The sequence below is a fragment of the Ranitomeya variabilis genome, chromosome 3, assembly GCF_051348905.1.
Source record: "Ranitomeya variabilis isolate aRanVar5 chromosome 3, aRanVar5.hap1, whole genome shotgun sequence".
Taxonomy (NCBI): Eukaryota; Metazoa; Chordata; class Amphibia; order Anura; family Dendrobatidae; genus Ranitomeya; species Ranitomeya variabilis.
The window spans coordinates 393,644,358-393,716,446 of record NC_135234.1 but is presented as its reverse complement, the minus strand read 5'-3'; the positions used below and the strand labels follow the sequence as shown (position 1 = coordinate 393,716,446).

The 72,089-nt window shown below is 44.5% G+C and overlaps 1 protein-coding gene across 5 annotated transcripts; it reads left to right on the top strand.

Moving 5' to 3' along the window:
• Positions 1-20,923: 20,923 nt before the first annotated feature.
• SMIM12 (small integral membrane protein 12) lies at positions 20,924-29,759 on the top strand. Of its 5 annotated transcripts, none has more exons than XM_077296088.1 (2): positions 20,924-21,028; positions 28,983-29,759. In XM_077296088.1, the coding sequence occupies exon 2, from the start codon at positions 29,031-29,033 to the stop codon at positions 29,304-29,306; it is 276 nt and encodes a 91-aa protein (XP_077152203.1). In that variant the 5' UTR covers positions 20,924-21,028; positions 28,983-29,030; the 3' UTR covers positions 29,307-29,759. The 5 variants fall into 5 exon arrangements, with proteins under 5 accessions (XP_077152203.1, XP_077152202.1, XP_077152204.1 ...); XM_077296087.1 differs by having other exon boundaries at positions 20,976-21,072; XM_077296089.1 differs by having other exon boundaries at positions 21,009-21,076.
• The last annotated feature ends 42,330 nt before the right edge of the window (positions 29,760-72,089 follow it).

Genomic DNA, 72,089 nt, shown 5'->3' with positions numbered 1-72,089 from the left:
CCAAGACTTGCAGTGCCTGGTCCTTTTTTGACACAGTTGCAGATGACATTTGCTATGTCAAATGCAAGGTGTGTCATCACAAAGTCAAAAGAGGGAGAAATGTCAGCAACCTCAATACCTCCAACATGTGGAAACATGTGCGGACCAGGCACGCGGCGGAGTTACAAAAACACACTGAAGAGCTAGGCCAACCAACAGCGGCAGCTACCACCTCTTCAGCTCATGTTGCCTCACTCCAGCTCACACACAGCTGGTTCGGCTTCCTCCCAGGATCGCCATGGAAGAACCTCTGGTACTGTTGTCCAGAGACCCACTGTAATTCCTCCCGCAGCACCACGTTCCCAGTCATCCTCACACTCCCAGCCCAGTCTACAGCCATCGGTAGTACAGGCATGGGAGAAAAGGCGGCCTTTCTCGTCAAACCACCCACGAGCACAGGCTCTGACTGCAGGCATTGCCAAACTTCTGTCACTGGAAATGCTGTCATTCAGGCTGGTGGAGACTGACAGCTTCCATGACTTGATGTCATTGGCAGTCCCACAGTACAATGTGCCCAGCCGCTTTTATTTCAGCAGGCAAGCCGTCCCTGCCCTGCACAAGCATGTGGAGGGACACATAAAACACGCGCTACTGAACGCCGTCAGTAGCAAGGTCCACCTCACCACCGATGCGTGGACCAGTCAACATGGACAGGGGCGATACCTTTCCCTCACTGCCCATCGGGTTAATGTTGTTGAGCCGGGTACAGATCGTGCGAGTGGCGCAGGACGTGTCCTGCCCACTCCAAGGATTGCAGGAATCCAGTCTGTGCGCATTGACTCCTCCTCTTACACAAGTTCCTCAGAATCATCGCTGCAGGAGCCGTCACAGTCCACCTCCACATGGACCCGTGAACGTTTACCTGTTATGACCGACATGAGCACAGCTGTGGCCAAACGTCAACAGGCCGTCTTGAAATTTCTTTGGGGAATCGAAGCCACACAGCGCAGGAGCTCTGGAATGCCATCAAGCAGGAGAGCGATGTGTGGTTTGTGGCAGCGAATCTCCAGCCAGGCATGGTAGTGTGTGATAATGGCCGAAATCTGGTGGCAGCTCTGGGCCTCGGGTCCGCCTAGAGTGTGCTCACTTGCGGCGTTCCAGCATGGCAAAATCGCGCATTGCGGCTCTGCAGCGCCGATTCCGCCTTCCGGAACATCGCATCATATGTGACCTACCTACCAGGTGGAATTCCACGTTACATATGTTGGAGCAGTTGTGTGAGCAGCAGCAAGCAGTAATGGAGTACCAGCTGCATCAGGCGCAAAGAAGTCGCACTCCGCGCCGTTCAGACTTCACAACCACAGAGTGGGCCACTATGAAGGACGTCTGCCAGGTTTTGCGTCCCTTCGATTATTCCACGTGGATGGCGAGTGCAGATGATGCACTAGTCAGCATGACTGTCCCCCTTATCTGCCTGCTTGAAAAATCACTGCAAGCGCTAAGGGATGATGTTGTGGAAGAGGTGGAGGATGAGGATTCACCATTTCCATCATCTTCTGGACAGTCAGCGCCACGTGGTTCCTCACAAACGCGTAGGCAGGGGACACTTTGTGAGGAGGATGAGGAGTCAATGGAGGAGGAAGACATCTGTCCAGAGGAGGGAGTTACACAATTGTCCAGTAGTCAGTGTGTACAGCGAGGGTGGGGTGATGACGAGCGGGCAGAGATCACGCCTCAAGCAGGGGACAGCGTTTCTTGGCCAGTTGGCAGTCTGCAGCACATGGTTGATTACATGCTGCAGTGCCTGAGAAACAACCGCCGCATCGCCCACATTCTCAACATGTCTGATTATTGGGTGTTCACCCTCCTCGATCCTCGCTACCGGGACAACGTACAAAGCCTCATCACACCGTTGAACCGGGATCGTAAAATGCGGGAGTACCAAGACACACTGGTGAATTCCATCATCTTCTCCAGTCCAACTGAGAGAAGTGCTGCTAGTGCTGTACAAAGCAGCTCAGTGCGTCCAGGCAGTGGAGGAGGCTCTGCACAAAGAGGGAGCAGAAGCAGTGCCTCTGCCCAAGGCAAGACCAGTATGGCCCAACTGTGGCACAGTTTTGTGTTCCCGCCACAAATGTCTACACCATCACAGACGGCTCCAGTCAGCAGGAGGCAACGGTTCCGTCAGATGGTGACAGACTACATGTCTTGCCCTCTTGCTGTACTCCCAGACGGCTCTTCCCCTTTCAAGTTTTGGGTCTCTAAGCTGGATACATGGCCAGAGCTAAGCCAGTATGCATTGGAGGTGCTGGCTTGCCCTGCGGCTAGTGTATTATCGGAACGCATCTTTAGTGCTTCAGGTGGTGTACTAACTGACCGTCGCATGCGACTATCCTCCGATAACGTTGACCGGCTTACTTTCCTGAAAATGAACCAGGCCTGGATCTCGCAGGAATTTGCCACTCCACTTCCTGATTAAATAATTGGGTGACTGTCTACAGTATCCAGGTCTCCTGTTGTGTTCATCTTTCTACCACCTGAACTGTAATTCCTGGGCTCCAACACCGCCAGTTGAGGCTCAGAAGTGCCGTCTGCACAGTCAAAACATACGACCCAGTGTTATTGGGTGTCAGTAACGTCAGCTGATCCCCAGCTGTGTAGCCGGCAATGTGTCATGCGACCGCCACGCTAACACAACAACTGAAATGTAAGGGAACCTGTCCCCCCCCCCAGGCGTTTGTTACTGAAATAGCCACCTTGTGCAGCAGTTATGCTGCACAAGGAAAAGGTAACTATTTTTGTTTAGCTCCTTGCACACGCAGAACTTAACACTTTTAAAGTGTGTCCACTGATACCGTAAAACCATCCCAGAGGTGGGACTTTCCTTTGTAATGTGACGCAGCACACCCGTCATTCCTACCCCCTTAGCGACGTGCGCCGCCTCCTCCGCGTTGTTTAATTCTGTCCCGGAGCCAGCGCTGTTATGTTATCCCTTGGCCAGGCACACTTTGCGGTGCCTGTCTTCTGACATCATTTGGTGTCAGGCTGGCTGCGCCTGTGCAGCCGCGCTGGACGAGATCCCGCCTCGCAGTGTCTTCTGATTTAATCACACTGCGGGCCTGGGATCCATGGGCATGCGCAGTGCATATCTTCACCTCCGCCTCTCACTCATCTCCCTCCACCTTCTTCAGACTGTGCGCCGTCAGCTGATCCCTAATAGCATGCCACGGCCGTGACACCGCACAGTCTGAAGAAGCCGGAGGGAGGGGAGTGAGAGGCGAGGATATGCACTGCGCATGGCCATGGATCCTAGGCCCGCGGTGGGATTACATTAGACGACACTGCGAGGCGGGATCTCGGCCAGCGCGGCCGCACAGGCGCAGCCAGCCTGACACCAAATGATGTCAGAAGACGGGCACCGCAAAGTGCGCCTGGCCAAGGGATAACATAACAGCACAGGCTCGGGGACGGAATCAAACAACGCTGACGAGGCGGCGCATGGCACCAAGGGGGTAGGAATGACGGCTGGGCTGCGTCACATTACAAAGGAAAGTCCCACCTCCGGGATGGTTTTACGGTATCAGTGGACACACTTTAAAAGTGTTTAGTTCTGTGTTTGCAAGGAGCATAATGAAAAGAGCCACCTTTTCCTTTGGCATCCTTTGTGATGCAAAAGCTGGCTCTTTCAGCTACAAACGCCTTTTGGGGGGGTTAAAGGCCCCCTTTCGACTTGCTCCAATCAGGCTTCGGCCTAAACGGTGTTGCTCTGCACCTCCTGCTGTCCCTGGGCTCAAACACCGCTAGTTGGTGCCTGGAAGTGCTGTCCGCACAGTCAACAGTCGCTCCTCTGTTATTGAGGTTCAGTAACGTCAGCTGCTCCCCTGCTGTGTGTGCTGCAATACCTCTTATCTGCTCCTCCTGCTGTCCCTGGGCTCTAACACCGCTAGTTGGTGCCTGGAAGTGCTGTCCGCACAGTCAACAGTCGCTCCCCTGTTATTGGGGTTCAGTAACGTCAGCTGCTCCCCTGCTGTGTGTGCTGCAATACCACCTATCTGCTCCTCCTGCTGTCCCTGGGCTCTAACACCGCCAGTTGGTGCCTGGAAGTGCTGTATGCACAGTTAACACTTGCTACCGTGCTATTGGGGTTCAGTAACGTCAGCTGCTCCCCTGCTGTGTGTGCTGCAATACCTCCTATCTGCTCCGCCTGCTGTCCCTGGGCTCCAACACCGCTAGTTGGTGCCTGGAAGTGCTGTCCGCACAGTCAACAGTCGCTCCTCTGTTATTGGGGTTCAGTAACGTCAGCTGCTCCCCTGCTGTGTGTGCTGCAATACCTCCTATCTGCTCCTCCTGCTGTCCCTGGGCTCTAACACCGCTAGTTGGTGCCTGGAAGTGCTGTCCGCACAGTCAAGTCGCTCCTCTGTTATTGGGGTTCAGTAACGTCAGCTGCTCCCCTGCTGTGTGTGCTGCAATACCTCCTATCTGCTCCTCCTGCTGTCCCTGGGCTCCAACACTGCTGGTTGCTGCCCGGAAGTGCTGTTTGCACAGAGCCAAACACCTCGCCAATGTGTTAGTGGGGTTCAGTAACGTCAGCTGCTCCCCTGCTGCTCCCCTGCTGTGTAGCCGGCAACGTGTCATGCGACCGCCACGCTGGCACAACTCAACCTGCCCACCCGCACCCCCCCAGGCGTTTGTTACTGAAAGAGCCACCTTGTGCAGCAGTAATGCTGCAGAAGGAAAAGGTGGCTCTTTTAATTATGCTCCTTTCAAAGGCTGAACTACACACTTATGAAATGTGTCTCCTCACACCGTTTAACCATCCTGGAGGTGGGACTTTCCTTTGTAATGTGACGCAGCCCAGCCGTCATTCCTACCCCCTTGGCGCCGTGCGCCGCCTCCTCAGCGTTGTTTGATTCTGTCCCGGAGCCTGCGCTGTTATGTTATCCCTTGGCCAGGCACACTTAGCGCTGCCCGTCTTCTGACATCATTTGGTGTCAGGCTGGCTGCGCCTGTGCAGCCGCGCTGGACAAGATCCCGCCTCGCAGTGTCTTCTGATTTAATCACACTGCGGGCCTGGGATCCATGGGCATGCGCAGTGCATCTCTTTACCTCCGCCTCTCACTCATCTCCCTCCACCTTCTTCAGACTGTGCGCCGTAAGCTGATCCCTAATAGCATGCCACGGCCGTGACACCGCACAGTCTGAAGAATCCGGAGGGAGGGGAGTGACAAACAACACTGAGGAGGCGGCGCACGGCGCCAAGGGGGTAGGAATGACGGCTGGGCTGCGTCACATTACAAAGGAAAGTCCCACCTCCGGGACGGTTTAACGGTGTGAGGGGGCACATTTCATAAATGTCTAGTTCAGCCTTTGAAAGGAGCATAATTAAAAGAGCCACCTTTTCCTTTTGCATCATTAGTGCTGTACAAGATGGCTCTTTCAGCAACAAACGCCTGGGGTGGGGGTTAAAGGTTCCCTTTCAACTTGCTCCAGTGCAGGCTTCGGCCTACACTCTGCTCCTCCTGCTGACCCCGGGCTCTAACACCGCCAGTTGGCACCCGGAAGTGCTAGCTGCACAGAGAAAAGCACCCGCTAATGTGTCAGTGGGGTTCAGCAATGCCAGCTGTTCCCCTGCTGTGTAGCCGGCATCGTGTCCTGCAAACGCCACGCAGAGACAAGAACTGAAATTGAAGGGAACCTGTCCCCCCCCCGGCGTTGGCATGTATAACAGCCACCTTGTACAGCAGTAATGCTGTATTTGTACAAGGTGGCTCATTAAGTTACTCTCCTTGCACACGCCGAACGCAACACGTCTAAAATGTGTCCCCTGAGACCATTAAACCGTCCCTGAGGTGTGACTTTCCTTTGTAATGACACGCTGCAACCCCCTTGGTAGCGCTGCCCGTCTTCTGACATCATTGGTTGGCTGGGTGCGCCTCTGCGGCCGCCCTGCCCGACACAACGCCGCTCGGTGTCTTATTTATTTTGACTGCGAGGGTGTGATTGACGGGCATGAGCAGTGAATATCTTCGCCTGTTGTCACTCATCTCCTTCCGCCTTCTTCAGACTGTACGGCTTCATGGCCGTGGCATGCGATAAGGGATCAGCTGACGCCGCACAGTCTGTAGCAGGTGTAAGGACACGAGTGAGAGGCGGACATATTGACTGTGGAAGGCCATGAATCCCAGCCCCGCAGTGTGAATTAATGAAAAGACACTGCAGGGCTGGGATTCATGGGCATCGCGAACCGCACCAGCCGACATGAAATGATGTCACAAGATAGGCAGCACTAACAGCGCATGGCCAAGGGATAACACAACAGCGCAGACTCCTGTACAGCTAATAACGACGCTTAGGAGACTGCGCCCAGCACCAAGGTGGGATTTTTGACAGCTGTGCTGCGTCTCATTAAGAAGGAAAGTCACGCATCCAAGACAGTTTGACTGTATAAGGGGCTAAATGTTATACGTGTTTCATTCAGCGTCTGCAAGATTCAAAACTTAAAAAGCAACCTTTCACTTGTGCAGCATTACAGCTGCACAAGGTGTGGCTCTTCCAGTTTGTAACACCTGAGGGGGGGTTAAAGGTTACCTTTAAAATTGGTTCAATTAGGCTTCGGCCTACACTCTGCTCCCTCTCCTCCTTCTGACCCTGGGCTCTAACACCACCAGTTGGCGCCCGGAAGTGCTAGCTGCACAGAAAAAAACACCAGCCAATGTGTCAGTGGGGTTCAGTAACGCCAGCTGTTCCCCTGCTGTGTAGCCGGCAACGTGTCCTGCAAACGCCACGCAGACACAAAGCTGCCACCAGTGCAGGCTTCGGCCTACACTCTGCTCCCTCTCCTCCTGCTGACCATGGGCTCTAACACCGCCAGTTGGCGCCCGGAAGTGCTAGCTGCACAGAGAAAAACACCAGCCAATGTGTCAGTGGGGTTCAGAAACACCAGCTGTTCCCCTGCTGTGTAGCCGGCAACGTGTCCTGCAAAAGCCACGCAGACACAAAGCTGGCGCCAGTGCAGGCTTAGGCCTACACTCTGCTCCCTCTGCTCCTCCTGCTGACCATGGGCTCTAACACCGCCAGTTGGCGCCCGGAAGTGCTAGCTGCACAGAGAAAAACACCAGCCAATGTGTCAGTGGGGTTCAGTAACGCCGGCTGTTCCCCTGCTGTATAGCCGGCAACGTGTCCTCCAAACACCACGCAGACACAAAGCTGCCGCCAGTGCAGGCTTCGGCCTACACTCTGCTCCCTCTGCTCTTCCTGCTGACCCTGGGCTCTAACACCGCCAGTTGGCGCCCGGAAGTGCTAGCTGCACAGAGAAAAACACCAGCCAATGTGTCAGTGGGGTTCAGTAACGCCAGCTGTTCCCCAGCTGTGTAGCCGGCAACGTTTCCTGCAAACGCCACGCAGACACAAAGCTGCCGCCAGTGCAGGCTTCGGCCTACACTCTGCTCCCTCTCCTCCTGCTGACCCTGGGCTCTAACACCACCAGTTGGCGCCCGGAAGTGCTAGCTGCACAGAGAAAAACACCAGCCAATGTGTCAGTGGGGTTCAGCAACGCCAGCTGTTCCCCTGCTGTGTAGCCGGCATCGTGTCCTGCAAACGCCACGCAGACACAAGAACTGAAATTGAAGGGAACCCTTCCCCCCCCAGGGGTTGGCATGTATAACAGCCACCTTGTACTGCAGTAATGCTGTATTTGTACAAGGTGGCTCATTAAGTTACTCTCCTTGCACACGCCGAACGCAACACGTCTAAAATGTGTCTCCTGAGACCATTAAACCATCCCTGAGGTGTGACTTTCCTTTGTAATGACACGCTGCACCCCCCTTGGTAGCGCTGCCCGTCTTCTGACATCATTGTTTGGCTGGCTGCGCCTCTGCGGCCGCCCTGCCCGACACAACGCCCCTCGGTGTCTTATTTATTTTGACTGCGAGGGTGTGATTGACGGGCATGAGCAGTGCATATCTTCGCCTGTCACTCACCTCCTTCCGCCTTCTTCAGACTGTACGGCTTCATGGCCGTGGCATGCGATAAGGGATCAGCTGACGCCGCACAGTCTGTAGCAGGTGTAAGGACACGAGTGAGAGGCGAACATATTGACTGCGCAAGGCCATGAATCCCAGCCCCGCAGTGTGAATTAATGAAAAGACACTGCGCGGCTGGGATTCATGGGCATCGCGAACCGCACCAGCCGACATGAAATGATGTCACAAGACGGGCAGCACTAACAGCGCATTGGCCAAGGGATAACACAACAGCGCAGACTCCTGTACAGCTAATAACGACGCTCAGGAGACTGCGCCCAGCACCAAGGTGGGATTTTTGACAGCTGTGCTGCGTCTCATTAAGAAGGAAAGTCACGCCTCCAAGACAGTTTGACTGTATAAGGGGCTAAATGTTATACGTGTTTCATTCAGCGTCTGCAAGATTCAAAACTTAAAGAGCAACCTTTGACTTGTGCAGCATTACAGCTGCACAAGGTGTGGCTCTTCCAGTTTGTAACACCTGAGGGGGGGTTAAAGGTTACCTTTAAAATTGGTTCAATTAGGCTTCGGCCTACACTCTGCTCCCTCTCCTCCTGCTGACCCTGGGCTCTAACACCGCCAGTTGGCGCCCGGAAGTGCTAGCTGCACAGAGAAAAACACCAGCCAATGTGTCAGTGGGGTTCAGTAACGCCAGCTGTTCCCCTGCTGTGTAGCCGGCAACGTGTCCTGCAAACGCCACGCAGACACAAAGCTGCCACCAGTGCAGGCTTCGGCCTACACTCTGCTCCCTCTCCTCCTGCTGACCCTGGGCTCTAACACCGCCAGTTGGCGCCCGGAAGTGCTAGCTGCACAGAGAAAAACACCAGCCAATGTGTCAGTGGGGTTCAGCAACGCCAGCTGTTCCCCTGCTGTGTACCCGCATCGTGTCCTGCAAATGCCACGCAGACACAACAGACCTCCAAATGCCTCCAGTGCAGGCTTCGGCCTACACTCTGCTCCCCCTGCTGACCCTTTGCTCCAACCCCACTAGTTGGGGCTCTAAGAAGACAAGCTTGAATAGGTCCCCATCCTGGTTCCAGTACCGTCAGCTGGTTCCGGGCAGAGCCTTTGGCTTAGGTGCCTCCCTCTGGGTATCCGAGTTCCACCAACGTCAGGTGGTCCTTGGTAGTGCTTTCAGGCACCGGTACCTCCTGCTTAGTAACCGGGTTCCAGTAACGTCAGCTGGTCCTCAGTAGTTCCATTGGCTCTTGGACCTTCGGCTACCCATCCGGGTTCCAGTACCGTCAGCTGGTTCTCGGCAGTGTCTTTTGCTCTTGTACCTTCTGCTACATTTCCAAGTTCAAGACCCTAAAGACGATGACCCGGAAGACCACCCCTAAGATGACGACGACACCAGAGATGACAACCACTGAGATGACGACGACCCTGGAGACGACGACAACATGGGAGACCGAGAAGCAGAAGAACAAGAGGCTGCAGAACAAAGAGCAGAAGAACATTAAGCATAACACTAAATATCAGAGCAAAAGATATTATCTAAATTATAAGCAGAAGAAGACTAAGCAGTGTATGGGGGTGAGTCCGTTCCTCCTCGTGGTGCCCCTGGATAAAGCCTGATGCTGCAGGCTAAACTGAACGCGGACAAATGTACCGTAACTCTTTTGTGACAGGCAGAACGGAAGGTGTAATCTTCAAACTTTTATAGATAACAACTACGGGAATGCCTGTCACAAATAAGAATATGATGAAGAACTTGAATATGAAGAAGAATAATAGTTAAATAAAAAGAATATGAACAATGTAACAAAAAAAAATTATAGGCAGAAGATGAATAAGGTGAAGATGAACTTGATGTCAAAGATGCTGATGATGATGAAGAAGAAAGTGTGGGAAAAGTAAAAAAGAGGGTGAAGGGCGTGGAAGTAGTGAAACATCAATATCTGACAAAATAAAAAAAATCTTAACATAGTCAATATCTTTGTAACTCCGAACGTCTTAAAAAAAAATTTAAATTCCTGCTATTCTATTTGATTGGGCTAAACCTCTATGCCTTTAATGTCTCCGCCACCCAATACATCCTACATTATTCTTAGTTGTTTTCCTTCATGTAGAATGAACCTACAAGGAAAGAAAGGGTTTATTTTAATTCCGATATTTTCGTCCCATTGACTTGCATTGGTATCGGGTATCGGTATCAGCGAGATCCGATATTTTGCCGGTATCGGCCGATACTTTCCGATACCGATACTTTCCGATATCGGAAGGTATCGCTCAACACTAGTTAAGAGACCTGTCTTTCATTATTGGTCCGGTTGTTACTGTAATTTTGCTTGATCAACAAACTTATACTTATTTAATCTGGTAAAAAAACGATGTTTTGAATTGGTTATTTGTTTTGATACTGATCTGCATATGGCGGTAGTATTTTGCATTTGTATCTCTATTGTATTACAATTTTTTTAAGTGACTAATTTTTAAAGAGATTATTTAATAAAGATATTTATTAATTTTGAACATTGGCATACACTTCCATTGATATGATTTTTTGGAGCCTAGGAAGTGCCATTTATAGGCCAGTATTGCTCTATATGAATTTTTTCCCCACATGTACTCAGCCTGGCTAGCAGCCGTAAATCATTGAGCTGTCGCAATGAAAACTAAATCTCCGAGCACTAACAAATACTCCGAGGTCACCCGAGCGCGCTCAGGAAAACCCGAGCAACGAGTATACTCGCTCATCACTAATGTTCACTCCTCTCCATGCCCATGGGGGCATGGGGAAGCGTGAATATTCATTTCTCTTTAGCAGCAGCGACAGGCTCCTGTCTCCAGCTGCTGCTCCGCTGGCACCGGGCGGGCCCCCTTGACTCGGGGGCCCCATAGCTGCTGGGCGTGCCGCTATTAGCAACATGCCACTGGCTGGGGGCCCTAGGCAGCTGCTGGCCAGTATGCCGGCAGGTGTCAGTGCCTGGTCCCACAGGAGAATCCTCCGATGGGCCAGTCCGACCCTAAACAACACACATATATAGACACACACTTATGAGCATGGTTTCCTCAAATACACACTATATACACACTATGTATATAGCTATGTACACAACATACACAGACACACACTTATAAGCATGGTTTCCTCACATACATACTATATACACACAATGTATATATAGCTATGTACACAACATACACACACTTATGAACATGGCTTCCTCACATACACACACTCAATGCATATATAGCTATGTACACAACACACACACTTATGAGCATGGTTTCCTCACATACACACTATATACATAGCTATGTACACAACATACACACACTTATGAGCATGGTTTCCTCACATACACACACACTCAATGTATATAGCTATGTACACAACATACACACACACAGTTGGAGCGCCCCCACACCGCCGCAGGGCCGAGGGACACCCGGAGCCGGGCCTCTGAGAGTCTCTGTCCAGTTCTGGGGCTGTCACGGTGGCTAGACCCGGTCCGTGGCCCTGTCTGTCAGTGGGGGACGTCCAGTACAATAAGTGGTGGTGTAGCGGTGCAGTTGTGGGGTGCAGGTCGCGGTAAATAACGAGGACACCAGGTTGCAGTCTCTTTACCTCTTTACTGAAGATCTCTGAGTCCTCAGTCCAGAATACGGCTCACCAGGCTGCGCAAGTCCGGCCGGTCCAATGACACTTCCAGAGTTCTCTTCACAGGAGGAAATCTGTGCCTTCCCCCTAGCGCTATGTGTTGTAGTCCTTCCCTGCTGTGCTTACGGAAAGTACCCCACAACTGTTGTGTCTGTTTCTTAAGTTCCCTCACAACTCGACTAGATGATGTTCTGCTAATCCTCCGTCCCTCCCTGAGGTTCGGGTAGGAACGGCACCCGTTTGACGGGTAGGCCTGGAGTTCTTCCGGGACCCTAGAGACGCCCCTCTCCCACAATTGCCTCCCAAGACTTCATAGGTGATTTGAGTTAGACAGCCCGCCTGAGACTGACTGTCCTGCCGCTGTTTGGAGTATTGCTTGAAGCTGAATGTTATTCTACTCCCTCGGCGTTCCGGCCACCGGTAGTGCGCCTCAGTAGGATGTTGCTTCGGTCTTACAGCACGACTCTTACTGGTATTTCTCCTTTGCGTGATCCCGTTTCTCACTCAGCACAATCTATCTCTCTTCTAATCCTTTCTTGGGCACCGCCGCTACCCGGAGCAGGCACGGTCCCGTTACGTTCGTTCTCGTTGCCAAGCCTCTGTCAGGATCCCACCCCTGACAGAGACCCTACTGTATCTTCCCCTACAACACCCTCTGCCACAAGGTGTTGCCTGGTTCCAACCCAGTCAGCTTTCTGATCTAACTTCCTGCCTGACCCCCAGTTTACCCACTATGGTGGGGAGTGGCCTAATGAATAGCACCCTTAGCTCCCCCCGGAGGCCCGGCTGTGAAATGTATTGGTGTCTGTGATACCTGATCAGATGAACTCCTTCAGTGCCATCGGACGCACCATAGCTCCCCATAGTGGCGGAGCCACAGTACTGCAACGACCAGGACTCTGGGGCGCTGCACACACACACACACTTATGAGCATGGTTTCCTCACATACACTGAATGTATATATAGCTAAGTACACAACACACTTATGAGCATGGTTTCCTCACATACACACTATATACATACAGTGTATTTAGCTATGTACACAACATACACACACTTATCAGCATGGTTTCCTCACATACCCACTATGTTCACACAATGTATATATAGCTATGTACACAACACACACTTATGAGCATAGATTCCTCACATACACACTCAATGTATATATATTGTAGTCATGTACACAACACACACACACTTATGAGAATGGTGTGCTCGTATACACACACACTATGTATATAGCTATGTACATGACACACACTTATGAGCATGGTTTCCTCATATATACACACACACTATGTATATAGCTATGTACCCAACACACACACACACACTTATGAGCATGGTTTCCTCACATACACACACTATGTATATATAGCTATGTACCCAACACACACACACACACTTATGAGCATGGTTTCCTCACATACACACACTATGTATATATAGCTATGTACACAACACACACTTATGAGCATGGTTTCCTCACATACACACTATATACACACTCAAACACACTATGTATATATAGCTATGTACACAACATACACTTATGAGCATGGTTTCCTCACATACACACTATACACACACAATGTATATAGCTATGTACACAACATACACATAGACACTTATGAGCATGGTTTCCTCACATACACACTATGTACAGTGGGGCAAAAAAGTATTTAGTCAGTCAGCAATAGTGCAAGTTCCACCACTTAAAAAGATGAGAGGCGTCTGTAATTTACATCTTAGGTAGACCTCAACTATGGGAGACAAGCTGAGAAAAAAAAATCCAGAAAATCACATTGTCTGTTTTTTTATCATTTTATTTGCATATTATGGTGGAAAATAAGTATTTGGTCAGAAACAAAATTTCATCTCAATACTTTGTAATATATCCTTTGTTGGCAATGACAGAGGTCAAACGTTTTCTTTAAGTCTTCACAAGGTTGCCACACACTGTTGTTGGTATGTTGGCCCATTCCTCCATGCAGATCTCCTCTAGAGCAGTGATGGTTTTGGCTTTTCGCTTGGCAACACGGACTTTCAACTCCCTCCAAAGGTTTTCTATAGGGTTGAGATCTGGAGACTGGCTAGGCCACTCCAGGACCTTGAAATGCTTCTTACGAAGCCACTCCTTCGTTGCCCTGGCGGTGTGCTTTGGATCATTGTCATGTTGAAAGACCCAGCCACGTTTCATCTTCAATGCCCTTGCTGATGGAAGGAGGTTTGCACTCAAAATCTCACGATACATGGCCCCATTCATTCTTTCATGTACCCGGATCAGTCGTCCTGGCCCCTTTGCAGAGAAACAGCCTCAAAGCATGATGTTTCCACCACCATGCTTTACAGTAGGTATGGTGTTTGATGGATGCAACTCAGTATTCTTTTTCCTCCAAACACGACAAGTTGTGTTTCTACCAAACAGTTCCAGTTTGGTTTCATCAGACCATAGGACATTCTCCCAAAACTCCTCTGGATCATCAAAATGCTCTCTAGCAAACTTCAGACGGGCCCGGACATGTACTGGCTTAAGCAGTGGGACACGTCTGGCACTGCAGGATCTGAGTCCATGGTGGCGTAGTGTGTTACTTATGGTAGGCCTTGTTACATTGGTCCCAGCTCTCTGCAGTTCATTCACTAGGTCCCCCCGCGTGGTTCTGGGATTTTTGCTCACCGTTCTTGTGATCATTCTGACCCCACAGGGTGGGATTTTGCGTGGACCCCCAGATCGAGGGAGATTATCAGTGGTATTGAATGTCTTCCATTTTCTAATTATTGCTCCCACTGTTGATTTCTTCACTCCAAGCTGGTTGGCTTTTGCAGATTCAGTCTTCCCAGCCTGGTGCAGGGCTACAATTTTGTTTCTGGTGTCCTTTGACAGCTCTTTGGTCTTCACCATAGTGGAGTTTGGAGTCAGACTGTTTGAGGGTGTGCACAGGTGTCTTTTTACACTGATAACAAGTTTAAACAGGTGCCATTACTACAGGTAATGAGTGGAGGAAAGAGGAGACTCTTAAAGAAGAAGTTACAGGTCTGTGAGAGCCAGAAATCTTGATTGTTTGTTTCTGACCAAATACTTATTTTCCACCATAATATGCAAATAAAATGATAAAAAAACAGACAATGTGATTTTCTGGATTTTTTTATCTCAGTTTGTCTCCCATAGTTGAGGTCTACCTATGATGTAAATTACAGACGCCTCTCATCTTTTTAAGTGGTGGAACTTGCACTATTGCTGACTGACTAAATCCTTTTTTGCCCCACTGTATATATAGCTATGTACACAACACACACTTATGAGCATAGTATCCTCACATACACACACTCAATGTATATATATTGTAGTCATGTACACAACACACACACACTTATGAGAATGGTGTGCTCGTATACACACACACTATGTATATAGCTATGTACATGACACACACTTATGAGCATGGTTTCCTCATATATACACACACACACACACTATGTATATAGCTATGTACCCAACACACACACACACTTATGAGCATGGTTTCCTCACATACACACACTATGTATATATAGCTATGTACACAACACACACTTATGAGCATAGTTTCCTCACATACACCACTCAATGTATATATATTGTAGTCATGTACACAACACACACACACTTATGAGAATGGTGTGCTCGTATACACACACATAGCTCCCAATCATCCCTCATTGTGCGGGACTGTCCCGAATTTGATGCTTTGCCCCGCAGTCCCACACGGGACGCTCTGATCCCGCAGACAGCAGGAAAAGCGAACCGACACGCCCCCTTGTGTTAAGCCATGCCCCTGTGTTAAGCCAAGTCCTGGGTCACCTCCCGACTGACCAACCCCCCCCCCGCACCCCCCCGGCCACCTGCCCGCCTGTCTGCCTCCCTCCCACCCGCCCTCCTTGGAGACGATACTCACCTTGCTCCAGCGATGCCTGGTCTCGACGTACAAAGCTTGTCTTGAATGAGCGGTCACGTGGTACCACTCATTAAGGTCATGAATCTGCGCATATTCATGACCTTAATGAGCGGTATCACGTGACCGCTCACGCAGGAAGAAGGTGCTGCGCCGGGAGTTGGGACAGAGCGAGAGGGATGTCGGCGCGGCTGTGCAGTGTGGCACAGGTGAGTATGGGACGGGGGGATGAAGGATGACATAAGCCGGCGCGCCATGCAAGATGGGAGCGGGGGCGGGGTTGGGTGGAGAGATAACTGACCTACAAAGCCATCCATAACCTGTCTCCTCCATATATCTCTGAACTAATCTCCATATATCTTCCCTCACGTAATCTCAGGTCCTCCCAAGACCTCCTTCTCTCCTCCACACTTATTCGCTCCTCATCCAATCGCCTCCAAGACTTTTCCCGAATATCCCCCATCCTCTGGAATTCTCTGCCCCAACACGTCCGGTTATCCACCACATTCGGATCCTTTAGACAGAACCTGAAAACTCATCTCTTCAGGAAAGCCTACAGCCTGCACTGACCCCGCTGCCTCCTCATCACCACCGAAGCTACTGCCTCACCAACACCGGAAGTCCTGCAACCCCCAACCTACTGTCTCCTTCCCCATAATCCTGCAGAATGTAAGCCCGCAAGGGCAGGGTCCTCGCCCCTCTGTATCAGTCTGTCATTGTAAGTTTGTTTACTGTAAGTGATATCTGTAACTTGTATGTAACCCCTTCTCATGTACAGCACCATGGAATCAATGGTGCTTTATAAATAAATAATAATAATAAGCCATGCATTCAGGGGGGAATATGAGCCATGCATCCAGGGGGGAATATGAGCCATGCATTCAAGGGGGGGATATGAGCCATGCATTCAGGGGGGGGGGGAATATGAGCCATGCATACAGGGGGGGGGAATATGAGGCATGCATACAGGGGGGGGGATATGAGCCATGCATACAGGGGGGGAATATGAGCCATGCATTCGGGGGGGGATATGAGCCATGCATACAGGGGGTGGGAATATGAGCCATGCATACAGGGGGGGGAATATGAGCCATGCATTCAGGAAGGGGGGGAATGAGCCATGCATACAGGGGGGGGGGGAATATGAGCCATGTACACTGGGGGGGGAATATGAGCCATGCATACAGGAGGGGGAATATGAGCCATGCATACAGGAGGGGGGGATATGAGCCATGTATATGGGATGGGAGGGAGATGAGCCATGCATACAGGAGGGGGGGGGCTCATTATACAGTATTGAGCATCATGTGGGATCATTATACAGTATGGAGAACTGTGTGTGGCCATTATACAGTATGGAGCATTATGTGTGGCCATTATACAGTATGGAGCATCATGTGCAGTCATTATACAATATGGAGCATCATGTGCAGTCATTATACAGTATGGAGCATCATGTGTGGCCATTATACAGTATGGAGCATCATGTGTGGTCATTATACAATATGGAGCATCATGTGCGGTCATTATACAATATGGAGCATCATGTGCAGTCATTATACAGTATGGAGCATCATGTGCAGTCATTATACAGTATGGAGCATCATGTGCGGTCAATATACAGTATGGAGCATCATGTGCGGTCATTATACAGTATGGCGCATCATGTGCGGTCATTATACAGTATTGAGCATCATGTGGTTCATTATACAGTATGGAGAACTGTGTGTGGCCATTATACAGTATTGAGCATCATGTGTGGTCGTTATACAGTATGGAGCATCATGTGTGGCCATTATACAGTATGGAGCATCATGTGCGGTCATTATACAATATGGAGCATCCTATGCAGTCATTATACAGTATGGAGCATCATGTGCGGCCATTACACATTATGGAGCATCATGTGCAGTCATTATACAGTATGGAGCATCATGTGTGGCCATTATACAGTATGGAGCATCATGTGCAGTCATTATACAGTATGGAGCACTGTGTGGCCATTATACAGTATTGAGCATCATGTGTGGCCATTATACAGTATTGAGCATCATGTGTGGCCATTATATGGTATGGAGCACTGTGTGGCCATATTTTTTTGTTTAATTATTGTATATGAAACAGTGTGATCAGCAGTGCTAAATGGGTGTGGTTGGGATGTGGATATGGGTGTGACTAATTATGAATGGGTGTGGTCAGAGGCGTGGCCTAAAATTTGCCATGGCGCGCGTTGCGCGCCGCAAACTTTCTCCCTTTTTCCCATCTTCAAAAGTTGGGAGGTAAGCACACACACTATGTATATAGCTATGTACATGACACACACTTATGAGCATGGTTTCCTCATATATACACACACACACTATGTATATAGCTATGTACGCAACACACACTTAAGAGCATGGTTTCCTCACATACACACACTATGTATATATAGCTATGTACTCAACACACTTATGAGCATGGTTTCCTCATATATACACACACACACACACACACACACACTATGTATATAGCTATGCACCCAACACACACACACACACTTAAGAGCATGGTTTCCTCACATACACACACTATGTATATATAGCTATGTACACAACACACACTTATGAGCATGGTTTCCTCACATACACACAATATACACACACAAACACACTATGTATATTTAGCTATGTACACAACACACACTAATGAGCATGATTTCTTCACCTACACACTATATACACACACAATGTATATAGCTATGTACACAACATACACATAGACACACACTTATGAGCATGGTTTCCTCACATACACACACACACTATGTATATATAGCTATGTACACAACACACACTTATGAGCATGGTTTCCTCACACACACACAATGTACATATAGCTATAGCCAAGCCTTGGATCTTAGGGAAAGATTCAGACAACGAGGGTACAGTAAGCGATGTATTAAGAATGGGTATAATCGGGCTAGGTCGGTGTCTCGGAATTCGCTACTATACCACAAAACTAAAAAGGAAAAACAGGAGGAAGGGATGCGCTTTATCTCAGTATTCAATCATGAGTGGGAAAATATGTGGGCGATTTTAACCAAACACTGGCCCGTTCTCAGTGCCGAGCCCTCCCTGGAACGATATCTGACAGATAGACCGTTAATGACCTCCCGTAGATCAAAAAACCTTAGGGATCTTTTAGTAACATGCCATTATGTAGCACCAATTACAAACTTCGTTGGTAATTCTAAACCTAGAAAAGGCTCTTTCAAATGTGGACACTGCATGGCTTGCGCCAATGTTCTCCAGACGTCTAAGTTCAGTTCCGTGGATCACAAGGAATTTGAGATCAGAGAGTACATCTCCTGTAATACGAATAACGTAATCTATTATGCTACTTGCAGTTGTCCGCTTATTTATATAGGACTTACATCACGGGAACTAAGGGTGCGTGTCAGAGAACACATGCGAGACATTGGGGCAGCCAGAACAGCAGAGGATGTTTCAACCCTCAAGACCATCCCGAAACACTTCAGGATGGTCCATAACTGTAATCCCAAAGACTTTAAGGTTAGGGGTATAGACGTGGTACACTTAGGTATTAGGGGCGGAAACGTAAAAAAACTTTTGGCACAACGTGAATTAAAATGGATTGTTACCTTGGGGACCATGAAACCGGCTGGCCTAAATGACTCCTTAAATTTTGGCCCCTTTTTGTAGTATTATTGTACTTTTTCCCTTTAAAAATACTATCCACCTGTATTGCTGTATTTGTGTGTTTTGTATTTCTTTAATATGAATTTTTCTGCAATATTTTTACTTGTTTAACAGCATATCACTGGCTCCCTGTTGATGTGAACTACCATATGAAGAAAGAGTTAATCCTTAGCTCTTTAAGATCAGGAATGGACTCTACATCTGATCTATTCGAGTTTTATCAAATCTGTGTATAAGATCCTGCTTTTTCATCATGATTTATTATTGGTCAAATGTTGTGTATATATTTCATGCTATACCTTTAAATTCTTTAGCTGTGGTGCGTGTGATCGTGGTCTGTGCTTCCCACACCCCTGTCCGGCAACATTCTGCTGCGGACGTGACTGGGACCTTCTGGTGCCCATTCATGTGTGTGGCCGGGTACAATTGTTATTTGTATGGTTATGATTGGATATGTGATATTATACTGAGGGCCATCTTTATCTGGGGTCTTTGATTACCAACACTTTCAACACTTTGTCTGTGTTTTGAAATTGTTTGTTATTGGTCTTTAATAAAGTTTTTGATATTTTTATAGAAAAAACTCCCAGTTGGTCTCCGGTGTTTTCTATTGGTTTATAATATGGAGGTATATGTACTGATTTAGTGACTACTTGCAGTCACAAATATGAATCTGGAAAATGTCTTATTAATGTATATATACTGTAGTCATGTACACAACACACACTTATGAGAATGGTGTGCTCGTATACACACACACTATGTATATAGCTAAGTACATGACACACACTTATGAGCATGGTTTCCTCATATATACACACACACAATGTATATAGCTATGTACCCAACACACACAGACACACACTTATGAGCATGGTTTCCTCACATACACACTGTATACACACACAATGTACATAGCTATGTACACAACATACACAGACACACTTATGAGCATGGTTTCCTCACATACACACTGTATACACAATGTACATAGCTATGTACCCAACACACACAGACACACACTTATGAGCATGGTTTCCTCACATACACACTGTATACACACACAATGTACATAGCTATGTACACAACATACACAGACACACACTTATGAGCATGGTTTCCTCACATACACACTGTATACACAATGTACATAGCTATGTACACAACATACACAGACACACACTTATGAGCATGGTTTCCTCACATACACACTACATACACACAATGTACATAGCTATGTACACAATATACACATAGACACACACTTATGAGCATGGTTTCCTCACATACACACACACTATGTATATATAGCTATGTACACAACACACTTATGAGCATGGTTTCCTCATATATACACACACACAATGTATATAGCTATGTACATGACACACACTTATGAGCATGGATTCCTCACATACACACACACTATGTATATAGCTATGTACCCAACACACACACACACTTATGAGCATGGTTTCCTCATATATATACACACACACACACACACACTATGTATATAGCTATGTACCCAACACACACACACACACACACACACACTTATGAGCATGGTTTCCTCACATACACTGGCAGCCTCTCACATATACATCGCTCTCCCACAGCACTGTGTCCATAGCTATAGAAGACGATTTCCAAGAACTGGCTCCTCCCGCCCTCTAGTCCTGAGTCTGACACACTGCACAGTCTACCTCTGCCTGTACATGTGACTGATCACGAGGTCATGACGTCACCGCAGGTCCTTTAGACTGCTAGGACTTACCAGCCAGGTGTGTTGTTAGCAGGTTACCCAGCTGCTGGGCGGCCGTGTGCTGTGAGTACGTACTCTGCCATTATCCCCGTGTAGTCAGTCTGTGCACCCGGGAATCTCATCTGCAGCTCGGCAGTTGTTCCTGACCTTCCCATGTGTCCCATGGAGTGCTGAGGAGGGCGAGTTCCTGCTTGTTACTTGCTGTCCTAGTCGTGTTTACAGGCCTTCCCTTCCTTGTGTACATGCATGTGCCTTGTAAACACTGTATGATGCCAATTTATGGGGTCTCCCATTTTATGCCAGAACAGCTGACCCCAAGCCATAGCCCCACATCCTGGCATTATTCTTTATGCCTTTAGTCATGCCCCCTCCCTTGCTATAATATCTGCACATGCAAAACATGTCCTTATCGATCCCCTTATCTTAACATGTGTGCCCCCAACTCAAGGGGCTTTCCTGGCTTTGAGAGACCCTTCTGCGTAACTTCAGATTGTGTCCAGACATCTCTTTCCTCTGCGTCCGGCACAGTCCCCAATCTCAGCGCTAATGACACATTAATAATAATAATTAATAACACATTGCCAGCGCTGTGGCCACTAACTGAGCTCAGTGGCTCAATGCAGCTCAGACAGAGTGTCTGAGCCCAGTTATTGGCCGCAGCATGGTCGCCAGGGACAGTCATGAGGAGCAGTGATGGAGACTTAGTGCTGGACCTGGGGAGGGTGAGTCCAACTTTTTTTTTTTTTTAAACAAACTGCAGCTGGGGGACAAGGACATTCCTAAACCAGAAAACCTCTTTTAAAGGGAATCTGTCAGCCCCTGGACGATTTAGATCTATTACTATGGGCATACAGGTAATAGAATGGTTAAACCAGTCTTACCAGTATGCCTCATAACTACGGTCTAGATCTTGAGAATTGCAGTTATTCTGTTTTATGTTAATGATTTCTTCCAGGCTCCAGGGCATGCGGTTCTTGGAAGAAATCACTGCCTCCTGTCTTCATTATAATGGCACCCCCTCGTATGTACGTCACACTGACCTGTTTCGCGCTGTGAACCTGTTAATGCGCGTGGTTATGTGAACCCTGTCCACCCTTCAATAGGCAGAGTCTTCATTGATCTTCACAGGCACTGGCGCGTCACTACGCAATAGCTGCAGCCCGGACTTCCTCTTCATGTTCAGTTTGTCCGAAAGTGGAGACACTGACGCCAGCATTGATTGGGCACTGGGCATCATCACATGTCATTCCGCTGCATCACAGCCCTGGGACCGCGAGTGCCGACACCGCTGGAACGTTACCGGCATCGGAGGTGAGTATAGGCTTCATTATTTTATCGGGGCCAAGTAGACAGCCCTGCCTGGTTCCATTTTTAATCACAAAAGGTGAGGGCGACGTACTATTAAATCTGACTTGAGCTGTAGTTCCATCATACAAGGCAAGGATCCTCTGTATGAACCGAGCGCCTATATGTATCTGTTGCAGAGCCTCTTCTATAAATTCCCAGTGTACTCTGTCGGAGGCCTTTTCTGCATCTACAGACAATAGGCCGAAAGGTGTAAATTTGGATTTTATTTTTGAAATAATAAGCAATGTCTTAGTGGTCTTGTCTCGTGCCTCCTGCCCCTGAACAAATCCCACCTGGTCAGTATTAATAAGGGAAGGAAGCAAAGGAACTAGTCTATCTGCTAAAATCTTCAAAAAATAATATGTCCACATTTAATAGGGAAATTTGCCTGAAATTAGCAATAATCGAAGAATCTTTACCCCGTGTAGGGAGAGTACACTAATAAGTGCTTCCAATGATTGGGAAACAAAGTGTGTACTTTTGTGTAATTAATTAAAAGTTTTAGCCATTACTGGTGCAAGTTGCTCCTTGAAGAATTTATAAAATACAGAGGAGAAGTCATCCGGTCCAGGACTTTTACCTGGACCAGAACAAAGTTAATTTTCATTAATAGATCTTTGAATAATAATAAGTTCAGCAATTGGATATGTTTTAAAAAGGTGTTCCTGTGCTTACATAATCTTATAAATGTGTCCCTGCTGTGACCCGAGATCATGAAAAATGGAGACATTACGGGTATTGGAAAATGGCGCAATTTTTGTTTTTTGTTAAACTTTGGATTTTTTTTACCACTTACTGTAGGTAAAAAAGAACCTAGACATGTTTATTGTCTGTGAACGCGTAATGACCTGGACAATCATAATGGTGGGTCAGTTTTAGCATTTAGTGAACGTGGTTAAAAAAAAAAACAAAAAGCCAAAAAACAACTGTGGGATTGCACTTTTTTTTCAATTTCACCGCATTTGGATTTTTTTTCCCCCCATTTTCCAGTACACGGTATGTTAAAACCAGTGGTGTACTTCAAAAGTACAACTCGTTCCGCAAAAAACAAGCCCTCACATGGCCATTTTGACCAAAAAATAAAAAAGTTACAACTCTGGGAAGAGGGGGAGCAAAAAACGAAAACTGAAAACGGCCCCGGGGGTTAAGGGGTTAAAAACAGGCAAGGAAATGTTTTACCTCACAAAAAGAATCAGCTGCTGTAATGTCTGCATACTCTTTTCCTTCCTGGGTGGGGGCCCAGGAGCTGTGGTATGATCAGACCGTGTTCCTGCATGGTCAGACACAGCCATTACACAGTACACGTGCCTTCAGCAAGCACCAGTCTGTCTCTGTCAGTGGTCATTAACAAGGTCTTATGATGGAAATGGTAATATTGGACCATATGTACAGACCTGCTGTTTACATTGGATTCCCTCTATCGATGAGCACCCGCCCACCTTTAGGGTATGTTTCCACGTTCAGGAAACGCTGCGTGTTTGACGCTGCGTAGAGCCGCAGCGTCAAACACGCAGCGTCCAGATGTTACAGCATAGTGGAGGGGATTTCATGAAATCCCGTCTCCACTATGCGGTAAAACACGGAGGCGGCAGACCGGCTTAAACGGACATGCGGCGCGTCTTATCAGAATGCAGCATGTTTGTTCACAAAGCGGCGCTGCCGCGCCGTATATTTACCATAGACTATCATTAGATGCGATAAAATCGCATCTAATGATTAGTCACAGGCGTAGAAACTGCATACAAGCAGCTTACTACGCATGTCCATGCTGGCTCACCTGTCCCGCCGCTGGAAGTCCCTCGTCCACTGCAGTTCTCGCAATAACTTATGTTATTGCGAGAACTGCTGTGCACGTGACCGGGACTTATCTCCGGTCACTAGTCTGGTTCTCGCAAACAGCTGATCAGCTGATTGTGAGAACGCTCTAGTGTAGGTGATCGCTGGAGAGTTATCTCCGGCGATCATCTACCGGCTCTGCTACATCTAGATGTCAGGCATCCAGATGTAGCAGAGCTGAACTCGTCTACACTGTGTGCACATACACCACATAACATACAACACACAACAAACAACATGCGGCGACATGCAACATACAACATGCGACATGCAACAACATGCGACATGCAACATACACCAAACAACTCATACATACAGTACATACATACAACATACATATAGACATACAGTACATTAAACATAGAGTACATACTCACCATCACTTGTCACTTTGATCCCCGAAGCCAGTGTCATCTGTAAAAAATATTAAAATAATGAACAAACACTATACTCCCTGATCCACAGAAATCCAATTAAAACGAGTGTCCCACGACGATCTCCCGTGGAGAGCAGCAGCATCAGCTGATGCGACCGCTCTCCAGGGGCTCCAGGAATACAATGATAGAGGGTATCCTTCCACAATGTATTCCTACGCCCCAGTGAGAAAATAGTCCCTAGTCTCACTTTTGGCATTGCTGTGTGAGAAAGTTCCCACGCAGCAATTGCCATAAAGTGAGACCAGTGAACTACAGTAACCTCTCAGTGATGCACTGCAGGAGCCATTGTCTCCTGTCAGTGTGTCACTGGAGGTCCTATAGAGCTGTGACATCACCCAATGTCACTGTTCTATAGGGGAGATCGTCGTGGGACACTCGTTATTAATTGGACTGCGTCGGACAGGGAGTATACGGTTTATTATTTTACATTTTTTGCAGGCGATCGAGTATGGGAAGTATGGTGAAATTAAGAATAATAAAATACTTTTTTCTGGCTGTGTCTATTTCTTTTTTAACTCTTTCACTACTCTAAGATTAATAATGGATAGGCGTCTTATTGACATCTCCATTATTAACCCGGCTTAATGTCACCTTTCAATAGCAAGGCGACATTAACCCCTTATTACCCCATATCCCACCGCCACACGGGCGTGGGAAGAGAGGGGCTAAGTGCCGGAATTGGCGCATCTTGCAGATGCACCATTTCTGGGGCGGCTGAGGGTTGGTACTTGTAGCCGGGGGGAGGGGCAATATCCATGGCCCCTCTCTAGGCTATGAAATATCAGCCCGCAGCTGTCCGCGTAGCCTTTCTGGCTATAAATTATAAGGGGACCCCACGCCATTTTTTTCCCATTTTTTTTTTTTAAATTAAACGTTCATTCGTAAACATCGGCCTTGCTATTATATATCTACTAGATGGTGGCCCGATTCGAACACATCTGGTATTCTAGAATATGTATGTACTTTATTTACGAAGTGGTGTTTAAATCCCGCTGCAATATCGCTGATTGGTCACGGTTGGCCGGGCGCGAGCAGTCAGCGAAGCGTGGTTTAAATCCCGCACCAGTTCACGGCCTGACTGCACCTGTCGTTGATTGGTCACACCAGCCGCCCGCGACCAATAAGCGACGCAGGATTTCCGTTACAGACAAACATACCCTTAGACGATTATATATATACTAGATGGTGGCTCGATTCTAACGCATTGGGTATTCTAGAATATGGTTGTATGTATGTACGTCGCGCTGTGAGTGGGGGTTAAATTCCGCGCCAATATCGCTGATTGGTCGCGGCCGGCCGCGTAGTATATAGCACAGCCACGTAGTATATAGCACAGCGAGGTAGTATATAACACAGCCCACGTAGTATATAGCACAGCCCATGCAGTAGATAGCACAGCCACGTAGTATATAGCAGCCACATAGTATATAGCACAGCGATGTATATAACACAGCCCACGTAGTATATAGCACAGCAAACACAGTAGATATAGCAGCCACATAGTATATTGCCCAGCCACGTAGTATATAGCACAGAGACGTAGTATATAACACTGCCCATGCAGTATATAACACAGGCCACGTAGTATAGAGCACAGCGATGTAGTATATTGTACAGCCACGTAATATTTACCACAGCCACGTAGTATATAGCACAGAGATGTAGTATATAACACAGCCCACGCAGTATCTAACACAGCCCACGTAATATATAGCAATGTGGACACCATATCCCTGTTAAAAAAAAAAAAAAGAATTAAAATAAAAAATAGTTCTATACTCACCCTCCGTCGGCCCCCGGGTCCAGGCGAGGCGTTTACCGATGCTCCTCGCGACGCTCTGGTCCCAAGGGTGCATTGCAGTCTCGCGAGACCGCAATGCATGGACCAGTCACCGGAGCGTCGCAAGGAGCGGGAAAGGCCTCAGCTGGATCCAGGGGCTGACGGAGGGTGCGTATATAATGTTTTTTTTATTATTATTATTTTTAACATTAGATCTTTTTACTATTGATGCTGCATAGGCAGCATCGATAGTAAAAAAGTTGGTCACACAGGGTTAATAGCAGCGTTAACGGAGTGCGTTACACCGCGGCATAACGCGGTCCGTCAACGCTGCCATTAACCCTGTGTGAGCGCTGACTGGAGGGGGCACTGACTGCAGGGGAGTAGGGAGCGGCCATTTCACCGCCGGACTGTGCCCGTCGCTGATTGGTCTCTGCAAAACGGCCACGACTAATCAGCGACTTGGGATTTCCGTGACAGACAGACAGACAGACAAACAGAATAAAGATACATAGATCTACTAAACATCGGGCTTGGTATTATCTATCTATCATCTATCTATTATCTCTCTATTGATATATCTATCTAGCTATCTATAGATATATCTATCGATAGATATATTTATAGATAGATAATAGATACGATAGATCTATCTATCTATCGATCTATCTGTTATCTATCATCTGTCTGTGTGTGTAAACATTATTCTTCAATGGAGTATGTAATTGAAGAGGTTATACAAGAAATGACATCACCCTTTTTTTTTGGTATATCTTTAGGGTATGTGTCCACATTCAGGATGGCCGGCGGTTTGGACGGAGCGGCAAACTTGCTCCGCCCCCTTCTGGAGACGCGATAATGCCGGATGTGTTCATTGCACACATCCGGCATCATCCCACCCCACACATAGGGCCTTGTGATTTACCTTGCGGCGGCGCAGCAGCGCCGCAAGGTACACGGACATGCTGCGATCTAAAAGGACGCGCCGCATGTCCGTAATCGCAAGGCCGCCGGGTGCGTGTTACCACGTATAGTGGAGACGGGATTTCATAAAATCCCCTCCACTATGCTGTAACATCTGGATGCTGCGGCTCCACGCAGCGTTCAATCCACTGCTATTCCGGATGTAAAACGGCACGTGGACACACACCCTTATTGAGCTTACAAAAACGCACACAAATCCGCATGAAAAACGCATTAAAAAAGGTGTCAAAAACGCAGGTGACCTGCCAGTGACCTCAGGTGCAGATTTGGTCAGGATTTTACCTGCATAAAATCCTGACCAAATCCTGATGCAATCCTGAACGTGGACACATACCCTTACCGGCAAGTGTCTTCCTTATTTACCTGTTAGATACCCTTTAATGGCATCTGGCATGTGCAGTGATGGGGAGCTGCTAATGTAAAGGGGTGAAATCTGAAGCATGTTTGCATGTGGATGTGTTGCTTTTTTTTTTTTTTTTTACCTGTGTTGCACTTCTGCTATATTTTGGGTCAATGTGTTGTCCATGTGCACAATTGACAGCTTACTGATATTGACCAGTGTGCTTGTGCAAAGCAGCGATTTTTCGCACGGAGCGATAATTCATGTGAAAACAAAAACTTGTAGAATGCACTAGTGTTGCACATACAATAATAGCCGTTTTTTGCACTTGTCTTCTATGAGTAAAATCAAACACACCAGTCACATCTGCAATTTGCGAATGTTACTGGTCCATATTTTAGTGCAGTTGTCTGAACAAGGCCTTATTGATTGTAGTAAGCCCTTCTTTAGGACTGACTGTCATGGCAAGCCATTGGCTCCACGAGTTGATATTGCTCGAGGATTGTTGGAAGAGTGACGGGTGCCAGAATGATTGAACCAGGCAGCTGCTCATTTTAAATGCAGCTGTCCTAGAACAGCAGCGTCATTTAAACAGTAGCAGTATCAGCTATCTGCTGTTAGCGGTAGGTGCTGGCTGCATTACACAACTGGCACCTACTCGGTAAAGACCAGGCTAAACTCTTGAGCCCACTCCATAATCTGCACATGACATGTGACCTGTCTCCTGTGGGGAAGGATTAATAGTGAGAATCTACACAAGCATATGGTCTCTGCCCTTGCTGCACCGTTGGCAAACAAGTAATTGGGATGGGGGTACAAAGACTGACTGCTGAGAGTAGTTAGGATTGTGGTGGTGTCAAGCCAACACCTGAAAGGTGACAGTCTTATCTGGGCTGTTGGGCCACCTGTCTTCTATTCCTACACTACTAATGGTGGTTCAGACTATGCAAAGGTTGTGATAGCATCTTGATTACATTGTTGTATCATCTTAATTTTTACCCACCAATATATAGATACGTTTGGACATTTGCTGGATTTGAATCAACACCCCCAATGTGTTCATTTCAACACTGTCCTTTAAGAAATCGGAGGAGTGCTGTCTGACTCAGTAATGCACCTTAAGGCTATGTGCCTGAGTCAACCATATCTCTACATAGTTAAGATATAAAAACATGTTTTCACATTGAAAAGGTACACTAAATAGCAAGTTATGTATGTAAGATATAATTCATTTTTCTTGTATTTGTAGGTCCTCACTTGCCTGCTTCACAGTAACATTCCTAAAACCTGAGGAACCATGTGGCCTGTACTATGGGCTGCTTTAAGGACATATGCCCCATATGTCACTTTTCCAGTGGCACTTGTGGTTGGTACAGTAGGATACCAGTTGGAATGGTTTATTCGTGGAACACCAAAGCAGTCTACAGAGGAGCAAAGCATTTCGGAAAAGAGAGAAGAAAGGGCCTTACAGGAGGCAGCAGGACGTGATCTTACTCAAGTTATCAGCTTAAAAGAAAAGTTGGAATTTACCCCTAAAGCTGTTCTAAACCGCAACAGAGAAGAGAAGAGTTGAGAAGACTTTAATCTATACTCTTCCTAAAAGTATTTTGGGGAGTGTTACTGGAATTACACTTAGAAAACCTTCGAAGCGAAATGGACAGATGATACTCTAATGAAATTCTGAATACATGTTAATGAAGTTGACACATGCAATACTGGATTTACCTTTTTTGTTTGATTTATGTGATGATGATGACGATTTCTTATTCAATTATCAAAATGTCACATTTTATATATACTGTTGCTTGCTCTTCAGTATTGTCTCAGCTGCTTGGGTCATGCAAAGCCATTTATAAGGATTATTCTACTTTAGAATAAAGATATTTTAAAAGATGTGCAACTCATTGTTACACCTAAAAGTTCCTGAGAATCACGTGTTATTGGGAAATATACCGTACATGGTTTATATAGAGTTTCTGACATTGACAATGTTTGCAGAAAAATAAAATAAGGATGCATTAATGTACATTTTACTCCAGATCTGTGCTTTTTCTTTCAAATCCACATTGGCATGTATGCTTACTGTTAGAGGCCATAGTAGATATATAGTAAAAACATAGCGTGAAAAGTAGAACTTGACCTGACATACACACAATTGTGAGTCATACTATGCCTGACCAGCAAATGATGGGGGGAAGAAATGAACTTAATTTTGTTACTCAGGTTATGGAAATGTGCAGTACTGATAATTATTATGTTAATGATAGAAGGATTTAGCTGTTAAATTTCAACTTACTTGGTATATGTACACCTTAAAGGGAACCTGTCACCCCCAAAATCGAAGGTTTTGTACTGCAGTGCGCAGGCGCTGGGCCTCTCTGTCCTTTCCCTGCGCACTGCAGTACTTTGCTCTGCCGTCAACAGGGCAGACAAAGTACGCCTGCGCCAGAGCCGCAGCATGAAGATAAGAAGAAGACGTCATCGTAAGAAGATGGGAGGGACCGGACCGCCCCTGGGTGAGTATAATCTAACCTCTCTTTCTCATCTTTCAGGATACATCGGGGGCTTATCTACAGCATTCCAGAATGCTGCAGATAAGCCCCTGATGCCGGTGGGCTTAGCTCACCTTCGATTTTGGGGGTGACAGGTTCCCTTTAAAGGTTGTCATCCACTGTCTAAGGCTACTTTCACACACAGCATATTTGCTGCGTATTTTTACGCGCGCGTATTTTGCTGCTGCTTTACCTGCGTTTTTTTACGCAGGCAAAAAACGCAGCTGCTTTCACACACAGCGTTTTTTGCTGCGTTTTTTGCAGCTGCGTTTTTTTCAGCATTGTGTACTGAAAATAAAGTTTGTTTGAAAAAAAAAAAAAAAGGGGAAAAAAAAAAGAGTCATTGAGGTCATTTCCTGTCTTTATGACTCAGAATACAATACACACTGGAGTTAACATCATGTCGATTCTGCCAGCTGCAATGGCCTTGAGCCAAAGACGCCTCAGCAAGCGGAACAGACATCAGCTGGGGTTTACTAACCCCACTGTCACTAACCCCAGGTTACTAGGGCAGGCGTCAGTCAGACGCCCCCCCTCGTAACCCTGTACGGTAAGGGTATGTTCACACGATCCTGATTTCAATCCTTTTTTTTCAGGACAAAAACCGCAGCTCTGGGCAGAAAACGCAGGTGCGTTTTTGGTGCGTTTTTGATGCGGTTTTTAGTGCGGTTTTTTATGCAGTTTTCTCTGCAGATTGTCTGTGTTTGACACAAATAAAGCTTTAACTGCAGTGGGGGAAAAAAAAAAAGAAATGATGTCATTTCCTTGTCCAACCCTTTTCTTCTTCCATCCTCCATTTTGGGACTAAACACCAAAATGAGTGGACGTGTTTTGAATGACAGCGCTCCGCAGTGTGCTGAGCGTAGGCCAGATCACAGCCCGCGGATCCAGCTCTATCCAGCTATTTAAGTCTACGTTCACATTTGCGGTCTGCGCCGCAGCGTCGGGCGCCGCATGCGTCATGCGCCCCTATATTTAACATGGGGGCGCATGGACATGCGTCGCACTTGCGTTTTGCGCCGCATGCGTCACTGCAGCGCACGCATCCGGCCGCAGAGGACGCAGCAAGTTGCATTTTTGGTGCGTCCAAAATCAATCAAAAAAAGGACGCATGCGGCGCACAACGCAAATGTGAACATAGCCTAAGTGCCACGTATTTAAGTGCCACGTATTTCTTTGCCACGTATCACGTATTTCAGTGCCACATATTTCAGTGCCACGTATTTCAGTGCCACGTATTTCAGTGCCACGTATTTAAGTGCCACGTATCACGTATTTCAGTGCCACGTATTTCAGTGCCACGTATTTCAGTGCCACGTGCCACGTATTTCAGTGCCACGTGCCACGTATTTCAGTGCCACGTATCACGTATTTCAGTGCCACGTGCCACGTATTTCAGTGCCACGTGCCACGTATTTCAGTGCCACGTATCACGTATTTCAGTGCCACGTATTTCAGTGCCACGTATTTCAGTGCCACGTGCCACGTATTTCAGTGCCACGTATCACGTATTTCAGTGCCACGTGCCACGTATTTCAGTGCCACGTATCACGTATTTCAGTGCCACGTATCACGTATTTCAGTGCCACGTATCAAAGTGCCACGTATCAAAGTGCCACGTGCCACATATTTCAGTGCCACGTATCAAAGTGCCACATATTTCAGTGCCACGTATCTAAGTGACACGTGCCACGTATCAAAGTGCCACGTGCCACATATTTCAGTGCCACGTATTTAAGTGACACGTGCCACGTATCAAAGTGCCACGTGCCACATATTTCAGTGCCACGTGCCACGTATTTAAGTGACACGTATCACGTATAAGTGCCACGTGTCACGTATTTAATTGCCACATATTTAAGTGCCACGTATCAAGATTTTCCATGGAGAACAGACACATCCAGAGATATGTCTGCTCTCCACGGCTGCAGCAACACACTGACAGGAGCCATAGTTCCTGTCGGTGTGTCACTGCGCATGCGCGAGCGAGTTTACCGGCGGTCATTGACCCCGGCACTCTCGCTTAACGGCAGTGCTGCGTGGGAAAGTTCAACGCAGCTGTACTGCTGTTAACCGAGACGCCGGAGTCATTGAACGCCGGAACAGTACGCGATACACTGCTAGGAGCTTCGCTCCTGGCAGTGTATCGCCGGAGAGCAGGGGATCGGCGTGGGACACTCGTTTTATGGATTCTGCGGACAGGGAGTATGAATTTGGTTTATTATTTTTGGATTTTTTCCTGGAGGATCGAGGGCTTCGCCTACAAGTGTGCTGTTGGTGAGTATATACTCTATGTTATGTGTTGTATGTACTGTACTGTGTGTCATGTATGTGTATTGTGTGTAGGTGTTTTGTGTAACTTTACAATTGTGCTAAGTCGCCGGACACAGGGACAACTCTCCCATCCTAATACCGGATGGGAGTAGTAGTCCCATACGGCGACTTAGCACAATGGTGGCACTAGCGTCGCATGGGGACACACACACACACACACACACACACACACATACACACACACCTACATACACACAGACACACACACACAGCTTCACTGGGGGGCAGGGGCTTCCCTCTTCCTGTCCGACGTCACGTCCGGTCCTGGGTGTCAACCCCTCCGTACAAAGACGCCGACACCCAGGACAAAGGCGCTGTGTGTGGAAGGTAATATGGGGCCCTAGGGGGATACGCAGACACGCCGCTGCGTAAAGAATTGACATGTCAATTCTTTTTACGCCGGCGTGTTTGCAGACAAAAGCGCCGCGTTTTTTTGCGGTGTGTCTGAACGGCAAAGTGAATTTCTCATTCACTTTGCCGGCAGACGAAAATGACATTGCGCATTTTTGAAAAGCGCCCGCAAAATAGCGCTCAAAAATGCGCTATGTCTGAAAGTAGCCTAAGTCAGGTTGTGCACGGAATGTAGCAGGCAGCTGGTTCCAGAGAATGTCTAGGTTTGATTAAGGGTCTAGGGTTTGAAACGTGTATCAGTCTACACATGTGTAATTATTGTATTTTTGTGCCATTTTATTTTAAATATATCTAATAAATGCCATTTTTAAAAAAAATTAAACCTTGGTTGAGAGCTGGATACATCTTTTCTAGATGATCAGTATCTAAGTCCCAGACGGTCCCAGGGTTTAATGAGCATGCTAAGATTTCAGACCTTGTTAGGTACCTGGTTTTAAGTGCCATGAAAAAGCATTAATACCCCATGAACATTTCTACATGTTACATCAACAAACTTAAATGTATTTTATTTGGATTTTATGTGAAATACCAACACAAAGTAGCAAGTATTTGTGAAGTGTAAAGGAAATGATACATGGTTTTCTAAATATTTTTAAAAAATAAATCTGAAAATTGTGACTTGCATTTGTATTCAGCCCCCTGAGTCAATATTTCTTAGGACCACCTTTTACTGCAATTACTGCTGGGGTTTGGAGTATGTCGCTACCAGCTTTGCACATCTAGAGGCTGAATTTTTTGAGCGTTCTTCTTTGCAAATTGGCTCTAACTCAGTGAAATCAGATCGAGGGCATCTGTGAACAGTAATTTTCAAGTTTTGTCACAGGTTCTCGGTGGCATTTATGTCTGGACTTTGACTGGTCCACTCAAACGAAGGAATATACTTTAATCTAAAACATTGCACTGTAGCTCTGGGAGTATTTTAAAGTAATTGTCCTGCTGGAAGGTGAACCTATGCCCCAGTCTCAAGTCTATTGCAGCCTCTAAGGGTATGTGCACACGTAGAAAGGAGCTCTGCGGATTTTTCCGCAGCGGATTTTAGAAATCCGCAGGTAAAAGGCACTGCGTTTTACCTGCGGATTTACCGCGGAATTTGTGCGGATTCCACCTGTGGATTCCTATAGAGGAGCAGGTGTAAACCGCAGCGGCATCCTCACAAAGAATTGACATGCTGCAGAATGTAACCCGCAGCGTTTCCGCACGTTTTTTTCCGCAGCATGGGCACTGCGGATTGTTTTTTCCATAGGTTTATATTGTACTGTAAACGCATGGAAAGCTGCTGCAGACCCGCAGCTGCGGATCCACAGCAAAATCCTCAATGTGTGCACATAGCCTAACAGTTTTTCCACCAAGATTGCCCTGTATTTAGCTCCATCCATCTTCCCATCAACTTTGTCCAGCGTTCCTGTCCCTGCTGAAGAAAAGTATCCCTGCAGCGTGATGCTGCCACCACCATATTTGACGGGGATGGTGTTTTCAGGATGATGGGCAGTATTAGTTTTCCAAAACAAAGTTATATTACTTTGCATGCCCAAAAAGTTCTACTTCGGTCTCATCTGACCAGGGCACCTTATTCTAGAGTCCTTTACATGACTTTTTGCAAACTGCAAACAGGACTTCTTATGGCTTGCTTTAAAAATGGATTCCTTTTTGCCATTGTTCCACAAAGGCCAGATTTGTGGAATATTCAACTAATAGTTGTCATGTGAACAGATTCTCCCACCTGAGCTATGAATCTCTGCCGCTCTTCCAGAGTGACAATGGGCCTCTTTGCTACATCTCTAATTAGTCCTCTCCTTGCTTGGGATGTCAGTTGAGGTGGACGGCCATGTCTTGGTAGGTTTGCAGTTGTGCCATACTCTTTCCATTTTTGGATGATTGAGCAGTGCTCAGTAAGATGTTCAGAGCTTGTTCTATATTTTAGAACCTAATCCTGCGTTACTCTTTTCCACAACTATATCCCTGTTCTGTCTGGTGTGTTCTATGATGCTGTTTGATCACTAATGTTCTCAAACAAACCCGTGAAGCTTTCATCGAAAAGCTATAGTTATACTGAGAATAAGTCAGACACAAGTGGACTCAACTTACTAATTATGTAACTTCTGGAAGCAATTGATCACTCAGGATTTTATTTGGTGGTTTCAGACTACAGACTACAAGGGGCTGAATGCAAATACACCTCACAATTTTCAGTTTTATATTTTTAAAATAATTAAAAAACCATGTATCATTTGCTTTACACTTCAGAAATACTTGCTACTTTGCTTTGGTATATCCCATAAAATCCCAATGAAATACATTTTAAGTTTGCTGGTGTAATGTGGAAAAAAAAATTTGGAAAAGTTCATGGGTAATGAATACTTTTTCAAGGCTCTGTATATATGTGAACGATGATGAAGTGACAGAATAAACTGTTTGCATACAACATGTAACGGGTCAAACACCCAAGGTTTTAAGTTATCCCGCCATTGCAGTGGAACCCCAATGTTGACTGCTTCTGCCATCTCGAAATGTTACACAAATACGATGTAATAGTACTTTCAAATGAGCCAAGGTGTTAATTTTATAGAAGGTTGTGTAGGTGAATATTAAATAATCTTTCTAGAAGCAGCTGCTAGAAGAAATATATTCTGCAGCACTGTATACAAATTTTCACCATTAACATCAATCAGTTCCTGTGCTCAATGTTTTTTGCTGAAACAATGCTTTTTTGGATTCCATTTTAGAGTATATCTGAAGTTTTGATCACCATTTTTTCTTTTCAATGTTGCGTTGGCTGAAGAAACGCAATTCTGGTGTTTTGGTTTTATCTTTACGCCGTTTGCCGATCGAGTTGCGATAATTAATTTGATATTTTTATAGATCATACTTTTAAAAATGTGGACACGTGTATTTAAAAAAGAAAAAAATCAAATTTTTTTTATTGAAAATGTGGGTGATTTGATCTTATATATATTATTTAATATTTTTTAAACATTTCTCTTACAATGAAAAGTTACGTATTAGTCTTAAGTGACTTGAACCTGTGATTGTCCCATATTAGTGTATCGCTGTATATAGGAAAAATCATGGTCTCTGAATGCCAGCAATGTGCAACTTTTGTGTTAAAATGTTGTAAAAGAAGGCAAAGACAAAAATAAAGAGCAGTTTTGATTTTGCACAATATTCATGCACCACGAGTGCCATTTTGAAGAATTTGGCGTAAATGATGTAACCAAATATCACAAGAATAAAAAGAGAAAAGGGACTTAAAGGGAACCTGTCACCCCCCCCAAGGCGTTTGTAACTAAAAGAGCCATCTTGTGCAGCACTAATGCTGCATTCTGACAAGGTGGCTCTTTTATTTCGGGTCCCTGGCACTGCTGAAAGAATAGTTTTTGAAATTTGTCCCTCATACCATGAAATCGCCACGGGGCAGGTCTTTCCCCCCTAATCCAGACGCCTCACAGCCGTCACTAATGGCCTCTGCATGCCGGGCGCCGCCTCCTCTCCTTCAGTAGCGTCCCCGGCGCCTGCGCAGTTATTCATTTTTTTTGGTCAGGTGCAGTTGCGCTGCCCTTTGAACTTAAAGCGCAGGCGCCGGGGACACTAATGAAGGAAGAGGAGGCGGCGCCCGGCGCGCAGAGGCCATGAGTGACGGCTGTGAGGCGTCTGGATTAGGGGGGAAAGACCTGCTCCTGTGGCGATTTCTGTTGTGAATTCCGTTCTTGAACTCCCTCCTGTGGTCATGAATGATACTTCGGCGAGTTCTGTCCGTGGACTCCCTCTGGTGGCTGTGAGGGGAACTGCTGGTTCTGAGGTTGCTTCCTCAGCTGCCCTCGTTTGCGGCTAGGCTGGCTTCTCTATTTAACTCCACTCAGATCGTTACTCCATGCCAGCTGTCAATGTATTAGCACTGGTTCAGATCTCTCTCAGATCTTTCTGATGACCTGTCTACTCCAGCAGAAGCTAAGTCCCTGCTAGTTCATTTGTTGTTCATTGTGTACTGAATATATTTCTTAGTACTTGCTAAGTTCTAGTCCAGCTCGCTAACATGATATTGCCTTGCTAGCTGGAAGCTCTGGGTTGCAGAGTGGCACCTCCGCACCGTGAGTCGGTGCGGGGGTCTTTTTGCACACTCTGCGTGGCTTTTTGTAGTTTTTTGTGCTGACCGCATAGATCCCTTTCCTATCCTCAGTCTATCTAGTAAGTCTGGCCTCCTTTGCTGAAACCTGTTTCATCCCTGTGTTTGTGACTTTCCTCTTAACTCACAGTTAATATATGTGGGGGGCTGCCTTTACCTTTGGGGGAATTTCTCTGAGGCAAGGTAAGGCTTATTTTCCTATCTTTAGGGGTAGTTAGCTCTTAGGCTGTGAAGAGGCGTCTAGGGAGAGTTAGGTACGCTCCACAGCTATTTCTAGTGTGTGTGTTATAGGATTAGGATTGTGGTCAGCAGAGTTCCCACTTCCCAGAGCTTGTCCTGTTTTCTAGTTTAACCATCAGGTCATTCCAGGTGCACCTAACCACCAGGTCCATAACAGATTTCACGGTATGAGGGACAAATTTCAAAAACAATTCTTTCAGCAGTGCCAGGGACCCGAAGTAAAAGAGCCACCTTGTCAGAATGCAGCATTAGTGCTGCACAAGGTGGCTCTTTTAGTTACAAATGCCTGGAGGGGGTGACAGGTTCCCTTTAAATAACCCCCGCAAATAATGAATTGGGTCCTATATCTCTAGTGTGATTAATTTGACCTCGACTTCTGTGCTCTTAGTTCAGCATAATGAGGAAACACTTGCTGCCTTCATCTGATAAGTGCTGTAATGGGTTTCTAGAGGAAACTACAAGCCGGTGACTCCATCATCTATTGTTACTTTATAATTGAAGACTAAACAGAGGCAGGGTTAGGCTTGTGAGTAACAAAACATCTGAATACATAGGATTTGGCAGAAAGTTGCAGGACTACAGTTCCCAAAGGCAATCACCTGAATCAGACTGTTTCACAGCTAATATTACAATACCTTGGTCTGCTATATTGATTTAGATGTATTTTTTATTTGCAAAGTCTTATGATGCTGGAAATGTTTCCTTCTACAGTCTTTAACAAATTTACCCTTCCAAGGTGGTTTGCACGTTAATGACCGGGCCAATTTTTACAATTCTGACCACTGTCACTTTATGTGGTAATAACTCTGGGACGCTTCAATGGATCCCACTGATTCTGAGACTGTTTTTTCATGACATATTGTACTTCATGTTAGTGGTAAAATTTATTCGATATAACTTTCGCTTATTTGTGAAAAAAAAGGAAGTTTGTGAAAATTTACAGAATTTAGCAACTTTTTTAAGATTAGCAGATTTTTTAAATCTGACTAGTGTCACTTTATGTGGTAATAACTCTGGAACGCTTCAACAAATCCCAGTGATTTTGATATTGTTTTTTCATGACACATTATACTTTATGATAATGGTAAATTTAGGTCGAAATGTTTTGTGTTTATTTATAAAAAATATCAGAAATTTGAGAAAAATGTTAAAAAAATTTCAGTTTTCAAACTTTGAATGATTATCCCTTTAATCCAGATAGTCATGCCACAGCAAAACATTAATAAATAACATTTCCCTCATGTCTGCTTTACATCAGCACCATTTGTAAAATGTTTTTTTATTTTGTTAGCATTTTAGGAGGTTTAAAAATGTAGCAGTAATTTTGAATTTTTTCAAGGAAATTTACAAAATTTATTTTTTTAGGGACAGCGTTTAATCCGCAACCGCAAATGGCGGAAAAACCGCATTGAAACACGTACAAACGCAGCGGTTTTTAGATGCATACGTTAACGCATGCTTTTAAAAAATGCGGCGTTTTCACGCTTTTCCGTGCGTTTTGCATGCATTTGCGTTTTCTGTACGCATGGTGAAAAAATTTAACAGGAACAAAATCTAGATAAACAGACACCGCCAATGGGACTACAGTGGGCATGTATTATGGAATATCTATATATAGTCCCTTGGACTGCCGAAATCTTCACAGTTTGCTGCTGTATCCTGTGTCATGGATCTTCGCATGGATAGCTTTTATTTCAACCTGGATTTAAGCATCAAGCTGTTTCTTGCCTGTGCGTTTGCTTGGGAGCAACAAAGAAATAGAGAATGACAGAGAAGGACACGGCGTCGGCGTTTTTGGAGACACCCCATTATTAAACTCCGGGAGAGCCATGGAGCCTATCACAGGCTATATGGCGAGCTTAATGCCAACCCGGACAAATTCCCGGAATATACCAGGATGTCTCAAGACTCTTTCCGGGAATTGCTTGGTCATGTCCAAGGAGCCACCCGGAGACAGGACACCCAGCTCCGTAGAGCGATTCCAGCAGAGGAACGTCTCCTGGTCACACTATGGTGTACTATGGTACGTAATAATTCTCAACAAATGCCAGTCATAATTATTATTGGTCTGCCATGTATTATTTGTATTTTCCTTTATTTCTTTAGCTAAACATCACCATATATGGATTTCATTGTAATATTATTTTTTTTAGTTTTATTTCAGATTTTTGGCAACCGGAGAGAGCTGATCATCCCTCCACTTTCAGTACTGGCTTGGAATTTCCACCCTGTCTGGAATAGTTGTGGACACCTGCCGGGCTTTGTGCAATGTTCCCCGGGATGAGTTTATACCCCTACCCACGGAGGACATGTGGATTGAAATTGCAGAAAAATTCTGGAGTGTGTGTGATTTCCCCAACTGTTTGGGAGCGGTGGATGGAAAGCACATACGCATTATCAAACCCGCCAGAACTGGATCGTAGTACTTCAACTACAAAAAATATTTTTCAGGTGTGCTCATGGCAATAGCAGATGCGGACTGTTGCTTCATCGCCGTGGACATTGGAGCTTTTGGCCGTGGCAACGACTCATAGACTATCAAGAACTCTGATATGGGCCGACGATTGTATGGAAGAAATTTTAATTTTCCACTGCCACGACCTCTCCCCAACACTCAAGGCCCACCGATGCCATTTGTTATGGTTGGGGATGAGGCCTTCCAGATGTGTGAAAACCTACTGAAGCCATATTCCAGTCGGGACTTGAACCACACTAAAAGGATTTATAACTACAGACTGACTAGGGCCCGAAGAAGAGTAGAGTGTACCTTTGGAATTCTAGTCTCAAAATGGTGCATTCTTGCGACAGCTATTAATCTAAAAATGGAGACAGTCGATGAGGTGGTCAAAGCCTGTGTGGTTTTCCACAATTACATAATGGCTAAGGAGCGACCCAACATTGAACTGGATGAACCAGTTGCAAACCCATTGCCAGATTACCAGCATCACCCACTGCGGTCAACTGTTGAAGTTGGCCACATGCGGAACCAATTTGCTGCCTATTTTGATTCTAATATTGGACACAAGACAATATTGTGTAAAATTTCCTGTTGGGTTTGGGCCTGTACCAGTTATGTTTAAAATGTTAATAATATTTTTTGTTAATAAAATTCGTGTTTTGATATCTTAACCGAGTCTCCTATGTATTTCCTCTAAAAACCAATTATGTTGTTAGTGGAAAGGTAGTTGACGTCATTACGTCCTGATTCTGTTCTGCAGTATCTAATGGACGCCGACAGAAGATACGATGGAGGTATAATACAAAGCAGATCTACACTCATCAAGTCAGGTGTCATAAATAATGAATTCATGATGCACAAATAACAGCCTCATGAATTCACTATTTCTGACACCTGTCCAGGTGAGTATAGATATGCCTTGTATGACCTACATCTTCTCTTCGGTTTGTGTGAAATAGATTACGTACACTGAAGAAAAAATTGAGGTTATACAAGGCAGTTCTCTACTCACCAGGTCAGGTGTCATATATAATGAGTTCATGACGCAGAGTTTTGTGCATCATCAACTCACTATTTATGACACATGACCTGTTGAGTATAGTTCAGCTTTGTATTACCGCCATTTTCTCTTCAGTCTGCGATACAGAATTAATCAGACTGAAGAGATTATGGAGAAAATACAAGTTATATTTATTTTTTGCCACCTCATAGCTCTATACCAAACACAAAACTGCAGTCTTGTAATTAATAACCACTGGAGCTATGATTTGGCAAAAAAATATAGTGTGCGGCGCAGTGTTTTATTAGGCGCACGGTGTGTGTTGGCGGCGGCGAAATACACAAATAAGCAAACCTTATTGGGGGCAAAAAACATTATTTATTTTTAAACCAAAAAAAAAAAATTAACTGCGCCTGCTTGGGTTAGAGTGACGGAACTGGGGGGTGTGTAGCTGTGAGGCCTGGCTAAGTGTGGACGACGCAGGGGTGGCAGGAGAAGGGGCAATCAATGTAGTGGGATCTGGGAGTTCGGGTATGGTGCTTGATGCATGAGAGGGCTGAGACACACTGGAAGGGTGAGACAAACCTGACATTACAGACACATTGGGAGGTGAGGAATACTGATAGTCCGCTGCTTTTTATTTTTTATTTTTTTCCCTTTTTGGGATCCAGATAGTCTGGGGAGCCTCGGTGGGCTCATTTGTTCCGGCCTGGTCGTGGTGGGTGACCTGTCAGGGTCCGGCTGCTGCAGCTGCATTGTGCTCGTAGAGCGGACAGCCATTCCAGAGTCCTGCTGCATCGTGGTGGCGGTGGAGCGGAAGGCCATGCCAGGGTCCTGCTGCTGCATGGTGGAGCGGAAGGCCATGCCAGGGTCCTGCTGCTGCATGGTGGAGCGGAAGGCCATGCCAGTGTCCTGCTGCATAGTGGAGCGGAAGGCCACGCCAGGGTCCTGCTGCTGCATGGTGGAGCGGAAGGCCATGCCAGGGTCCTGCTGCATCATGGTGGAGCGGAAGGCCATGCCAGGGTCCTGCTGCTGCATGGTGGTGGCAGTGGAGGAGGTCCAAGCATGAGTAGCAGTTGTCATGGTGGTGGCGGTGGGCTGTCCAACAGCACTCGGCATGGTGGTGGTGCTGTAGTGGTGTCCAGCAGTGCTTGGAATGGACGTGGCAGTGCAGTGGTATGCAGCACAGCTCGGCATTGAGGTCAAGCGTGACAGTGTTTGCACAGGTGGATATGCTGCCACTGTCTGCTGAAAATACCGACTGCTGCATAGCCTGCATGTAAGCAGCATTGCAGGCCTGCATGACACTAAGCTGGAGATCAGGAGTAAGGTGTTCCGACATGCCCTGTTCAATTTGATTAAAAAAATGATGTGCTGGCCTCTGGAGGTTGGCTTTCACTTGGTCAAGGCTTTTAGTGACCACCTGGATACGTGTATTCATATGGCTAATGGCAGTATCCAGTCGGTCACCCATCACCTTGAGTCCATCATGAAAGACCGAGCTCAAGTGCAAAAACTCGGGCATGAGTGACCTGTGCGAGGCCCTCTGTTGCTGCCAGGAAGAGCCCCCCAAAAAAGAGGCAGAGGACTGGGACAGGGGAACACCTGATGGACCAGCTTCCTGGTCTCCAGTCTGTGTGGTAGGCCCACTTGCTGCAGCGCTGCTGGAAGGCTGGGACGGGTCCGTGGCTCTTTGATGAAGGACCGCTCCAGAATCAGGGTCAAGAGTGCTGCTCCATGTGCTGTGAAAAAAGAAAAAAACACATTACTACCAAACATTTACAAAAGTTAAGCGCCAACTCCTGTGGAATAGAAACATACAGATTAAGGGCTGTCCCACACGTCCAGATAATTCCGGTACCGGAATAAATCGGTACCGGAGTTATCCGTGTCCGTGTGCCTGGGAACTCACGTAGGCCATACGTGCGGCACACGTGTGCCGCCCGTATGGCGAGTGGGTACCACACGGAGCGTGTGGTACCCACGCGTGTGGTACCCTGCATCGCGCTGAAGCCGCGATTCATATGTTCCCTGCAGCAGCGTTTGCTGCAGAGAAAATATGAAGAATAGTGTTTAAAATAAAGATCTATCTGTCCGCAGGCCCCCCACCCCCTGTGCGCCCCCCCTGCTGTTCAGAAAATACTTACCCGCCTCCCTCGCTGCTTCCTGGTCTGGCCGCGGCTTCTAGTGTATGCGGTCACGTGGGGCCGATCATTTACAGTCATGAATATGTGGCTCCACCTCCCATAGGGGCGGAGCCGACTATTCATGATTGTAAATGAGCGGCCCCACGTGACCGCATACAGTAGGAGGCGCGGGGCAGAGAGGAAGGAGTGACAGCCAACGAGGGACCGGGTGAGTATTTTCAGAACAGCGGGGGGGGGGGGGGCGCACAGGGGGTGGGGGGGCGGCGGACACATAGATCTTTATTTTAAACACTATTATTCATATTTTCTCTGCAGCAAACGCTGCTACAGGGAACATATGAATGGCGGCTTCAGCACCATGTGGGGGGGACAGCGCTTACTGTAGCGCTGTCTCCTGCACGCACACGGACCCCAGACGGAGAATGTCCGTGTGAGGTCCGTGTTTTACACGGACCCATTGACTCTATTGGGTCCGTGTAATCCGTGCGCTCCCACGAACACTGACATGTCTCCGTGTTTGGCACACGGAGACACGGTCCGCAAAAAATCAATGACATCTGCACAGATGCATTGATTTTTATGGGTCTACGTGAGTCAGTGTCTCCGGTACGTGAGGAAACTGTCACCTCACGTACCGGAGCCCCTGACGTGTGAAACCGGCCTAAGGCAATACAACACAACCTAATACACCAAAAAAATACTTACTTTCTCTGGGCAAGGACCGGTCTCAAAAATGCCAGGATGCGGTGGTATTTATATTTTCGGATTCTTGCTCCAGAACCACTAGGAAACCGGCTCTCTTGTCGAAGGTCCTTGTTGAAGCGATCCTTCATCGAACGCCAACGTGTTTTGACTTTGAGCACTGTTGAAAAGACAAAAAAGAATGGTTAGATAATGGACTTTTGGCCGGGATCACACAACTGTGTGTGATGAGAGAAACTCCTGAGAGTTTCTCTCATCACACACTGTTGTGTGATCACGGCTAAGGTCACTGCTGCATCACAGTGCATTGCAATACTTACAAAATGCATTTCGGACCCGAGTCAGGGCGTTGTCCCAGCCATCCCACATCGCTTTGGCCACCTCATTCCATAGCCGCCGGATCATCACGTCCGAGTGCTGCGGAACCCGGGTGTCCCACATCGGGACTCGCTCATGGACAAGGGAGATGAGGAGGTCATTTTCAATGAGGTCCTCATCCCGTTCTGGAACCTAAAAAATAAATAGACAATGTAGGAGACATTAACATAAGGAAAAGAAAGAAAACAGACAGAAAACTGGCATGAATATTGAAAGTCAAGAAAAACAGGAGTCAAGAAGAAAAAGGTAAAGAAAGGAAAGTAAAGAAATGAACATTCAAGAATAGTAAAGTGAGGATACAATAAACAGCCACATATACGTACACACTGCCGCCTTGCCACCCGACCGTGAACCCGCTGCTCCTGCTCAGCCTCTGCCGCAGTGGAAGAAGTGCTCTAAAAAAGGAAAAAAAAATTGTCATGTGTAGATGTGACAGTGAATACTTACCAATCTGAGGAGGTGAGTACTCACTTCACTGACATGTTCGGCTTGAGCAGGCCCAGGACATTGCTCCTCAGAAGAAGATGACATCCTGATGCATGCAGAAAGAAAAAAATGCCAGAAATTAGGACATATAGAGATAGAAAATAAAGACATTGGCTAGGATATACTCACATTGTTCAGTGTCTTGTTTGCTCCAAGGTTCTTGCCTGCGTCTGCTCTGCTTCTCTGTCTGCTGGGTAGTGATCTGCAAATGCCTACTCTCCCTCCTTTTATCAGTTTGTATGTGGGGGGTGGCTAATCAGTGTCTAGACATGTTTTCCTGTGGTGCAACGCATGCTTTTACAAAAGCAAGCAAACGCATGTGTTTGCGAACGCATGCGTTCACATAGACCATAATGCTTTTTTTGCCGCATTCCTTCCGCTAACAACCACATACGTTTCTAGGTGGCAAATTGACGCCTCTAAAATTACTACATGTAGCGTTTACCGCGCCAAACCGCAGACGACGAAACGACGCATGCGTCGTCTAACGCGGCAAAACGCAACCGATCGCAGACACATGCGTCCCGAATGTTAAAGATAGGAATACACGACGCATGCGGATAATTGCGGCACAAACGCTGCGGACACAACCGCAAATGTGAAACCGGCCTTAGCCATGTTTGAAGTGCCTTTAGGGGTCCCATATATTTGGAAACCCCCCAAAGTGATACCATTTTAAAAACAGCACCCCCTGACATATTGAAAACTGCTGTCAGGTAGTTTATTAACCCTTCAGTTGCTTTTCAGGAATTAATGCAAAGTGACACGACAGAAATGACAATGTGCATTTTTACCACCTAAATGCCTCTAACTTCTGAACAGGTTACAACAGCCGACAGACTCTTAGGCCAGAATTTGGTCATGAATAGTGTTGAGCGACACCTTCCGATACTTGAAAGTATCGGTATCGGATAGTATCGGCCGATATCCGAAAAATATCGGATATCGCCGATACCGATACCCGATACCAATACAAGTCAATGGGACTCAAGTATCGGAAGGTATCCTGGATGGTTCCCAGGGTCTGAAGGAGAGGAAACTCTCCTTCAGGCCCTGGGATCCATATTCATGTAAAAAATAAAGAATTAAAATAAAAAATATGGATATACTCACCCCTCCGGAGGCCCCTGGACCTTACCGATTGTAACCGGCAGCCTCCGTTCCTAAGAATGAGCAGTTTAGGACCTTCGATGACGTCGCGGCTTGTGATTGGTTGCGTGCCGCTCATGTGACCGCTCACGCGACCAATCACAGGCCGCGACGTCATCGCAGGCCCTAAACTGAGGAGTTTAGGACCTGCGATGACGTCGCGGCCTGTGATTGGTCGAGTGAGCGGTCACATGAGCAGCACGCGACCAATCACAAGCCGCGACATCATCGAAGGTCTTAAACTGCTCATTCTTAGGAACGGAGGCTGCTGGTTACAATCGGTAAGGTCCAGGGGCCTCCGGACGGGTGAGTATATCCATATTTTTTATTTTAATTCTTTATTTTTTACATGAATATGGATCCCAGGGCCTGAAGGAGAGTCTCCTCTCCTCCAGACCCTGGGAACCATACACTGGGAACTTCCGATTCCGATTTCCGATACCACAAAAGTATCGGAACTCGGTATCGGAATTCCGATACCGCAAGTATCGGCCGATACCCGATACTTGCGGTATCGGAATGCTCAACACTAGTCATGAATTGCAAGTCACAAACATCAGGACCACAAAATCATGATCTGAGGGCACCAATTGGGATTAGGAGGAAGCCCCCACAGTCTGTTAACCATTTATAATGATGTAGTCACTATTGAAAGCCGCATCTAATGGTTAAACAGATTTGGACAGTGCAAACACTGATCGTGGCTGATGCAGCAAGTTGTCAGCTGTAGTGTACAGCTGACAGCTGCGGGATTGTCACCTGTATGGGGATGCTATTTTCTTATATCTCAGGTCAGTTAAAAGACGTATTGGCTGTCATTAAGGGTTTTTTTTTTTAACCAAGGTTTGGATTTTTTTTTTCACCATTTAAGTAAAAAAAAAGAACCTAGAGATGTTTGGTGTCTATGAACTCATAATGGCAGGTCAGTTTTAGCATTTAGTGAACTTGGGTAAAAAAGCCCCCCCCAAAAAAACTGTGGAATTGCACTTTTTTACAATTTCACCGCACTTGGACTTTTTTTAAAAAAAAGTTATGACTCTGGGAAGAAGAGGAGCTAAAAACGAAAATACAAAAATACCTGGTCTGGTGATTAAGGGGTTAAATCAGAGTTTTATGTCACACAAAATAGTTAATAAATAACATTTACCACATGTCTACTTTATATGAGCACATTTTTGGAAACATTTTTTTCATTAGGAAGTCATAAGAGTTAAAAGTTGACCAGCGATTTTTCATTTTTTCAACAAAATTGATAAAACTATTTTTTTAGGGACCACCTCACATTTCAAGTGACTTTGAGGGGCCTATATGACCATCGCACCAGCAAACCATAACAGTAAAATCTTCACTATAATATGGTGCTCCTTCCCTTATGAACTTTGCACTCTGCTTGAAAAGTATTTCCCGATTACATTTAGGGTATTGGCATACTCAGGAGAAATGTTTAAAAAAACGGAGGTCCATTTTTTCCTACTAGACCTTAGAGAAATTAAAAACTTGGGGCTAAAACAACATTTTAGTGATAAGAATGTAATTATTCTTTCTTCACCACCCAGTGGTATAAAATCTTGTGAGGCACATGTGGTGTCAATATGATCACTATACCCATAGATGAATTAATTGGAGGGGGTTTAGTTTGAAAAATGAGGTCACTAGGGGGTTTCTGTTCTTCTGGCACCATAAGGGCTCTGCCAATATGACATGGCACCCTCAAACCAGTGCAGCAAAAATCTGAACCCCAAGATGGTGCTTCTTCCCTTCTTATCTTTGCCTAAAAAGTAGCTTTTGACCACATATGGGGTATCAGTGTACCCAGGAGAAGTTGCGCAACAAATTTGGAGGTCCATTTTCTCCTGTAATTCTTGAAATTTGAACATTGAGAACATTATGCGCTAAAACAACATTTTTGTGGGAAAAATATATGTATTTTTTCATTTTCACAGATCAACATTATAAAATTCCGTGAAGCACTTGTGGATTCCAGATGCTCACCACACATCTAGATAAATTACTTGAGGGGTCTAATTTCCAAAATGGGGTCACTTGTGAGGGGTTTAGGCGCAATAGTAGCTCACCAAATGCGCCATAACATCCGCTGACCATTCCATCATAAGTCTGCGTTCCAAAATGTCACTCCTTCCATTATGAGCCCTGCCGTGCGCCCAAACAGTTGTTTTTCCCCACATATGTGATATCTGTATACTCAGGAGAAATTGCGCAACAAATTGGTGCATTTTCTCCTGATACCCTTGTGAAAATGCATAATTTAGGGCTAAAAACACATTTTTGTGGGAAAATGTTTTTTTTTTTTTACGGCTCTACATTATAAACTTCGGTGAAGCATCCAGAGGTTCAAGGTGCTCACCACACATCTAAATACATTCCTTGATGGGTCTAGTTAACAAAATGTCCTAACTTATGGGGGGTTTCCACTGTTTAGGCACATCAAGGTCTCTCTAAAAGTGACATGGCAACTGCTAATGATTTTAGTCAATTTTGAATCAGTGGGATCCCTGAAGCGTTTTAGAGTTATTACCACATAAAGTGACACTGGTCAGAATTGTAAAATTTGGATTGGTCATGAAGGTGAAAAGAGGCTTGGGGGAGTAAAGGGGTTAAGAGCCTGTTTACACTTCCATGCGCACAGAAAGATCATTAACACAGTCATTCCGTGCACATTGAATGGCGTTTTCTGCAGCATGTAGCACAATATGCTGCCGAGAACAATGACTTTGAAGCAAGCTTATAAATCATTTTAAAGGGAACCTGTCACCCCCAAAATCGATGGTGAGGTAAGCTCACCGGCTCCTGGGGCTAATCTACTGTTGAGGGCAGAGCAAAGTACTGCAGTGCGCAGGCGCCGGAAAGGTCAGAGAGGCCCGGTGCCTGCGCACTGCAGTACTTTGCTCTGCCCTCAACAGGGCAGACAAAGTATGCCTGCGCCGGAGCCACGGCGTGAAGACCAGAAGAGGACGTCATGGAATGAAGATAGGAGGCGCCGGAGTGGACCTGAGACGCCCATCGGACCGGACCGCACCGGGACCGCCGCCCCTGGGTGAGTATAATCTAACCTTTTTTTTCTCCTCTTTCAGGATACATCGGGGGCTATCTACAGCATTACAGAATGCTGTAGATAAGCACCTGATGACAATGAGCTTACCTCATCGATTTTGGGGGTGACAGGTTCCCTTTAAGAGACAAATGAGCATTTTACTCATTTTACAGGTGGTTGACAGACTTTTTAAACATACCAATAAGTGTAAGACAAGCTCACCCTTAAGGTATGTACACATTGAGGTATTTTGAAACCCTCAAAAATGACACATTTTCTATTGGAAACTATATTCGGAAATGCTCCTTCTTTGGGGAGGTTTTTTGTTTTGTTTCCTGAAGCATTTCTTAAGCGGTTTTCAAGCATTGTTTTGCTGACACATTTTTTTTCAGAGATGTAACATGCACTTTTCTCCCACTAGATGTTTTTGAAAACCTGAGTGGAAAAAAAAGTAAAAAGACTGAACATGTGACAAGGAAGTAGTTTAACAGTCAAAATAAGAAATCTTTCAGGCATTTTTGATCAAAATTTTCCTGCGTTTTTTGGATCAGACCTACTTTAACCCCTTGCTGACGGGGCCAAATTTTTGAAATCTGACCAGTGTCACTTTATGTAGCAATAACTCTGGAACACTTCAACAAATCCCAGTGATTTTGACACTGTTTTTTCTGGACACATTATACTTTATGATAATGGTAAATTTAGGTAGATACTGTATGTTTTGTGTTTATTTATAAAAAATATCAGAAATTCGAGAAAAATGTAAAAAAATAGCAATTTTCAAGCTTTGAGTGATTATCCCTTTAATCCAGATAGTCATACCACAGCAAAATATTAATAAATAACATTTTACAAATGGTGCTGATGTAAAGCAGGCATGAGGGAAATGTTATTTTATTTTGTTAGCATTTTAGGAGGTTTAAAAATGTAGCAGTAATTTTTAATTTTTTTCAAGGAAATTTACAAAATTTATTTTTTTAGGACTTATCCATATTTGAAGTGCCTTAAGGGGTCCCATATATTGGGAAACCTTCAAAAGTGATACCATTTTAAAAACAGCTCCCCCAGACATATTGAAAACGGCTGTCAGGTAGTTTATTAACCCTTCAGGTGATTTTCAGGAATTAATGCAAAGTGGCACAACAGAAATGAAAATGTGTATTTTTACCCCCTAAATGTCTCTAACTTCTGAACAGATTACTACTGCCGACAGACTCTAAGGCCGCTATTTGGCCATGAATTGCCATGGCAAATATCAGGACCACAAAATCATGATCTGAGGGCACCAATTGGGATAAAGAGGAAGCTCCCACACTCTGTTAACAATTTATATGATGCACTCAATATTGACAACAGCATCTAAGGGGTTAAACAGATTTCAACGGTGCAAACACTGATCCTGGCTGATACAGCAAGTTGTCAGCTATAGTGTTCAGCCGATAGCTACAGGATTGTCACCTGTATGGGGAGGCTATTCTCTTATATCTCAGGTCAGTTAAAAGACGTATTGGCGGTCATTAAGGGGTTAAAAGGCTCCTAAAAAAAACCTTGACCCTTTATGTTTTTTTATCTTACTGCTGTTTGACAATCAGAATAGTTTAGTTTGCTGTATTTTTTTAACCAGTAAAAAGTCCTGACCAACATAAATTTTGCTTTGACATTTTAAAAAGAAACTCTAAAAATCTTCAATGTATTGTTTTTCCTGTAAACATGTCCCTTGTGTCTGGATTGGCATGTCTGAAACTCACAATAAGGAGTTTTTAATTAGAACATAAAAAAGATCTGCGAATGTTGGCATTGTGAAGCGGAGAACAAAACATGGGGACTAACACGGAAATAAAGTTTCTTGTTATTGTTGCAAATACAATTAGATGCAGAGAGAATGGGTGCAGCTTACTGTAGTAGAATTGGGCGTCTTCCTGGGTATGGGGGAAGCCGGCCCTTGGAAAGATATGCAAGCAGCTGATTAGCAAAGCTATTCTATAGGACCTTTCTTATCACCGCGTCTGTTCTCCGAGGTCTTGAATTATTCTTGTAAGGGCACAGGAAGTAGCTTGTAGGGGATGCAATGTGAGGTACTTACTAGGGGAAGTTCTCTTAATAATAAGCAATTCAATAAGAAATTAGCATCACATGTTAAGAGGAAATGTCATAAAAAGAGTATTGTGTTCTTCTTGAGAACAAACCACTTGGCTACGTCAAGTGAGCCTGACTATAGATGCTTTTACAAACCTGTGGCTACTTAGAAACTTAGAAAATAATTTAGCAAGCTAGCATACCTGACATAAGGAGGTTGATATGAATGGTAAGATAAATTTGTCTAATTCTTCAGAATTTCAGTAACAAATGTGAGCCATATATCAATACAAATGAATCTGATCAGATGTCCCCTTAGTAAAAAAAAAGTACTCTTAAAAGAAAAATCTATTCTGCTATTTTGTTGGTTGGATTTGGGTGTAGTCTACATAAAAGGTAGACCTCATGGATGACAAAACTTATGGGCCCTGCCGAAAGAGCCTAAAAACACAAAATTAGCAAAGATTCTGGATGGCTTGTTAGGTAGGGGAATCGGGGGAAGTGGTTGCAGAAATGTAGAAAATGAGTGTGGATGGGGTTTCGCTGTACAAATAACATGCTAACTTTATTCTGCAGGGCATTAAAATTATCGAGATATCAAATAGTATTTTAAGTATTTCTATTTTTGCATATACCTCTTGTAAAATAAAAAATATTATGAGAGCCATAACTTTTTCATTTATTTGGCAACACAACTTTTTCTTTAGGATGACTTGACATTTTCATGCGATATTGTAGTACCCAAGACTTTTTTTTCACTGCCTTTTATTCATTATTTTTTTAGTATTCAGGATGAACAAAAAGCATCATTCTGGCACTCTGGTAACAATTTCATTTTTAATCTGAGAGTAGGACAAATGGTTATATATTTTTAATGTTTTACTAGTATTACATAAATACATTATTAACATCTATGGGGTGAAATGAACGGCATCAGAGTGATTTACAGTTCCAGCCATTGCACCAGGACCCCTCCTGCCAGTAAGATGGTGTCATGTGGTTCCTGTATGGATATACAGTTGTGGCCAAAAGTATTGACACCCCTGCAATTCTGTCAGATACTACTCAGTTTCTTCCTGAAAATGATTGCAAACACAAATTCTTTGTTATTATTATCTTCATTTAATTTGTCTTAAATGAAAAAACACAAAAGAGAATGAAGCAAAAAGCAAAACATTGATCATTTCACACAAAACTCCAAAAATGGGCCAGACAAAAGTATTGGCACCCTCAGCCTAATACTTGGTTGCACAACCTTTAGCCAAAATAACTGCGACCAACCGCTTCCGGTAACCATCAATGAGTTTCTTACAATGCTCTGCTGGAATTTTAGACCATTCTTCTTTGGCAAACTGCTCCAGGTCCCTGATATTTGAAGGGTGCCTTCTCCAAACTGCCATTTTTAGATCTCTCTACAGGTATTCTATGGGATTCAGGTCTGGACTCATTGCTGGCCACCTTAGAAGTCTCCAGTGCTTTCTCTCAAACCATTTTCTAGTGCTTTTTGAAGTGTGTTTTGGGTCATTGTCCTGCTGGAAGACCCATGACCTCTGAGGGAGACCCAGCTTTCTCACACTGGGCCCTACATTATGCTTGTTGGTAGTCTTCAGACTTCATAATGCCATGCACACGGTCAAGCAGTCCAGTGCCAGAGGCAGCAAAACAACCCCCAAACATCAGGGAACCTCCGCCATATTTGACTGTAGGGACCGTGTTCTTTTCTTTGAATGCCTCTTTTTTTTCTCCTATAAACTCTATGTTGATGCCTTTGCCCAAAAAGCTCTACTTTAGTCTCATCTGACCAGAGAACATTCTTCCAAAATGTTTTAGGCTTTTTCAGGTAAGTTTTGGCAAACTCCAGCCTGGTTTTTTTTATGTCTCAGGGTAAGAAGTGGGGTCTTCCTGGGTCTCCTACCATACAGTCCCTTTTCATTCAGACGCCGACGGATTGTACGGGCTGACACTGTTGTACCCTCGGACTGCAGGGCAGCTTGAACTTGTTTGGATGTTAGTCGAGGTTCTTTATCCAACATGCGCAATCTTGAGTTGAAATCTCTTGTCAATTTTCTTTTCCGTCTACATCTAGGGAGGTTAGCCACAGTGCCATGGGCTTTAAACTTCTTGATGACACTGCGCACGGTAGACACAGGAACATTCAGGTCTTTGGAGATGGACTTGTAGCCTTGAGATTGCTCTCCTCACAATTTGGTTTCTCAAGTCCTCAGACAGTTCTTTGGTTTTCTTTCTTTTCTCCATGCTCAATGTGGTACACACAAGGACACAGGACAGAGGTTGAGTCAACTTTAATCCATGTCAACTGGCTGCAAGTGTGATTTAGTTATTGCCAACACCTGTTAGGTGCCACAGGTAAGTTACAGCTGCTGTTAATTACACAAATTAGAGAAGCATCACATGATTTTTCGAACAGTGCCAATACTTTTGTCCACCCCTTTTTTATGTTTGGTGTGGAATTATATCCAATTTGGCTTTAGGACAATTCTTTTTGTGTTTTTTAATTTAAGACAAATTAAATGAAGATAATAATAACAAAGAATTTGTGATTGCAATCATTTTCAGGAAGAAACTGAGTATTATCTGACAGAATTGCAGGGGTGTGAATACTTTTGGCCACAACTGTAGCTCCTGTGCCCAAGCAATTGCATGGAAATATATGTATGTTTTTTTTTGCGGCATGTACATAGTTTTGCATTAAGGGTGTTGTGCACTTTTAATTTATTTTGTACTTCAGGTATGATTTGTTAAAAAATAAGAAAATCAGCCTTGCTTACTCCCTGACACAGCATTACTGCCTCTCTGGTGCTGCCCCCTCATTCAGACGTCTGCTGTATTTGTGTTTTTTGGCAGATATAGTCTGTGGAGCTTTTCACATGTCTCTTGTTTTATGTGTACCGTATGTCTGCAAGAAAATCAAGGAGACGTGTCTGTTTTTTAACTAAATCACGGATCAAAATTATCATCTATGGATTTGTGAAAATTATTATAATAATATTATAATAAGTAGGAGAAGCTTTTGAAAATTTTTTTATCACATGAAAAATTCACTGACGTAAAAACTGACACACTGACTGAACACTGATGAAACGTGGATCCAAAACCCTGGTGAACAATGGTTCATGCTTTTACGTACCAGAAAAATCATGGACATCTGAATGAGGCCGTGAGGTTGCCACCTATTACTAGAGATAATAATAAACTGGTAAAATATCATATGGTTCATATCATATCCTATCTGTATGTAATGTGTTTGATATACAATAAAACTAAACATTTCTATAAAAAAATGAATGTAACAATGCTTCAATATCAAAGGGAACCAATCACCCCAAAATGGAAGATGAACTAAGCCCACCGGCATCAGGGGCTTATCTACAGCATTCTGGAATGCTGTAGATAAGCCCCTGATGAATCCTGAAAGATGAGAAAAACAAGTTAGATTATACTCACCCAGCGGCGGTCCCGCTGTGGTCCGATCCGATGGGCATCGCGGTCCGGTCCAGGGCCTCCCATCTTCTTCCGATGACGTCTTCTTGCCTTCATGCTCCGGCGCAGGCATACTTTGTCTGCCCTGTTGAGGGCAGAGCAAAGTACTGCAGGTCAGAGAGGCCCGGCGCCTGCGCACTGCAGTACTTTGCCCTCAACAGGGCAGGCAAGGTTTGCCTGCGCCGGAGCCGCAGCGTGAAGAAAAGAAGAGGACGTCATCCTATGAAGATGGGAGGTCCTGGACCGGACCGCGATGCCCATCGGATCGGACCGCCCCTGGGTGAGTATAATCTAACCTCTTTTTCTCATCATTCAGGATACATCGGGGCTTATCTACAGCATCACAGAATGCTGTAGATAAGCCCCTGATGCTGGTGGGCTTAGCTCATCTTCCATTTTGGGGGTGACAGGTTCCCTTGAACTATTTTTGTGTATTGTTCATCATTTGTAGAAAAGAAAAGCCGGCTCTAATGCTGAACCTGCTGTCAGTCAGTGCCGGGGCGCAATTGCAGCTGTCTCTCTCTATACACTGAGTGGTGTCTGAAACCATGCAGGTGCCACTCCTCTGACTGCAAGCCGAATGCGACTGGGGAATAAAGTTTATTTCCTCCCGTTAGCTGGTGCTCTCAGTGCTGATGTCACATGGTGTCATAACGCTATTAACCTGCAGATTAACTCCATATTTGCAGGTTAATAGTGCTATTTTACATGACCAGTTCCGTTGAAACAGAGAAAATATTGAAAGAACAGCAAACACTCAAAATGCCAGCTCACAAGCTTGGCTGGAAAATATCATGAAGCAAATATTCATCATTTAAAAGCATAAAATACAATATGTCGCTTTCTATCAGGAAGAGACGACAGTGATTTATAATTGATTCAATCTTTGTAGTCTGTTAATTATCTAATAGTAGGTTCCTTAAAGTCCCTAGCAAACTTTTGGTTAGATAACAACTGTTGTTCGATCTTTTCACTTGTGAAATATTTCAAAATAAATTGTTTTAATCTCTTAAAGAAATTACCCACATACCTCTCTTTTTTTCTGGTTAAAAGATGCTTCATCCAGGCCAGAAATTCATGGACTGTAGGGATAGATTGTCTTAGCCAATGTTTAAGCATTGAGCAGCTATTGCAGTAATTCCGTTGCACAGTAAAAGACCATTGAGGAAAGTGCTCCAAGTCTTGTAACAACAATTACCTTAACCATATTATAAAAAAAACATGTATTGGTACAGGACCGTAATCCGTGAAAGATCTCTAGATGAGATTTTACATTTTTGGTGCAAGTTGTTGTTCTAACTGGTTTAAGCACAGTTCTATGGAGTTTTAGATCATATATTGCCCTAAGTGTGAATTTAAATTGTGGTTTTCTCCATATTTTATTGAATACTACCTTGGAAAGCTTGGTCAATCCCTCTTGTATTTTTTAACTATATCTTGATTGGTTATTTTTCCCCCACTTTTTAAAGAAAGTGTAAAGATGGATTTTCATTTTATTTGATTTTATAAAAGTTAAATTGAAGACATTCACGAAGGCGATCCAAAAACTGAATCAAAGGAGTTTATTGAATGTCCATTTGAAATATATCTCAGCTATTCCATAAAAGAGTATTTTACAGGTTCATTCTGAAAAAAAAATAATCAATAGTTAAATTATTATTTATTATTATAGAGTCATTTATTGCATGGCGCTTTAAATGTCATATTATAGATAGTGTGTCTTGTGTGGAACATTTGGAAGGTTACCTGTAGACCAGGCCTGCCTAACAAGGGTCGTATGCGGCCCGTCTAAGTTTTTATTGCAACCCGCAGGAGCCAGGAGACGCCAGCTCCTATTATTCTTATATTCAAATGTTTTCACATTTGAACACTTGGGTGCTGGGACTAGGGCAGAGGAGCACTTTCCAGCCCCCACCTTGATGCGCAATGGCATGATGAGGTCAGCACGCTTCTGACCTCATCAAATTGCTGCTGTTGCTGTCACAGCAGAGGCAGCGGGGACGGCGGGCATCGGTAGGCGTTCCATGGAGGCACTGAAGATTAAGTGTGCTATCATTTTAGATGAGAAGAAGGTTGGGATTACTGTAATTGCACATTATGGAGCAATGAGGGACATTATGGGGCAATTAGGGAGAATTGTAAAAGGGGGCATAGTATAGCGAGAGACAGTGATGTGTGAGGACTTTATGCAGAGAGACAGTGTGATATGGAAAGGGGCAGTTTGGGATGATATTTTGGAAAGGGGCAGTGTGGAGGGACATTAGGGAGATGGGCATTGCTAGGGAATGTTATGGAGGGGGCAGTTTGTGGGGAATATCATGTTGAGAGGAAATGTGGGAGAACATTATGGAGAGGAGCAGTGTGGGGGGTGTATTATGAAGAAGGGCAGAGTAAGGGGAGGTAGTATGGGGAGAGGCAATTTGGGGGATATTATGTGCAGGAAGCACAGAGAAGAACAATTATTTTTTTTAAAGGCACAGCATGTGAGATATTTATATTCATGAGGCAATATAATATAACTTTTATTTTAAAGGGCGGGCACTGTGTTGGGAAGTGGTGCTGAAGAAGAAAAAAAGGGAAGTCTGCAGAGATGAGCTCTGGGCATGAAATCTCATTGTGTCTGTGCTACATGGAGACAAAAGGGATGGGAACTGTCATGTCGGATGCTGTTCAGACCAGGTCGTTCGACAGACAGCGGTAATTCCGCTTTTGACCACTATGTGCTCATTGGCGTCGGCTAGATTTTATCTAGCTGGTCTGGGGTTAATTTACCTGATGCTCGGATTGGAAGCTGGGCCATGCCCATTGCCTTTAAATAGTTCTCCTGAACATTGGGCGTCGCCGATTATAGCTTCTGTCTTGTGCGTTGTTATCTCGGTCTGGAGTGGTGAGCTAGTAGTTGGAATATTGTTGCTGGTGGTGTATTTCCTTTTGTCTTATTTACTCCTTCCTATATTTGTATTTATTTTGCCCTGCGCATTTATAGTGTATTCCTGAGTGACTGCGGCGTGGTGTATATTTTCCGTTATCCTTGTCTGTTCTAACTGTGGGTATTGGTGTATGATCTTTTCACTGGGTGGTGGGCGGTGGTTTCAGCATAGGGTTGAAACAGGAGACAGGGCGAGGGTCGAGGCCTAGACATGCACACCATCAGTGTAAACTCTAGGTAGAGGGTCAGTCAGGATTTCCCTAGTCTGAGGGAAATTGCAGGGGCCCGGGTTATTAGCTCTTGCCCACCTAGTCTCCCCGTGACAGGAACGACTTTACAGAGAGAGAATGTCATCTACAGTTGAAACTAGAAGTAAGTAATAAAAATGCCTTAAAACATTCTGTCTTTCTAATTATTCTGGCATTTGGCAAAAATTAATAATTATAGTACCGTATGTACTCGAGTATAAGCCGACCCGAGTATAAGCCGACCCCCCCTAATTTTGCCACAAAAAACTGGGAAAACTTATTGACTCGAGTATAAGCCTAGGGTAGGAAATGCAGCAGCTACCGGTGAATTTCAAAAATAAAAATAGATGCTCCATACAGTTCATTATTGCCCCATAGATGCTCCATATAAAGCTGTGCCATGTATAATGCTCTGCACCGTTCATTATGGCCCCATAGATGCTCCATATAAAGCTGTGCCATATATAATGCTCTGCACCATTCATTATGGCCCCATAGATGCTCCATATAAAGCTGTGCCACATATAATGCTCCATACCGTTGATTATGGCCCCATAGATGCTCCATATAAAGCTGTGCCATATATAAAGCTCTGCACCGTTCATTATGGCCCCATAGATGCTCCATATAAAGCTGTGCCATATATAAAGCTCTGCACCGTTCATTATGGCCCCATAGATGCTCCATAGAAAGCTGTGCCATATATAATGCTCTGCACCGTTCATTATGGCCCCATAGATGCTCCATATATAATGCTCTGCACCGTTCATTATGGCCCCATAGATGCTCCATAGAAAGCTGTGCCATATATAATGCTCTGCACCGTTCATTATGGCCCCATAGATGCTCCATAGAAAGCTGTGCCATATAGAATGCTCTGCACCATTCATTATGGCCCCATAGATGCTAAATAGAAAGCTGTGCCTTATATAATGCTCTGCACCGTTGATTATTGCCCCATAGATACTCCATATAAAGCTGTGCAATATATAATGCTGCTGCTGCTGCAATAAAAAAAAAAATCACATACTCACCTCTCTTCGCTCAGGACGCCGGCGCTTTCAATATTTACCTGCTCCTCGTGCGGCTCCGTCTCCAGCACTGATGCTCAGCAGAGGGCGCGCACTGACTACGTCACCGCGCCCTCTGACCTGAGCGTCACAGCCAGAGGATGCTGATGACTGAGCCGCACCGGAACGAGGAGCGGTAAATATCGCGCAGCTCTGTATACTTACCTACTCCCGGCGCGGTCCCTGCAGTCCCTGCTTCTTCCACTGCTGCATCTTCTTCCTGTATTGAGCGGTCACAGTTACCGCTCATTACCGAAATGAATATGCGGCTCCACCTCTATGGGAGGTGGAGCCGCATATTCATGACTGTAATGAGCGGGACCATGTGACCACTCAGTACAGGAAGAAGATGCAGCGCTGGAAGAAGCAGGGACTGCAGGGACCGCGCCGGGAGGAGGTGAGTATAACTAGACAGCCCCCGCTCCCCCTCCCCTGCCGACCCCCGGGTATGACTCGAATATAAGCCGAGAGGGGGACTTTCAGCCCCAAAATATGGGCTGAAAATCTCGGCTTATACTCGAGTATATACGGTAATCCTAATTGACCTAAAACAGGAAAGGTTTATTCTGATTTCATGTCAGATATTGAGAAAAATATGCATATGTGTCTTTTTATATAGTATATGTAAACTTCTAATTTCAACTCTATCACATACTTGGACGTAAATGTGTAAATGTTTATTTGTGATATTGCCTGCATCTTATCAGTGCTGTTATTGTGGTTCATGTATGGTCGGTAGTTTGATGATGGCTGGTATCAACAATCTCTAGAACATCTTTACCATTGTTAAGGACATACAGGAAATTGCAGATTTAAGCAATGTTTTTTTTATATGGAGCTGACCTGATATTACAATTGATCGCTGTTCTAAGCTTGGTGCAGTACACATGTAGTGATGGTGGTGTTGCTGCAGTAATAATATAATAATAATAATTTTTATTTATATAGCGCCAACATATTCCGCAGCGCTTTACAACTTATAGAGGGGACTTGTACAGACAATAGACATTACAGCATAACAGAAATCACAGTTCAAAACAGATACCAGGAGGAATGAGGGCCCTGCTCGCAAGCTTACAAACTATGAGGAAAAGGGGAGACACGAGAGGCGGATGGTAACAATTGCTTTAGTTATTTGGACCAGCCATAGTGTAAGGCTCGGGTGTTCATGTAAAGCTGCATGAACCAGTTAACTGCCTAAGTATGTAGCAGTACAGACACAGAGGGCTATTAACTGCATAAAGTGTATGAGAACATGATGCGAGGAACCTGATTATGTTTTTTTTGGGGTTTTTTAATAGGCCACACAGGGATAGTTAGGTTAATGCGTTGAGGCGCTAGGCCAGTCTGAACTAATGCGTTTTTAGGGCACAATTAAAACTGTGGGGATTGGGGATTAATCGTATTAACCTAGGTAGTGCATTCCAAAGAATCGGCGCAGCACGTGTAAAGTCTTGGAGACGGGAGTGGGAGGTTCTGATTATTGAGGATGCTAACCTGAGGTCATTAGTGGAGCGGAGGGCACGGGTAGGGTGGTAGACTGAGACCAGAGAGGAGATGTAGGGTGGTGCTGAGCCATGGAGTGCTTTGTGGATGAGGGTAGTAGTTTTGTACTGGATTCTGGAGTGGATGGGTAATGACTGGCACAAGGTAGAGGCATCGGTGTAACGGTTGGTGAGGAATATGATCCTGGCAGCAGCAATCAGGACAGATTGTTGCGGGGAGAGTTTGGTAAGAGGGAGGCCGATTAGTAGAGAGTTACAATAGTCCAGACAAGAATGAATAAGTGAGACAGTAAGAGTTTTTGCAGAGTCGAAAGTAAGAAAAGGGCGAATTCTAGAAATGTTGAGCTGATGGTGGTTCTGATGCTGCATTCATGTGCTGATAGTGGTTCTGGTGCTGCATTCAAGTACTGATGGTGGTTCTGGCCCCGCAATCGTGCAGACTGTGCTTCTGATCTTGTGCACTTGTAGCAATCCATAACGTGCTTCATGGCTGTGTTTAAACTTAACAATCCTCAAAACTTTGGAGTAGAAACTCACCAAATCATCCTAATGATCTCAAATCTCTAAGTATTGAGAATTTTTAAGCTAACTTTAACTCCGATTAAGTTAGCGTGTGTTTACACTAATTTTATTGAAGCAGAAGCTGAGCATAAACTCTTCAAATCGTACTCAAAACTTGATGTACTAATGGTGTTTTTGGTGATGTATTTATGTAAGCACCCCTTTAAATATTTTTTTTTTTTTGTGGAAGCTGGTTTGGTTCAGTATGGCAATGTGGCCCTTGGACCAAAAAATGTTATGTGTATAATGGGAAAGGGGGACATGGGAGAGTCAGCTCACCATTGGAGTCTCTTCAGGAAAGCAGTATCCTCGCACGGAGCCACCCAGGTCCTGGGCATATATGATGGCAATATAGCAAAATATTTCTCCAGCGAGGTAAAAGTAAAACTTCACATTTATTTATAACGCATTAAACGGGTATATCAAAAGCACACTGAAGAATCAGGAGGGACTACCGACCAATGCGTTTCGACTTACTAAAAACCGCAACACAAACAGGTAGCAAAAACATGGGTTCTGCCATAATTCACACATGGAAAATTGGTCAAACAATTGACATGACGCTTTTTCTTACACGAGTTAAAAATGCTGGATGAAAAACGAGAAGTATAGGCAACTGTAAAGCTTGTTGGAAGCAGATTAACATGTTTTTGGTGTGAAAGCATACCCTGAATTTGCAATGGGATTGCAATCATAGTAGCCTCCCATATTTCTATATAATAAACAGGTTCCATTCAGAATATGATGTTCATACTAATATTATTACTGACATGGCAATGGAAAATTTCTTTGGCATGTATTATTTTTCTATTTCCATTTTATGGACCACAGCACCCACATCATTAAAACTGCTTCCTCCACTTCACATGCCTTTACCAATTTTTTTTGCCATCAGCGTCCACTTTCTTTATTTTCTGGAGTACTATATTGCTGGCAACTACAAGGCAAACAATAGTCTCTATTTTAATCATAGATAAAATTAGCTTAATTTTCTGTTTCCCATGCCCTATGTCTTCGTAGTTTCTCACAGACATCCTTTGGATCTCTGCCTAAACTCTGTCAGTGCTTGTGTATATGCTTATCATAGCCAAGGAAAAATAAATGATACTCGCACCATTATGGATAAATTTTTGCTTGGAGAATTAATCCACACCATGTCTATGTGGGGCTCAGTTCACACCATGAACCACATGGATGTCGGTCGGGGGTGCTGCAACGATGGCAAGCGATAGATGCTACTGCTAGTGATGAGCGAGTATACTCGTTGATTGGGTTTTCCCGAGCACGCTCGGATGATCTCCGAGTATTTGTTATTGCTTCGAGATTTAGTTTTCATCGCCTCAGTTGCATGATTTACGGCTGCCAGCTAAGCTGAATACATGTGAGGAATGCCTGTTTGTTAGGGAATTCCCACGTGTATTCAGCCTGTCTAGCAGCCGTAAATCATGCTGCTGAGGTGATGAAAACTAAATCTCCGAGCAATAACAAACACTCGGGGAAAACCTGAGCAATGAGTATACTCGCTCATCACTAGCCGCCGCCATTTTGCTGGAGAAAAACAAATGTGGCTGCAGCAAAATGGCGCCAGTAGCGGCACTTGTGCAGTAGCATCTAGATGCTACTGAACATGAGCCACGGGTGCCATTTTGATTAAGTTATTTTTTTTAACCTACAATATTATATGCATAATGCAATACATACTAGTGCGCCGGTGCTGCTGCCGCCGGCGCCATCTTGCTGAATGTAATTTTTTTCTAACCCCACAATGTGATATGCATTATGTAAAATAGGGGGCAAATCACTGATGGATCAGTGACCTGTCATAAGCCCATAAGGATGCATAAGTATGCGGAGCACCACATAAAGCCCTCGCCAGAGGCCCACCCCGAAGTACGAGAATCTCATTAACTCAAAACTACAAATGTACATTAAACAGCAACTGCAAGATGGATTTCATCAACCAATGCATCATTTTAATCAGTATAACAACGCCAACCTGACAGTGTCTGTAGTTTACGGAGCAAAATCCTGCTGACAGCTTTGTTATAAAGTTGGGGGCAACCAGAACCGGCTGCTTACACAGAGCTACTTTCAGTTTTGAAAGGCTGTCTCCACCATCTCAGTTCATTTGGCTATAGCTGATTTTGTCCCTTTAAGGCTTTTGGACGGGAGTATGGCAACTATGTCAAAGTTTGGAATGAACCTCCTATAGTACCCCACAATTCCCAGAAAGGCTCTAACCTGCTACTTTGAGAGTGAGTTTGGCCAGTTTTGGATTGAATCCACTTTACTGATCTGGGGTTTGGTCTTGCCTTTACCTGCTACATATCCTAGGTATTTGGCCTCTTCTTTTCCATGGCACATTTTTTTTTTATTTTAAAAAAATCCTGCCTTCCTGAAAGCCTCAAACACCGCCTGGACCTTTCGTAGATGACGCCCCCAAACCTGACTGAAAATTACAATATTGTCTAGATATATAGTTACATAGTTAAATAGTTATTAAGGTTGAAGGAAGACTTTAAGTCCATCTAGTTCAACCCATAGCCTAACCTAACATGCCCTAACATGTTGATCCAGGGGAAGGCAAAAAACCCCATGTGGCAAACAGTAAGCTCCACCATGGGGAAAAAAATTCCTTCCCGACCCCACATACGACAATCAGACTAGTTCCCTGGATCAACGCCTTATCAAGGAATCTAATATATATACCCTATAACATTATACTTTTCCAGAAAGGTATCCAGTCCCCTCTTAAATTTAAGTAATGAATCACTCATTACAACATCATACGGCAGAGAGTTCCATAGTCTCACTGCTCTTACAGTAAAGAATCCGCGTCTGTTATTATGCTTAAACCTTTTTTCCTCCAGACGTAGAGGATGCCCCCTTGTCCCTGTCACCGGTCTATGATTAAAAACATAATCAGAAAGGTCTTTGTACTGTCCCCTCATATATTTATACATTAACATAAGATCACCCCTTAGCCTTCGTTTTTCCAAACTAAATAGCCCCAAGTGTAATAACCTATCTTGGTATTGCAGACCCCCCAGTCCTCTAATAACCTTGGTCGCTCTTCTCTGCACCCGCTCTAGTTCAGCTATGTCTTTCTTATACACCGGAGACCAGAACTGTGCACAGTATTCCAAGTGTGGTCGAACTAGTGACTTGTATAGAGGTAAAATTATGTTCTCCTCATGAGCATCTATGCCTCTTTTAATGCATCACATTATTTTATTTGCCTTTGTAGCAGCTGCCTGACACTGGCCACTGAATATGAGTTTGTCATCCACCCATACACCCAGGTCTTTTTCATTGACGGTTTTGCCCAGAATTTTAGAATTAAGCACATAGTTATACATCTTATTACTTCTACCCAAGTGCATGACCTTACATTTATCCCCATTAAAGCTCATTTGCCATTTATCAGCCCAAGCTTCTAGTTTACATAAATCAGCCTGTAATATAAAATTGTCCTCCCCTGTATTGATTACCCTGCAGAGTTTAGTGTCATCTGCAAATATTGAAATTCTACTCTGAATGCCCCCTACAAGGTCATTAATAAATATGTTAAAAAGAAGAGGGCCCAATACTGACCCCTGTGGTACCCCACTACTAACCGCGACCCAGTCCGAGCGTACGCCATTAATAACCACCCTTTGTTTCCTATCCCTGAGCCAGCTCTCAACCCACTTGCACATATTTTCCACTATCCCCATTATTCTCATTTTATGTATCAACCTTTTGTGGCACCATATCAAAAGCTTTTGAAAAGTCCATATATACTACGTCCACTGGGTTCCCTTGGTCCAGTCCGGAACTTACCTCTTCATAGAAGCTGATCAAATTAGTCTGACATGATCGGTCCCTAGTAAACCCGTGCTGATACTGGGTCATGAGGTTATTCCTCTTCAGATACTCCAGTATAGCATCCCTTAGAATGCCCTCCAGGATTTTACCCACAGTAGAGGTTAAGCTTACTGGCCTATAATTTCCGAGTTCAGTTTTTGTCCCCTTTTTGAATATTGGCACCACATTTGCTATACGCCAGTCCTGTGGTACAGACCCTGTTATTATGGACTCTTTAAAGATTAAAAATAATGGTCTATCAATGACTGTACTTAATTCCTGCAGTACTCGGGGGTGTATCCCATCCGGGCCCGGAGATTTGTCAATTTTTGTGATTTTTAGACGCCACCGTACTTCCTGCTGGGTTAAGCAGGTAACATTTAATTGGGAATTTTTATCACTAGTCATATTGGCTGCCATGGGATTTTCTTTTGTAAATACTGATGAAAAAAAGTCATTTAGCATAGTGGCTTTTTCCTCATCCTCATCCACCATTTCACCCAGACTATTTTTAAGGGGGCCAACACTATCATTTTTTAGTTTCTTACTATTTATGTAGTTAAAGAATATTTTGGGGTTATTTTTGCTCTCTCTGGCAATGAGTCTCTCTGTCTCAATCTTTGCTGCCTTGATTTGCTTTTTACAGAATTTATTTGGGGCAGTCTAATTCTTATGGGGTGCAAGGATCCGGTCCATGGCCCTGTGGAAGGTGTCCAGGGCTTCCTGCAGACCAAAGAGCATCTGGACGTATTAGAAGCATCCGTCTGGAGTAGAGAAACCATTTTCTCCTTGGCTTCTTGTTACATGGGGATTTGCCAATATCCCTTCATTAAATCCAGGGTAGTTGTGGAGACACAGCATTGTATCTTAATTAACTTGATGACTATTTTTAGCAAATAAAGAATAGACTTATCTGTATGTTGGCTTTTGAATTTGTGTGGATTTCTGTTGGTCAAGAAAACAGACTTTTGTTTGAGCAAGTGTATGTTCACACTGGGCATTTTGCAGCATTTTTTATGCTAATTTTCAGCTGCTTTTTACAGAACTAGCCAAGCCTATGAGATTTCAGAAATCTCATACGCACACATTGATTTTTTTGTCATCAGGATTTTGTGCTTTGCAGCGTTTTTTTGACATAGAGCATGTCTTTTCTTTCAGCGTTTTTGGAGCGTTTTTCACCCATTGACTTGAATAGATGGTGAAAAAATGCTGCAAATACGCAGGTTGACTTTTTTGCAGTGTATTTGCTGCAGAAAAAGTCAAGGACAGCCGGATATGACTTCACACTTGGCCCCATTACGTTTAGATGGCAGGCTGCATGATGCATCCATACAGCCTGTCATACAGCAGAGCGGACCCGAACCCCATTCGCTTGAATGGGGGGCCCAACAATAGAGTGTTTGACATGCTGTCATATGCATGAGAGCGTGTCAAACACTACTTCTGATCGGCGGGGACATCATCCCCGCCGGTCAGAGAGCCACGGTTCCCACGCTGTCAGAAGACAGCGGGAGCGCTTAGCTGTGATCGGAGGTATAATGTATACCTCCGGTCACTGATGTCAGCTGATTGGACAACTAAGCCCATCATCTGACGCCTCTCTATTACTAACCTCGGGGTTTGATGTCACCTGACGGTGACATCAACCCCCCCAACTATTACCCCACTTGCCACTGCTACAGGGCAAGTGGGAAGAGCGAGGCTAAGTGCCATAATTGGTGCATCTTAAAGATGCACCTTCTCTGGGGCTGCTGAGAGCTGATGTTTTTAGCCAGTATCCATGGCCCCTTTCTAGGCTATTAGTATCAGCCCGCAGCTGTCTGCATAGCCTTTGCTGGTTATTGATTATGGGGGAACCACACATCATTATTTTTTGGGGTCCTCCATTTTAATAGCCAGTAATGGCTAAGTATATATTTGTGAGATGATATTAATAGCCTGGGAAGCTCCATGGGTACTACCCCCTTCACAGGCTATAAACATCTGCCCCCAGTCACTGGCTTTTCTTCTGCTGGTTTTAAAAATTGTGCAGGAGCCCACGCCATTTTTCCCTGAAAAATAATCTTTTATTAATTAAATACATGTACAGTAATTTGCACACACATTGTACTAATTGTATTTGTCACTGACATCTATATATATGTACCTATTCTATATGCATTTACTGTAGGTATTCCATTTCTTCTATCCTGTCGGCTCTTGCAGTGATTTTACAGAAGCCGGCAGATATATTACCGGCTTTTCTTCTATCTATATTTCTGTGAATTATAAATACATATATATATTTGTGTGTGTGTTACTGACATGTATATTTATCACCTCTTTATCACCTCATAGAGGCCTTGCCATTTGACCAAGAACTTACTGTCCACTGTAGGAATTAGAACGGCGACTCAGTCCCCAGGGTTGAACGTATGCAGGTGTTAGAATGGCCAAGTCAAAGTCCAGACCTCAATCCAATCGCGAATCTGTGGAAAGAGCTGAAAACTGCTGTTCACAAACGATCTCCATTAAACCTCACTGAGCTCGAGCTGTTTGCCAAGGAAGAATGGGCAAGAATTTCAGTCTCTCGATATACAAAACTGAGACATGCCCCAAGCGACTTGCAGCTGTAATCGCAGCAAAAGGCGGCGCAACAAAGTATTAAGTTAAAGGGGCCGAATAATATTGCATGCCCCACTTTTCAGTTTTTGAATTTCCACAAAAATTTATAATAACTAGTGATGAGCGAGTGTACTCATTGCTCGGGTTTTCCCGAGCATGTTCGGGTGACCTCCGAGTATTTATGACTGCTCGGAGATTTAGTTTTCATTGTTGCAGTTTAATGATTTACAGCTATTAGCCAGGCGGAGAACATGTGGGGATTCCCTAGCAACCAGGCAACCCCCGCATGTACTCAGCTTGGCTAAAAGCTGTAAATCATTCAACTTCAGAGATGAAAACTAAATCTCCGAGCAGTCATAAATACTCGGAGGTCACCTGAGCATGCTCGGGAAAACCCGAGCAACTACACTCGCTCATCACTAATAATAACCAATAAATTTCATTCAACTTCACAATTGTGTTCCACTTGTTGTTGATTCTTCACCAAAAATTTACATTTGATATCTTTATGTTTGAAGCATGATATGTGGGAAAAGGTTGAAAAGTTCCAGGGGGCTGAATACTTTTGCAAGACATTGTATGTTTCCTGAGAACGCTGCCCACACTTCTAACACTAATTGTGGGAATGCTTTTCACTTGGGTGTGTGGTGGGGTAACCGTTTACATTTAAATGTACCTACTAGCTTATTGGTGCTTTACAAATCATGCCACAAGCAAAGGAATATAAATGGCCTTTCAGTACAGGCAAAACAAAGTAAACAGTTATTAACAAAGTCACTTTAGAGACAGTCCAGGACACACAGGCTGGATAGCATTCGGCATACCGGCTCAGTCTGGAGGCAACACAGGGGAGGTCTTCTTACCTCCAAACACAGACCATACATCAAACAGACTCCATTTACCCTTTGATCCACACCCAGGGGTGGGGTATGCGGGCAGCCAGACCCGCCCACCTCTTAAGCTGCCTGTAAAACTTTGCCCAGATGTACAAAAGAAGGCTTTTAGTACTATGTGCACTAGAGCAGTACTTGTTGTTCACTATCCTTTGCTGTACACTATAATTGTCCACGGCATGGCTTTTGATCTGCTGGGGCTGGCATGACGTAAGTTGTTTGTTATGTCAAATGGCTGGCATTGCACCTGCCCTGACAAATCAAATGTCGCAGCGGGCATGCTGGAAAGTGAAAGACTTGTGCCCCCCATGTAGCTGACAGTTACTACTAACCTGAATGCTGGATCGGAGTCCTGCAATTCAATCTCTACTCTTGTTTGTTATCACCGACAACCTATTTTTGATGCCTCACTCAGAAGTCAGTGATTTTTCACAAAAAACAGTCTGAGTGTCATCAGTGTTATTCAGCGGAGTTTGATTAGTGTTTGGTCAGTGTGTACATTGTTTTCATCAGTCTTTCATTCGTGTTTTTCACATATTGACAGATAAATAAATAAATTAGACAGCGTCACCTATCCATTGCAATGTTAATCACGGACAGCACATGGACTTTACAGTGATGCCATCCTTGAGATGTTGATTTTCATGGACCCATTAACTTGTATGGGTAATTTTGATCCGTGATTTTTGTTTGTGGATACATGATCTGCAAAAAAAACACGGACATCTGAACAGCCCCATAGATTATGAGTATGTGAAAACCATGATGAAAACGCATGTGAAAGAGGCCTTAGATTATTTTTAATATTGTTGTCATGTTGTACAAAATATAAAGTTTGTAGTCATTTTTTTACTTATTAAAATATCTATTAATATTTCTGTGCTGCAATTGAACATAGTATTAATGTCTTAATATTGTTATATTGCAGTAGTCCAGTTTATTTCACTTTTCAAGTTACCGTACTACTTTTATCTAGTTCATGTTTCTCTCACTGTTCCGATTGTGTGACCTTTCCCAGGACATCAGTGAGACAGGAACCATATTCTGTTGAATTTCACTGAATGTTTTTCTTTCCCTTGTGAGTATCTCTATGAAAACGTCTACCATAAAATTGTTGACTAAAAATATCCTAGATGTGACTGTTAACTGTGAATAGCTAAATCGTGGAACACAGGATATGCTGATATGTAAGAGATATCTGGTTAAATTACAAACTAGTGCTCTTTTCTACACAATGTCTAGTCCGCACTATATCAGTGTTTTCCATTTTACCCCCAGCAATGTCTAATTCACTTTTTAGAAGAAATTCTGTATGACACCTAGATTGTAGAAATCATCTGCTGGTAATAACTCTGGTAATTACATATGGAATGCTACAGTGGCAAGGCATGATGAAGATGAGTATGGCCTAGTAATATTTTAGTAATATTGATCTTCAATAATTTTTCTGCCATTGTCTGATGAAATACTAGTGTAATGCATGATCAGTTCAATTTGGTTGATCATTTACCAATTTGCACCTGCACTTTGTTCACCAGAACGATCACTCAAGGAGGAGTGCCCGGCCCTGCCATACCCTACGAAGTAAAGATACTGTAAGGAGACAGCCTAGCTCTGAGATGCTTAAGGAGATGACTTGAGAATACCTCTTTTTTACACTCATACTTTTGGAAGCGTTTTTAGCAATCTCTTTATCAGAAACAGGATTACAATGACAGGTATCATCACTAGGCACAGCTGATTACACAGGATCCATCAATCACAATAAGTGATGTCACAGTTCCCTCTGCTTTCCCTCACTTCACACATGACCTTGGCACATGCTTACTAGACACTTCAATGCAGTCTATTCCTACTAATGTACATGTGTATTTCCTGAAATAACTGGAAGTTAGAGTCTAATGCAGTGACTAGTGTGAAAATTACAAGATTTCTATTTTTATGTTTAACCCCTTTACCCCCCAAGCCTATTTTCACCTTAAAGACCAGGCTAATACTGACCAGTCTCACTCTATGACAGGGGTGGGGAATCTTTTCTGCCAAGGGCCATTTGGATATTTATACCATTCTTCGGGGGCCGTACAAACTCCGCCCACAAAGTACATCCTGACTCTGGCACTGATTTCAGGACGTAATCTTTCATTGCATGCCCTTCAGTGTTCAGTAGTGAACACTGTGTGTGTGTGTGTGTGCTAATAGAGCAAGAAAAAATTAATGAGCTGGTTGTAATCAAAATACACCTCCCTGCCCAAGAATGCGGTCTGAAGTTCCCCACCCCTGCTCTATGAGGTAATAACTTTGGAACGCTTCAATGGATCCCACTGATTCTGAGACTTTTTTCTGTCACATATTGTATTTCATGATAGTGGTAAAATGTGTTCAATATGACTTGCATTTATTTGTGAAAATATCAGAAATTTGGAGAACATTTTTCAATTTTCAAATTTTTAATTCTTATGCCCTGAATCCAGAGAGTTATGTCACACAAAATAGTTAATAAATAACATTTCTCACATGTCTACTTTATATCAGCATCATTTTTTAAACATAATTTTTTTTGTTAGGAAGTTAGAAAGGTTAAAAGTTGTTCAGCAATTTCTCATTTTTCCAACAAAATTTACAAAACCAATTTTTTTAGGGACCACCTCTCATATGAAGTGACTTTGAGGGGCCTATATGACAGAAAATACCAAAATGTGACACCTCTCTAATAACTGCACCCCTCAAAGTCCTCAAAACCACATTCAAAAAGTTTATTAACCCTTCAGGTGCTTCACAGGGATTGATGGAATGTGAAAGGAAAAAAATAACATTTAACTTTTTTTCCCTTAAAAATGTTTTTAGTCCCAATTTTTTTTCATTTTCACAAATATAGCAGGAGAAAATGGAACACTAAAATTTGTTGTGCAATTTCTCCTGAGCCGAATCATAACCCAAATGTGGTCAAAGACTACTTTTGAGGCACAGTGCAAATCTGAGTAGGGAAGGAGCGCAGTATTATACTGCAGATTTTACTTTGTGGGTTTGTGGGTGCCATGTCACATTGGCGCAGCCCCTGAGGTGCCGGAACAGCAGAAACCCCCATGAGTGACCCCATTTTACAAACTTCACCTCTCATTGAATTAATCTAAAGGTGCAGTGATCATATTAACACCACGGGTGAGTCACAGAATTTTATACCATTGGGTTATGATGAAAAAATAATTCAATTTTTACCACTAAGATTTTAGATTTTCACACTGGGAAATGGGTAAAAATGGCAAGACAATTTGCCCCACAATTTATACTGAAAGTGGAAATATCACATATGTGGCTGTACAGTACTGCTTAGCCACACGGTGAGACTCAAGAGGGACAGAGCGCTCTTTGCCACCTAGAGTCCAGAATTTCCTATAATAGTTTGCTGACTCCATATACAGAGCCCCTAACTGGTAGAAGAGCAGAATCACCTCTCAAGTGACCCCAATTTGAAAATTATACCTCTTTGGGAATTTATCTACAGGTGAAGTGATGATTTTAACTCCATGGGTGTTTTCCAGAAACAAAAGCAGTGAATGTTGCTAAGTGAAAATTGCAAACTGCCCTTGTAGTGACCAGTATGCTATAGTCCCCAGTACGTTGTAGTGCCTAGCTCATGCTTCTGGAGAGCAGCACCTGTAAATCAGGTGGACTCTCATCGCAACAGAAATGACAAACACGTAGACGCTAAATGTGGTTTAGGCACACTAGGGCTCAGAACAGAGGGTGCCATTTGGATTCGGGAGGGCAGAATTTGCAAAATTTCATATGGGGGGGCAAGGAGCCATTTTCCAGAGCCTTTGTACTACTCATAATGTGGAAGCCCCTATATTTCTGTTAACAGATCACTAGTCAACAGCAAAATTGGTTCAAACATGTTCAACAGGGGTGCGTCGATATTTCTCACAGCCTTTGATAAAACGCTAGGCATTGAATACATCATCAGCCTTGCGTCATCAGTTTTGTACCATCCAACTGACTAATGTATTGCTCCATCAATATTGCATCATCTCCAAATGACTAATGAAATAAGTAATCATCTCTAAATGACCAATGATAGATGCCAAAGAAAAAAA

What these genes read in the sequence shown, in the direction of transcription:
- SMIM12 (XM_077296088.1), top strand. Translation starts at nt 29,031, where the DNA reads ATGTGGCCTGTACTATGGGCTGCTTTAAGGACATATGCCCCATATGTC.